The sequence below is a fragment of the Gossypium raimondii genome, chromosome 11 (genome assembly GCF_025698545.1).
Source record: "Gossypium raimondii isolate GPD5lz chromosome 11, ASM2569854v1, whole genome shotgun sequence".
In the NCBI taxonomy this organism is placed as follows: domain Eukaryota; kingdom Viridiplantae; phylum Streptophyta; class Magnoliopsida; order Malvales; family Malvaceae; genus Gossypium; species Gossypium raimondii.
The window spans coordinates 10,311,777-10,383,865 of NC_068575.1; the positions used below are offsets into that span (position 1 = coordinate 10,311,777).

Sequence of the window (72,089 nt, forward strand, 5' to 3'; positions counted from 1 at the left end):
TTTACAAGCTCTCGTATAAACAAGTGTTCATATTCATGATTAGATCAACAGCTTTACAGCTTTTTTTAACCTCTGGGTATCAGAAAAAATATTAGAGAACTTGTAACGTGATGGTATGATGATAATATATAGACTGCATATCTCTTTTTTAATTATAAAAAACAAAGCAATTTCTAATTTGCAGCTGCAGATATTTGATTAAATTTTGTAACTAAATTTCAAATAGATGAAAGTGCAGGGGGTTAAAACATATTTTGACGGTATAAATTTTTCTACTTTATGCCGGTCCTTTCCCACTGCTTTACATGCTTTTCAAATGGTAAATGGTAAATGGTAAATGGTAAATGGTAAAAGGTAAAAGAAAGTTTGACCATTAGGTGTCGGTTGAATGCTTTCGAAAATTTGGTATGGATAAATTTTCTCAATAGGACCTAATCTAGAATAATGTTATTATAAAAACTATAAGAAAATAATTTAAGCATCGTTGAATTAGATTTGGTATAAAATTCTGTTCATAATATTAACTCAATTATGCCTTTAAGCTCTCTTTCAATCTTACAGCTAGATTACCTATAAATCTCTAAGTAAGGGATAAGTGAGATAATGATATGATATCCTTCAGTTATCCCAGATATAATCTTTACTTAACCTTCAAATTATTTCAATATGCTTATCATGATGCATAAGAGGAGGCTTTACCCACAAAGCACATCTTCAACCAAGAATACAAATTGAAATATTCACTTCAAACTTCTTAGGGTAATTTTGTTTTGCCAAGAATAACTTAAAAGAAAAATGTCAATGAAGAATGGAGATTTACGGGGTTTTATGATTCACCTTATGTAAACAATAAGAATGTTTCGTGGAATCTGTTAAGGAAATTGGGTCAAGAGCAAAATCATCCTTGGTTGGTAACTGGTAATTTTAATGAAATCATGTATTCATTTGAAAAAAGTGGAGGTATAACGAGGGAGGAGAGAAGAATGGAGGCCTTCTGTGAGGCTTTAGAGGAATGCCAACTAGCGGTATTTGGGGGTTTGGTTTACATGGAAAAGGGGAAATCTACCAGAAACAAACATTAAGGAGAGACTTGATAGGGGATTTGCGAATGAAAAATGGATGCATCTTTTTTCAAAGGGCAGCATTCAACACTTAACTCATTTAATGTCGAACCATTTTCCACTCCTTTTTAATACAAATAGTAGAAATATTTGTATGGGGATCCCAAGGTTTAAATTAGAGGCATGGTGGACCATAGAGGAGTCTATCGAACAAGAAATCAATGAATCTTGGAAGTCATCAACAGGTACGCTAATTGAAAAAATTGAGTTGTAGTTCAGATTGAAGAGATAGGCAAGTGCAATTAAAAAAGGTCAAGAGGGATTAAAGAGAAAGCTCACAAAGAAACTTGAAAATCTAATGGCAAAAGAGAAGGACGAAGATACGATGGCAAAGCTTATTGATACCAAAATTCAACTTAATATGAAGATTGATAAAAATGAAATGTATTGGGAACAAAGGGTATGGGCCAATTGGATTCAATTAGGGATAAGAATTCTGTCTTTTTTCACAAGTATGCCCTAGTTCGTAGATGGATAAACACAATATCTAGGTTGGAATCAGATATAAGGAGGAAAAATTACCGATGAAACAGAGATCAACAAGGCTGCTACTTTATTTTTTCAGAAGTTATTTTCGTCTAATGGAATTGAGGATTTATCCCACCTACTAACGGGCATTGAAATCAATATCTCCTCTGATATCAATACATCTTTATTATCAGCTTATACGATAGAAGAGGTTCATTCGGTTTTGAAAGGAATAGGGCCTACTAAAGCACCAGGCTCTGACGGTTTTCCAACACTATTTTTTCAGAGATTTTGGCACATTGTAGGTAAAGATGTCAAAATATTCTGTTTGGTAATTGTGAATGATGGTAAGGGTTTTGACTCTCTTAATCTAATGAATATTGTGCTTATCCCAAAAATTCTAAACCCTACAAGTCTTGTTAATTTTAGACCTATTAGTTTGTGCACGGTTATTTACAAAATTGTGGCGAAAACAATAGCAAATCGCCTTCAAGAAGTCATTGGGAGATGTATTGACACTGCCCAAAGTGCTTTCCTCCCCAGAAGATTAATTTCTGAAAATGTAATTTTAGCCTATGAAATTTTACACACTTTTCTTCAGAAGCGTACCGAGAAAAAAATATGCAGTGAAGCTAGATATGAGCAAAGCTTACGATAGAGTTGAATGGGGTTTTTTAAAGGAAGTAATGCTACGGATGGGCTTTTCAGGGGAATAGGTGGCACTAATTATGAAATGCATCTCCACAGTTTCTTATGCAGTAAACATTAATGGGAGAAGGGGAAACATTTTTCAACCTACCAGAGAGCTTCGACAAGGCGATCCACTTAGTCCTTTCCTTTTTCTGATATGTAGTGAAGGACTTTCATCTTTGATGAGACTGGCAATGAGAGATGGCTTGTTAAAAGGAGCAAAAGCTAGCAGAAGGGGACCAGAGATATCACACTTACTTTTCGCAGATGATTGTATTCTATTCAGTGAAGCAGCAAATAGAGGAGTGTTGATATTGAAAGAAATTATGAAGGAATACGAATGATGTTTAGGCCAATGTGTAAATTTTAATAAATCAACGATCTTCTATAGCTTGAACACAACAGAGGGGAAAAAAGAAAAAATCTCGACATTATTAGGTGTAAGAAGCTCAACAAATCTGGAAAAATACTTAGGACTCCCTAATGTGGTCGGAAGACGGAAGGAAGAGTCCTTTCAAAATCTCAAAGATATGGCTTATTTGTGAATTGAAGGATGGAGTACAAGGCTACTATCACAATGGGGTAAGAAGGTCTTCATTAAATCAATGCTCCAGGCAATACCAACTTATGCTATGTCATGCTTTCTTCTACCAAAATCTTTATGTGGGGAATTAGAAAACATTTTTACTAAATTTTTGTGGCAAAAAGGCCATGGGAAAAAAGGAATACATTGGTGCTAGTAGAAGCATATGTGTCGTTCAAAAGAAGAGGGGGGAATGGGTTTTAAAAGTATGACTTAGTTTAACATCTCATTACTAGTGAAGCAAGGGTGGAGGATTATAAATAACCCAAACTCTCTGGTTGCGCGAATGCTAAAAGCAAAGTATTTTTCGAATGATGATTTTCTAAATTCGCGATTGGAAAATACAAGTTCTTATATATGGAGAAGTATCTAGGTGACGAAGGGTGTTTTGGTGAAAGGACTTTGTTGGAGGGTGGGTACAGGTATGAATGTTTCAATTAATAGTGATGCTTGGATTCCAGATGCAGAAAATCTTAGATTATCTTCGTTTGTTTATAATATGCGAGATTCTAAAGTTGTTGAGTTTATTGATCGTAATGAAAGAATATGAAAACGAGAGCTGATTGTCAATACCTTTTCGGAGGAAAATGCTGAAAATATCCTCCGTATCCTGTTGGCGAAAGAACCCCACGATGACTGTCTTTTATGGAGCAGTGAATCTTCGGGAGAGTACTCGGTCTGTAGCGCCTATAAACTATTACAAAATTCTGGTGAAAACCCTAGAGCTTATGTTTTACAAACCGACTACTGGAATTTCTACAAAAAAAACTTTGGCTCCAAAATCTCCCTACTAAAATCAAGATTACAATCTGGAGAATATCATGGAATTATTTTCCTATACGGGTTAACATGCAGCACAAAAAGCTAGTTAACATTACAACCTGCCCTTGATGTGGAGGAAGAGTAGAAATAATTGATCACCTCTTCCACAAATGCCCTGTTTCAGTGGAAGTCTAGGCAACATTATCAATCTCGAATATTGTAATGGATTCTAATATGGATTTTTTACAGTGGCTTACCTGGGTTTTTGTTCAATATCCCTTTTTCCAATGCCGACTTTTTTTGCTGTGTACTATTGGCCATTTGGGGAGAAAGGAATGCTAGAATGCATGATAAGAAAAGTAGCACTGGTCAGGAAATAGTGAGTTTCGTCAATAATTATATTACCTAATTAAATAGTGTTGAAAAAAGAATTCCCATTATTTTAAAAGGGTTTAAAAAATGGAGTTACTCACCTGGTGCGTCCGTAAAAATCAATTTTGACGGAGCATACGATGGGCGTCATTTCTAATCTGCTTCGGGAATTGTGGCCAGAAACAATGAAGGGACCGCCCTCTTATTTTGTTCAGAAATTCATCAAGAGGTGGCATCGGCAAACGTTTTAGCACATATACTAGCAACAAAATCGTTGAAAATGGAGGAGGTGTACCTAGTTAAAAGCGTCCCTGGATATGCCGAAAACCAAAAGGAAACCGATAGGGTGCAAGAACCGGAGAAGAGGAAATAAGGAAGGAAAGCCTCAATAAAGTAGATGAATAGGTTTTTGGTGATAAAGCTTTCCTTGAGAACTGAAACCATTCATAAAAAGAGAAATGATGGTTGATAGGTAGGACAGGAATCAGTGATTTCTGATTGGGTGACTTTTGGTTATATTTGTGTTATTCTAGATTATTCTGAAATATGTTTTAGGGTGTTTTCTCCTTGGGCCATGTTAAGTATTTTGGCCAATTTCTTTGATTTTGTTTTTCTTTCTTTTTGGACAGTTTGTTATTTTATTTTGTTTTATATAATAAAGCCCAGTCTGATTATTAGTTCTAAAAAAAGTTTTATATATGATATTACTTATTATAAAATATTATATCTTCATAATAATTTTTGAATGTCAAAAGAAAATGCTATTATAATAATTTTAGAAAATGATTTTAGGAAAATTTACTAAACCACAATATTTTACGTAATCTTTCAAACATAAAAAAATCTTTTTAATAAAAATCAATCCATTTTTTAAAAATTATTTTTCGAAAACTATTTTTAATACTAATTTAAACTAGCCTAATTATCTTGATATTAATGTAATATTGTTAATTAAATAAATGTGAATAAAGCACCAAGTCAAAACTACCCACCTTTATAACACTGCACATTTATTATCGTTAAGGTGTAAAAAGTAACCTTCATAAAAAACTTTTGAGTTCAAGACCAATAAATCATGAAGTCACCCAAAAGCCCTCTTCTCTTGGACAACTATCCGAATAAATAAAGTTGTTAGTCACCAAAGGTTACATGGGCTCAATTGCCTTGTACCATCAAACCAGACTGAATGATATAATTTATTTCACCATAGATATCCTTGTCCCATCGAAGACATTTGTAACGCCCCGAAATTTGGGCCTAGAAGTATTAGGCCTTGAGTAAGGGAACGGTTTGGAAACTATGTAAAAAAGTATGTCTGCTTTATTGGTTAAGGGTCCTGAGAGGAGTTGGAAAAGTCTTGGGCTCAAACCTGGGCTTTTGCAAAAATTTTGGTTTTAAGTGGATAAAACCCTGGATGCTTTGATGTAGGCCTTTTAAATTATTGTGTTAAAAAATATCATAAGGAAGCATGTGGTCTAGTAGTTGTGGCGCCATTAAGGTTGCAATGGAGCTTGGGTTCAAGTCTTGGTTCTTGCAATTTATTTTGGTTTTTCTTTTAAAGGAACCTGGACTTTGGCCTTTAGACCTTTTAGCTAATTGAAGACAAAATGTGAAACAAAAGAGCTTGTGATAAGGAGGCAAGTGGTGTGTTGAGCTATTGAGGGGGGCTTGGGTTCATTTCCCATTACAAGAAAAAATGATATTTATTTTGCTAGCATGAGGCCAAAATAGTTTGAGGTGGTTTCGAACTCTGTTGGGTGAGAGTTTGAATGGGTCTTGGAGGTTTTGTTATGGAGGATATTAAGGAGGGATATTTGGAGAGATTTGAGGAGAGACTATTGGGATTTGGGGAAGTTGTTGTGGAGAGCTATAAATCACATCTCATTTGTTCCTTGTTCTGAATGGGGGAGATCGGCGAGGCTTTCAAGGTATTTGTCGCTTTTTCCAACCTGCCTTGCTTCCATTCCTAACTAGTGATAGTCGAGGTTGATTGGCACATTGCCTGGGAACCAAGGGTGCGATGATTATTTATTTGCAGAATAAGAGTGTTCGGATCGAAGGAAATCTACAAATCATTTCAGGTGTGTAAACTCCCCAATGTAACTGTAGAACGGAAAAAGTCGAAAAGCTGAAATACGGCGTTTGAGACCACACGAACGTGCGATCGCTCGTGTGGAAAGTCGAACCTGCGAATCATAGGCGATAAACTGTGGAGTAGAGGTGCTTATGGGCCGGGTTCAGTCCGGGCCCAGAAAAAAATTTCGACCCTCCAAAATATGGGCCTGAAATTTTGTCCATGCCCAGCCCGAGAAAAAATTCCTAAGCCCGAGCCTAGCCTGGCCCATTTTTTTAATAAACACTAAAAATTTATTTTATAAATAAAAAAGTATTTTAAAATATTTTAAAATTAAAAAAATAAAAAATAAATATTTATTATATATTCGGGCCAGGCCCGGACTAAAAAAGTGGTGCCCGAAGCCCGACCCGTTTTCTAAACGGGCCTCATTTTTTTGCCCAAACTCATATTTCGGGCCTTTATTTTTACCCGAACCCTCCTATATTTTGATCGGGTCGTCGGGCTGGACCAGGCCACTCGGCCCATAAACACATCTACTGTAGAGGCCTCCATGAGTATTTTCATGGGCTTAGGCCGTAATGGGCCACGCTGGGCCGTGTGGGCTCAATTTGCTTGTGGGCTCCACACGGATGAAACCCACTATTTGTGGCAAATACTAGACTGGGCTATGTAGATCTCATAGCCGTGGTGAAATCTAGGTTGAACAGGCCACATGAGCGTGTGGGCCCATTTACACTATTGTGACCAATTAGGTTACCTGAGTCGCTCGAGGCGACTGCGGACCTTTCGAGAGGTCGATATCTGGACCGAAATACCCTCGATGGGTAAAATGATCGAAATACCCACGATGGGTAAAATGACTGAAATGCCCCCGTAGGGTAAAATGATCGAAATACCCCCGCAGGGTAGAATGCCGAAATACCCCCATAGGATAAAATGACTGTAATGCCCCTATAGGGTAAAATGACTGTAATGCCCCTATAGGGTAAAATGACCATAATGCCCTGGTGGGTAAATGACTATTTTTGCCTCTCGAGGTCAAATGATTGTTTTGTCTGTGGTTAAATGACTGATTTGTTTGTGTTTGGTATGACTGATTTGTTTGTGATTTGAATGACTGATTCTGAGCATGGCATTCTGCATACACGACATACTGCATGGGGTTGAGATACTGTTATAGAGGAAGTATTGTACTGGTGGCTCTGCCACAATCACTGTTACTGGTGGTTTGGCCACATATACTATTACTGGCAGCTTTGTTGTGATACTATTGTTGGTAGCTTTGCTGCGATGCTACTGATGGCTTTGTGCGGATCATAGAACCGTTACTGATGGCTTTGTGCCGATCATATTATCGTTGCCGATGGCTGTGTGTCGATCATTTCACTGTTACTGATGGTTGTATGCCAATCATATCACTACTACTGATGGCTTTGTGCCGGTCATATTACCATTACTGATGGCTGTGTGCCGATCATATCATTGCTACTGATGGCTTTGTGTCAATCACTTTACTGTACTTATGGCTTGTAACCATTCTGTTTATAGCTTATAGCTATCCTGTTTACGGCTCTTAGCCATTCTGACTACTGGCAGCTCTGCTGCATTATTACTACTGGCAGCTATGCTGCGATATTGGTGTGAGGGTTGGGTGGGTCGACTCTGTCCCCACATGGTGTGTTGGGTTGGTACGGGTGGTGTGTTGGCTGGATTGGGATGGGTTTGCATACTTGCACCATACTGATAGTGTATCAGGCTTAGGCCCACACTGTTTCTATATTGGGCTAAGGCCCACACTATACTGTTACTGTTAAAGGGCTCTGGCCTAAACTAATTCTATTCTGTATGCCGACTGTTTGATAAGGGATTACACACTGAGTTTTCGTAAACTCACCCTCTCTTCTTAACTATGCAGGCCATCCTCGGCTATAGTTGATTCGGTGCTGCGAGGGACTCGGAGGTGGTCACACAACTGCATCAGCTTTCGTTTTTAGCTTTTGATTTATAAGTAACTGAATTTGGGTATTTTTATGTAAAAAGACCTCTTTAAAGTTATAAAATTTAAATTGGAGTTTATTTTATTTAGTTTGATATAAACTGGTAGTTGTAGAATAAGACGAGTTTTCAAAAAGTAATCGTTTTCAAAGACACCACATTTTCGCAATAAATGAGATTTTGAAAATTTTATAACGTTTTAAAAATGATTAGTTTTTAATGATGCACGCTTGGAAATGAACAACTCGTTTTGGAATCACCGTTTAATAACAAAATGATTAATTAATTTTAAAGATTTCAACAACAACAAGTTTTACGCTAAACACCTCAATGTGACACCGCCAGATTCGGCCATAACTCCTAGGCCGGGTTTGGGGTGTTACAACATTTGTCCCACGCATTTTGTAATAATGCCTAGATGACAAGTCCAACACGTTAGCATTGTCTTACACGGACCCTCGTCTATAAATACCTCTAGGAACGATGAAGAAAAGACCGACTCTCCTAAGATACTAAGTCGATACTCTGCCAACTTACCTTTAACTCTCAACCTTAACATTCTCTTGACCTCCAATCTTTTCTTACTCCAATTCTTCGCCCCAATTGAGTGAACTAGTCTCTGTTATAACCACCGTACTCTCCTCATTATTATATCAACAAAAATAAATATGAATTTTTGTACTACATTAACACAAGTCCATACCTTCTTATTATATTAATATATTTATTTGTTAGGGTAACAACAACTCACATGTTTGGTAGATACTCTTAATATAAATATATATTCTATAAATTAAGCTAGTATGTTTTACATGTGACTTGTTGTTACTCTCTATGTTATCCATCAAACTACTGAGATGGGTTGTATTTATATATATAAATTACATAAAAATAATAATAAAGAAAGAGAATTATAAATATAGGGATTCAAATTCAGACATTTAAAATACAATATCTTTAAAATGATATAAATTAGATGCTTCCTCAATAAATCATACATGTGTATATGCACAGCTAGGAAAATTGCTTATCCTTTAATAATTAAAAAAAATGAAAATGGTTGAAAAACATGACTTCATCCAAGTTTAGATGTTTATGTATTTTATATATATATATTAAACAGAAGAAGTTGGTGTTTGTAAATAAATTAGTGAAGAGCAATGGTTATCCAAGAAGCATTCAAACCCAACATGGATGACTCAAAATGTGTATCAAAACCATACAAAAGTGGTTGAACCCTATTCTCCCCCCTTTTCCCCAGGCCCCATCCCTCCTTTGATTCGAATACCAACATAAATTTATGTATATATATATATATTATACCAACATAAAAATTTTATTTGGTAAATTAACAGTATTGAATATAATTTGGCAAAAGTATTTAGTTTTAAATATTATATATTTTTTAATTTTAATCCTATTAATCTAATATTTTCGATAAATATGATAATTTGAATATTTCAATTTTAAAAAATTAATTTATTTTAATTTTTAATAAATAAAATCAACTTAATATGTATTAAGTTAAATGATAAGTAACTACCTACCTATTTATTATTGAAAATTTTATATTAAGTAAAAGATTAAAATGATTATCAAACACATTTAAAATATTAAATGATGGAAATTTTTTATTTTATTTTAATGATTTATAAAACATACCCTTAGTCTAAATGCTTGAGGAAAAAGTCTGCTACCATTTCTTTCTAATTGCATTATAGTTTCAAACTTTAAAAGGTTATAACTAAGTCTTCAAACTATCATCCCGTATTAATCAAGTCTTTCTGGCAACCTAGCGCTTAGTTTGGGTACTAAATGCTTACTTAAATATGACATGAAGCTTATTAAAACAAGCGAATTAAATTGTAAACATGTGTAATATTTGTTGCACAAACATATTAGATATGACATGTTTATAAAAATAAATATCCCTTTAAATTTTATCAATAATATTTTTTTAAAATATGTCAAATTCAAACCGTTTATACGATAGGTATAATGTGCCTACAATTTGGCGTATGTGTTTTAAATTGATAACATTAGGCTGATGAAAGGACCAAATTGAAACAATTCTAGTAGCTTTGAAGACTAAATTAAAATAATTTGAAAATTGGATTCGGTGAAATTAACCAAAAAGAGAAAAAGGGAAAGGGTTCAAAGTTCAAAGTCACCTCTAAATTGTGACTGAGAGAGTAGTACAAAGTGCAAACCAGCTAATGAGAGAGGGGGCGGATTGAGAATAATAGATCATAAAGAAAGTTAGAAAGGGCCCTGTCTCAGGCGCAAATCAAGGAGAGAACTGGCCAATATGAAATCAAAGCTTTAAGTTATATATATAGCTAGCTCTAGCCTTCGCAACTGCTCCTCATGATTGCGCTAATGGGAACCCCAAAAAGAAAAACCCTTTACTTTCAATTTTCATTCAAACCCTTTAAACCTTAATATTCACTCCCATCTCTTCACTTCTCATAAGCTTCAATGGTTTGATAAACAACTGGAAAAACCCAAACACCATGATCCCAGCATGTTTTAGCCAACCTAGCAACTTGTCCAGTACCTCTCAAGTGCCTCAAAATCTCATCACCTGCATTTACCATACTCAGCTATGGGACTCACCTACGTATCTCACACTTACATGGTCCAAAACCCATTTCTCCCATTCTTTAACAGTCTATTCTGCTGATTCCTTTTCTATTACCATTTCCCTTTATCCTTCCACCTTCTCCTTCTTCAGAAACCGACCAGGCTCCAAATCTGTCTACTTGACTCATCACCATCGTCAAAGAATCAAGCTGTATTGGGATTTCACCAGGGCTGACTTTGCTGAAAACTCAGCTGAGCCTGAGTCTTCCTTCTACATTGGCATTTCATGCAATGGGAAGCTAGAATTCATCCTTGGTGATCTCATGGATGAACTCGCCAAGAGGTGTTCTGGGTTATCTATGGCTCGACAGGTACTCCTTGAACCAAAGCTCTTGTCTAGGAGAGAACATGTTTTTGGGCATAAGAGCTATGTTTCGAGGGCTAACTTCTTGGGGTCTAAACATGAGATAGGGATAGATTGTAATGGAGGGGTTCTGAAGGTGAAAGTTGATGGCCAAACAAGCCTTGTCATAAAGCGATTGGCTTGGAAATTTAGAGGGAATGAAAGGATTTATGTTAATGGAATCGAGGTGGAATTTTTTTGGGATGTTTTCAATTGGGTTAATGGTGAGAATAATAACAATAATAATACCAATGGCCATGGTGTGTTTATTTTTCAAGTTGGTGATGGTGGTGTGTGGCCTGAAATGGTTGGACCGGAGAAAAGGTTGATGAGGAAGAGTTTGTCATCGTTGGCCGCCGGGGGGTCGTCTTCGGCGCCGATGGCATCTGCAAGTCTGCCGCCGTCTCCGTCGTGCTCGAGTGTGCTGCAATGGGCGGAGGAGAGCAATGATGGTGGAAGAAGCTCATGTTCTTCTTCTACTAGGTCATGTGGGAGCAATGGAGGATTCTCTTTGTTGTTGTATGCTTGGAAGAAGGATTGAATTCATAGCTTTTTTGAATTTCAATGCCAAAATGCTTATTATGTTAAAATTTGTGAAATATTGTTTGATTTTTGTTTGAGGAAAGTATTTCAATTTGGAAATTATTTTTTTCTCCATTATTTGTGTTACAATATAAAATATATATATTATTAATAAATAACATATATATTCTTTATGTTGTAAATTCAATCCATTTCTTGCTGGTCATCTTGTATGATATATCAACTCTTCATTTTCTACATACTTTCTCCTTGGAATTTGAAGCTGGTTTCATTTACTTCAATTTACAAATTTAAAATAAACCATAATAATAAATATATCCTTAATGTTTATTCCTTTTCTCATTTTAACCCTATTTTTAAATGATAAAGTTAATTGAACTGTAAAAATTTTAATGACATTGATACACATAATAAAATTTTAAAAATTAATAAAAATATTGAAAATTAAAACCATTTTAAGAAAAAGTCCATAGAAATTTAGAAAAATAATCTCTATTAGTAGTGAAATATTCGTAGACTATAATACAGATTGTCATTAAAATGTTAATAGTTTAACCTAGGATTAAAATGATAAAATAAAGAAAAAATTAGGGCAAAATTTGTCTTTATGAAAAAAGAAATCAACCTTTGCATTAGCATTGGTGGACCCTCTCTAGTAGAGTTGTTAACCATAAGATTTTGATAATAACATTCTACCAAATGTAGGATTTCAATTCAAATGAAAATGATTGTGATTCTATTTTTGTAAAATTGAAAAAAAAAAAATTCTCCAACACCAACACCAACCCCAACCCCAACCCCATATATATAAATGAAACCCAAATAATTAGACCCTTACTTAAGGAAAAAAATTATACCAAATGTTTTGCTTTCAACATTGAGAATACTCAATTGACACCATTAAAATTTAGTAACATCACACTAACGATGAATATCATAATTACCAAATTCAAATATCTCCGTGTCTATTAACCTTACTTTTATGTCTTAAAAAACAACAATCTTGAAATGATTATACAAGAAGAGTTCAAAAGCCTATTATTTAGGCCCACAAAGGCACTTGAGCAGCTCAATTCATAGCAAATGTAAAAGCGATGGTTATAATGGTTTTGGTGCTTTTAGTATGCTGAAATTTTAAATTTAGTATCTTTATTTTAATTTTATATCATTTGATTTAAACATGTAGTCAGGTTCAAATGCAAAACTAATTAATTATGTTTAATCAATAAGATTTTTTTTATATCATTTGAATGTTTAAAATTAATTTTTAGTCTATTGAATTTTAGCTCGATTGATATAAGTATTATTGTCAATGCAGGAAAATATAAGTTCGAGGGTGCCAAAACACATTATTTTTCTATTTATGGATTGAGAAAGGACTATTGGTAGTTCTAGATATTATATAAAAAACAGATATGATCAGAACCTATAATGAAATTGTTGAAAAAAATTAACAAATAAAATTATAAAAATAACATCCCAAAATGAAAATTAAAAACTCAAATTTGAGATTAGAAGCATAACCCAAAAGCAAAGCAGTGGGATTGTGGATTAAAACTAGAATTTGGGAACCCTTCTTTTTTGCAGCATAAACCATAAAGTATGAACTTTCTGCGCCACAGCATGAGGAGCTCTGCTTCCCACTTTATAAATGTAAAGTTGTGAATTGATGTTGATGCAAATGTTGAGTGTTAACACTATATATCATCATTACTCATTCATATCTATCTGCAAATCATATACACTACTTTCTTATCTCTTTTTTTTCTTTCATGATTAATGTAAACCCCCTTTACTATTCTTGTTTTTTTTTTATTTAATGATTGAAGCATTATTTTATGAGAAAATTGAATTCATCGTGGTTTTATCAGGGTCTGTTAAAGATATATTGAGAAGGAAGCTTGACAATATTCATCAGTTCATCAAATTCGATAAATACCTTGTTCAGTTCTTTCAAGTTGATGTTAACAGTGCCCTAAATTAATATCTGTCATCCTATGATAGTATCAATAAACTTAACTACTCTTTACACTTCTTATAGTGTGAACCGCCATAACAAGCCATCCTCAACTTAATAGTTAATGTAAGTTTATGTTATCCCTGACATAAGTTGATAGATGATTGTTGGATATTTAAATTTTTTTAACAAAATTAAAAGATCATTATATTATTAGTATTATTATTATTTTAAGTTATGTCTTGATTACTTGAAGCGGACTTTATCAATAATTTGATGCATGTGCTAATGCATTGGTAAAGAAATCATGAGTTGTGGTGTGATGGTTGTTCATCTCATTTCTTAACCATGAAGTTGAGGGTTCGATCTTTGTTCATGGGAATAGAGCACATTTCATAGTCAATCATCGCTCGTATTATTAAATGTTATATATGCAGAAAAACAAAAAAGGAGAAAAAAAAAGAAATTGATTACAGACTATGATACCCCTAAAACATGAAGCATCTGACAAAATTAAAAGATAAAAATATTAAAATTATATATAAATTTTGGTTTCATCTGTAATTTGATATATGAATTTTGATTTCGTGCAATTTTATCCATAAAGTTTTTATTATGGTTTATATAAAATAAAACTTTGATTTTGATTCAATTATACGTATTTAAAGAAATATACACATCAATTTATTTCCATATTAGATTAATATAATTAATTGTCGTAAATGGTTATCGTTGATAATATTGTTAGTAATTTTAAAAATTAAATCAAATTAAAATTTATTGTATAAAATTGCAAAAAATCAAAATTCATATATGACATTGCACATTGGACCAATGTTCATGTATACTTTTGATATTTATCCCAAAATAAAAAGTCTTCCAAGTGACACCTAACTAAAAATTCATGAGAGTATTATATTAAAGGTCCAAATTTACTATCAACCCTATATTATATGTAAGTCGTAACTTTAGTCTTTGTACTCTAATTTGATCAATTTTTATTTTAAAATTTAGATATCAATCCCGAACTAGGCATAAGTGTGGATTTCGTATCATTGTCCAAATTAATTATTTTTGAAGTTCAATCCTAACTCAAATAGTAGCCGTTAAATCAATTAATTTAAACAATGTGATTTTTATGAGTATTATAAAATAACAAGTGTCATGACTATTATTTTAATTAGGTTAGAATTTTAACATTAAAAAGTACATAAACTAAAAATAACTAAATCAAAATAGAAAGACTAAGTTTAAAACTAGAATTCGAGTAACATGTGAAGGAAAATTATATTTAAAAAAATATAAGTAAAAATAGAAAATAAGTTATTCTATAGATTTTTTAATATATCTTTTTTTAATAACTTCGCATAGTGATATTTTTTTGAACAATTTTATTATAGGTTCTGATCATATATGTTTTTTTTACACAATAATATGATAATGCGCTTCAGCACACTCAAACTCATATTCTCTTGCAATGACAACAATGTTTATGCCAATCGAGTTAAAGACTCAATCCACATAGTGATTTTTTTAAAAAGAAAAAAAATGACAAAATGATTTTTATTTATTCAGAAAAAAGTTATATAACCGTGTGAATAAATTACGTTATTTTAAAATTTTATATTTTATTATCTTGTATTAATTTAATTGAAATAATGTTTGATTGGTTTGTAACACTAAATCAATTAAAAATTCAAAATTGGTATAGAATTGAAATAAGAGATGGCAAAGGTCTCTCCTATCTTAATCAGTGGTCGAGGGTTCGATTCTCGCCCTAGGTATAAAGCAGCTTTAAAACTCTTGATTAGTATCTACCCCTTAATGAACCTACAGAATAAGAAGGATTAGTTACTGGAAGCTATTTATATAGCTACACACCCTTTAGAAAAGCACCTTTTGCTTAAAAAGGAAGCCTATTTAAAATTTTAAAACATATTTCATGGTGGTTGTGTATATATATGATTCCATATTTATTTTATTATATGATTACTTATGCCTTTTGTCTTGTATCATGTTGGCGTTTATTAATAATTAGTTTGATTAGATTAAATTAGGGTAAATTGGAGGTAAAAGTGTTATGGAAGTCTATGTAAGAATTAGATTGTTTTTATTCTTTTTATTAAAAAATGAGTAAATTAGTCTCTGTATATTCAATCAAAGAATAATTTGGTCCTTTGTTAAAAATTTCATCCATTTTTACTATTAAAAATTAGTCATTGTACATCAGCATGAGGTACACGTGGCATGTCACATGTCATTGTCTGGTTATTCCGTCAACCACACCAATTTTTAATACTGCAAATGGATGATTTTAAAAGAAAAGATTAATTTGTTCTTTAATCTAATATACAAGGACCAGTTTGCCAATTTTTTGAGTAGAAAAAGTAAAATGTAGTCTGACTCCTTGTAAAGGGTATTTATGCTATTTTTACCTAAATTGGGTTAAATTAAATTAGTTTAGGTTAGGTTAATTGAGATTTGATCATTTCATTAGATTGCAATAGTTAAATTAACTATGATTCAGTTGGAATTAGTTTAGGGTTAACTTAATTTTAATTAAATAAATAAAATTTGGGTTTGGTTTAGTTTAGTTTGGATTTGACTTAAATTAATTAATTTGGAGATTAATCACGAGAATTTGTGTATTTTTGTGTGATTTTTTAGAGGTAAGATATTTTCAAATTATCGATGTTATATCAATCATGTCATTTCATTATTGAAATTATTAATTTAACCATTAAATAACATATAAAATTTTATTTGGCATAATTTAAAATGAAACTTTTAAAGAAAAATAAAATATTGTCGCATAACTTTTAAAAATTAAAACTAAAATTAAAGTAATATTGAGAAAAAAGATAGTGAACGATAGTTTCTATAAAACTTTAAAATCAAGATTTTTACGATATTTACTTTTACAATATTCATTTTCTTCCTTTAAATTTTTTTATTTTAAATCATGTCACATAAGATCGATGTATCATTTAATGGTTAAATTAACAAATTTTAGTAATGAAGGACTTTATTGATATAATATTAATAATTTGATAATGTGATTATAATGCTTTAAAGTTTGAAGATGTTTGGTGCAATTATTATTATTTTTGATATTTTATTTTATTTTTCTAGAAGCAAGAAGTTTATTCCATTAATTAAACTACCATGATACAAGGCACTGGCACTACACCAAAACAGGTCTTTAGCGCCGTTTTTTTAGGCCTTTAGCGGCGCTTTTTAACGCCACTAAAGGTATTTGCGGCGCTTCCACAAGTGCCGCAAAAAAGGCTGCTAACGAAAACGTCGCAAACGTTTGCAGCGTTTACAAACAAAAAAGCCGCTAAAGATCGTGTTCTTTAGCGGCGTTTTTTATTAAGCGCCGCTAAAGAACATGGTTTTTAGCGGTGTTTTTTTCTAAGCGCCTCTAAAGAACATGGTCTTTAGCGGCGTTTCTTTCTAAGCGCCGCTAAAGAACATGGTCTTTAGCAGCGTTTTTTTCTAAGCGCCGCTAAAGAACATGGTCTTTAACGGCGTTTTTTTCTAAGTGCCGCTAAAGAACATTATCTTTAGCGGCGTTTTTTTCTAAGTGCCGCTAAAGAACATGTTAAATTTTTAATTTTTTCATCCCTCCTGTAGCAACAAATCAAAAGCAACCAGATCTAAACCAGCCAAAAGCAATAAATTTATATAATATTTCAAATTAAACGAATAAAATAATATTAATATCAATAAATAAAAGTGAATTCATATTATTTTTGCAAAAATGTTAAATGTTAAAATGATAAAAATATTTATGCAATACACTATGACGGCGGAAGTTGCGACTGAAACATCTTCATCATAGTCTGAAGCTGCTGCTGGAGTTCGTCGTACTTTTTGCTCTGCTCTGCTTCTCTCGTTGCAGCCTCTGCTTCCCTCGCTGCCACCTCTGCTTTAAGTTGTAGCTGGAGTTCTTCATATTTCCTTTGAACCTCAACTGTAGTCGCTTGCATCTGAGCTATTTGGTCTTTTAACCTCTGAACTTCAGCTTGAGCCTGACTCCCCGAAGCCATGTATTACTGCGAGCTGGATCCAAAATATTGGGTTGGGCTAATAAAAGATCCTTGAAATCGAACCCGACCATACCTTTCAGGACCCAAAACTTCAGTAAAAATCCGGTTATCAATGTCTTCAAGATGAACAGAACTATCACTAGAAGCAATCGCTTCGTACTCCGCCTTTTTGTCCTTTAGTTTTTCCTAATAAATAAATAAATCACATAGTTAGGAACGTAATATATATTAAAAAACATATGCAACATAACAATAGTCGCATTACAAGCAATGAATTAAACCATTAGAAAATAAACACTATAAATAACTAAAACAAGTCAAATCGTATTAAGTAAACGTACCATTATTTCACCACTTTGAGTCATGGGAGATCCATCTTTCTTCCTATAGTAATTTCAAAAGTTGAAGGCATCCAACTTTTGACCGGACGACGATTCCTACAATATAGTAGTAAAATATTATTTAATGGAAAGTTATACATATTTGACAATATTAAAAAATTAAAAATACCTCCGCCTCAGCTACACATGCAAAACTTCTCAACCCGGCTGTGTGAGTGAATTTTTGTTTCTGCCTGCTGCTTTTTCCAACTTGTTCACGATCCTACGTTATGAAATTTTTAGTACGTAAATAGTAAATGCTATAAACCAAAATAATTACAATAGTTTGGAAGTACGTCATACCTCGCCTTTCTTCGAATGCCAAAATCTAACTGCATCTTCCCATTGGTACCTCAACATACCCGGCGGGACATTTTGCAATTTCTCATCGAGGGTTGTTTTTATCTTATAATAATTTTTCTTCAAAGTACTTTTATTGTCTCTCCATCTTTTTCCCAATGCCTTCTTTACATAAGTATCCGAGACATCTAAAGCAAACCTCGCCTACAAAAAACACAAGTTAATAAAGTAAATATAAATGAAACTATTTCCCAAGCATTACAGATGACATTAACATTTTGTTACCTTAATATTATCGAGGGCTTGGTTTTTGTTGCTATCGGGCATTTGACGCCATGACTCGTAGTTGATAGGCAACATATTCGCATTTCGTGCTAAAATGCCCATGTATCCTGCTAAAAGTCGAGCTTCTGATCCAACAGGCTGACCAAAACTGTTTTGTCCAACTTTGACATGCTCGACTGGATCTAACTCGTATAACTCTCTAAGTAGTGTACGTCTTCGACCTCTGCGCGTCCCACCATTTTCAGCTACAAATGGTATATTATAATATAAGAATTTGAAAAATAAATCAATTATAAGTCAACACGCATGTAAATTAAATGTAAAATTACTTTGAACTTCTGTAGGATCCTCAGGTGTAATCGGAACATTCGAATATCCAATTGCTGTCTGTTGTTCAGTACTATTTGTGTCTGTCGAGTTTGGATCATTTTGAACAATGCTTCCCCTTAGAATTTTTCTTCTAGGCATTTTATCTGCAATACACATAAAATGTAAGTAAACTTAATAACTAATTACAACAATAACATCACATATAAAATAGTTGAAATATATAATAAGACCAATATTTAAATTATGATATTACATATAATTAAACAATTGTAAAATCTTACTACATCATTATTCGCAAATATCTTCATCCGTATCCTGACGAACCCATTGAAATTGTGCACTAGTACTAGGGATATTATCGTTTAAGTTTTGTTCTGGAAAGGGCAAAGTTTCTGATCTGTCGTCGATGTTATCTCTACTTCCACTGCCCATGTCAAACAAGTCTCTAGGGATGTTACGGAGTACAACGAACCAACCCTCATCAGTTGGATCTTTTGAGTAAAAAACTTGTTTGACTTGAGATGAGAATACATACAACTCATCTATTAGTTGTTGTCCTGTGTGAATCAATCGGTCAAAGTTCACCATTGTAAAACCAAATTGATCTTGCTTAATTCCACGAGCTGTATTAACATCGGCCCAATCACCTCGAAATAAGACAATTTTCCATTTATCGTAGTAATCCAACTCAATTATGTCAGTAAGATGTCCAAAATATTCCACATTTCCCTCGACAGGATTATTGTCCCTAGCACTAGCATAACTTGTAATTGCAGAATTAACAACTATTAATATTAATAAGTTATGTAAGTTAATATGTAAGTAATGTATTATGTAAGTAATGTATTATGTAAGTTTATATAAAAAAATTATAAGTTATGTATTATGTAAGTTAACATGTAAGTTATGTATTATGTAAGTTTACATACAAGTTTATTTGATAGTTATGTAAGTTTATATAAATATTAATAAGTTATGTAAGTTCTTGTACATACAAATTTTGGTTATGTAAGATATGTATGATGTAAGTATATCACTTTTACGTATCTTATTTATAATTATTTTAAAATTATAATATATTTTAACAAGTTATGTAAGTAATTTAATATATACTTAAATTTTAGTAAGTAATGTATTTAGGAAACATATTTAAGTAATAAATTTAAACAAATTTTAGTAAGTAATGTATTTAAGTAACATATTTAAGTAATAAATTTAACCAAATTTTAGTAAGTAATGTATTTAAGTAATTTATTTAAGTAATATATTCAAGTAATATATTAAAGTAAATGTTAGTAAAAATATGTTTTAGTAAGAAATGTAAGTCATGTAAAATATACTTAAAATTGTTATTTAAGTAATGTAAGATATAAATTTTAAAAATTATATATTATCAATATATATATTAGTAATAAGTTAAATTAAATTGTAAAATATATTAAAAATATAATAAATATTGAAAATATATATTAACTTTAAAATATATATTAATAAGTTATTTATATTAAACATGCAATCAAGTAATAATTCATTGACAAGTCATTTTATAATCAATTTATTAAACATTCAATCAATTAACTTACAAAATTTGATAATTCATTGACATTCAATCAATTAATCGATCAATTTATTGAATAATCATAGATTATTAAACATTAACATTCAATCGCATAAATGAGAACTAACGTCGATAATTTATTAATTGACATAAAATTGAAAATCAATAATTTGTTCACTTTAAACCGAATCCACTATTCGCCTATAATTTATTCAATTACTCAAATATATAAAGTAATTTAAGAATTTTAATCATTTATGTAATTGTTTTTGCTTGGGTAAAAAATACGTACAAAATTACAATCATAATTTATACCTTGCGTTATGGAAAAATTTTGTAAAGTAACATGCAAATTGAGCTAGCAACATATAAATAAAAATGATAATTAAAATCGATACCCACGACTTAAAAAAATCTTAATTAAAACTCCTTTTAAAACTCAAAAATAATAATTAAAGTATAAAGCTAAAATATAAAAAAATCCAAAATTTAAACATTTGGAGGTGTTTTTTTAAGAAAACAAAGGTGGGAAACATAGGAATAAATACCTCAATTTCCTCAACTTCGAAGCAAACTACTGCAAAAAAAAAAAAAGGAAAACATAAGTAAATTAGTACCAAATAAATAGGAAAAAAATAACAGTAAGGCTATGACTCCATTACTGCTTGTGATAACAGTAAATTAGTACCAAATAAATTAGTACCAAATACTTCAACCCTTGTGATAATTGCTTCTCCATTACTGCTAGTCTTTCTTTTCTTTTTCCTATGGATATCAAAATCTAACACTTATTTTTGACTCCTTATTTTTAAATGCAAAATAACAGTAAGGCTATGACTTCTTATTTGTGATAATTATGATTTTTGGTTTTGCAACAGAAATGCTAACCAGAAAACATGATGTTAGGCACCTATGTGTCACTGCAAGTGCAGCAGCAAAGAAGAAAGCAATGAACATTGAACAATAAATTCTACTATAAAATCTTGACCAAAACATGATGTTAGGCACCTATAGCAATTGAATTCGAATTTCAGTTTGGTTATAACAAGTTACAATAAAATCAAACCAAATCAGAAATAATAAAAAAGAAGCCTATATATATTCATTATAAACAAACACAAGAATGAGTTTGGTATGTCAAGTTTTATTTATAATTTTGATTAAAAACTTAAGATAATGTTTGGTATGTCAAGTTTTATTTATTTTTCTTGTAAACTAATTTTCTTTTGGGGAGTTACTTTCCTTGATAGTTGATTTTCATGAACATATGAAAAAAAACAAAATAAAAATTATTGCATTTTTTCTCCAACTTGATTTTTTCTATTACTTCAACAGATTTTTCCCAATGAAAAGTTTTTAAAACAAATAAATTAGATATAACAAATGTCAATAACTTTTCCACGCCATATATATATAGCAGACTAAAGCAAACAACAGTCGAATAAAAATTCCAAATCCAAAGGAGCAAAGCAGTGTTTCACATAAAAGAAACACATGGTATGGTACCCACTATCAAACTAATCAAAAGCATCGACTAATTTACTCAAAAAGGACCAAATTTTGAGCATGAACGATGAAATAAAATGATGAAATTAATACCGAGAGCTTTATACCTTGGAAAGGGTATTGGCCAAAATTGAAGATGGAATCCCAAATTAGTAATTGTAGCGTCTTCTCATTGGTTTCAGCCTTGGAGCTTCGAGGAAAGTTGGAAGCTTGAAAGTGTGGGTAGCTGAAAGAAAGGAGTCAAAACAACAGTAATGGAGAAGCAACAGAGATACATTAACGCATGAAGAAAAAGAACAAAATACTCGAACTTACCGATGGTTGCGGCACCGAAGACGAACGGAGAATGTGATGCAGTACAGGAGACGGCAGAGTAGCAGGTGGTCGGGTTTGGGGAGTTGTTAGGGATTAGGGGAATGTTCTTTAGGGATTTAGGGGAGAATGAGATGGGGGATAAAAAATGCAGAATCGGGTGTAAACAATTAACCATTTGCGGCGTTTATAAATATGCGCCACTAACTATAAATCAAAACGAAGCCGTTTCATCAACAAATAGCTCACGCCTGTGGCGTTTTTGAATAAACGCCACTAATAATACAGCAAAACGGTCTCGTATCAATAAATGTTAAAACATTTTTGTGGCGTTTGAACCAAAGCGCCACTAAATATAAATCAAAACACAGTCGCTTCATCAACATTTACCTCAAACCCGTGGCGTTTCCAAAAAAACGCCACTAATAACATTTACAAAACGGTAGAGTTTCTATAAATGTTAGAACAATTTTGCGGCGTTTTGAGTAAAGCGCCACTAACTATAAGCTCAAACGAAGTCGTTTCACAACAGTTAACTCAAGCCTGAGGCGTTTTCATAAAAACGCCACAAATACCATAGACAAAACGACAACATTTCAATAAACATAATTACATTTTTGCGGCGTTTTATGTAAAGCGCCACTAATAGCAACGTAAAACGGCTCAGTTTTATTAACTCCTAATACAACCTTGCGGCGTTTTGTTAAAGCGCCAGTAATAGAGAAGAACAAAACGGCTCCGTTCCCCTTCCCAGTTACAGGATTTTGCGGCGCTTATCTAATGCTGCTGCAAGTCCCACAGGAAACGACGCCGTTTTACTTAACATTAAAATACTTTTTCCGGCGTTTTTATGTAAACGCCGCTAAAGCCTTTCAAAACAAAAAAATATTTAAAATTTCAACAAAATTTAAAAATATTTATAATTTATTTTAAATTATATCTATGCTAATAATAGAATACAAATATACTACCACGTGAGTTGTCAAATTAGTGTCATCCAAGATTGAAGTTAAATTGATCCAAATCCCAAACCCCAAACCCCAAATCTAAAACCCTAAAAGTCAAAACCAAAAATCCCAAACCGTAATATTCCTAAACCATATTTTTGGGAAATTGTGTGGCCAATGTTACTGTATACAAAACATATATTTTATATTCATTTATTAAATTGCATGAATCTTTAGTAAAATCTAAATGTTCTTTAATTTTTAAATAGTATCCTTAAACCCAAAACCCAAACTCTAACACATAAACTATTAACCCAAAATAATAAACATTAAACTGTAATCCCTAAAACTCTAAACCGTAGACATAAAATCATATATTCTATAACGTAAACCCTAAAATAAAATAAAAATTTTACAGCGCCACTAAAGTTCCCAACAGGCCTAACCTGATCCTGAATCTTTAAACCCTAAATCACTAACTCTTAACTTCTAACCCTTAACCTCAAACCACTAACCCCTAACTACTAACCCCTAAATTACCTTATTTAATATATAAATTAAAAATATTAATTAATCAAAACCCTAAATCCTAACCCAAATCCCTAACCCCTAACCCTTAAACCTTATTTCATAAAAATTAAAACACACTAATTAATCTAAACCCTAAATCCTAACCTAACACCGAACCTATAAACCTTAAATCCCTAACTCTTAATCTCTAACCCCTAAATTACAACCCTTAAACCAAAATCCCTAATCCATAATCCCTAATTCCATAATCTATAAACGTTAAAATTGTAACTCTTAAACCGGCCTTAAATCCTAAATTAACCATATACCCTAAACCATATATATTAAACCCTAAACTATAATGATAATTAATTAAATATTTTATGTTTAATACTATCATATCTTTTACAATTATATATGAAATTATTTAATATATAAATTAAAAATCAATCAGTCATGTACCTAAAAATTTTTAAAATTATTTTAAATAATATTATTTTAATTTTTCCATTATTAACAAATATTCAATTAAAAATAAATTGAATTTTAATTAATATAAATAAACAAATTAAATAGTAAATAAAAGATAAAAGGTTTTTGTGGCGCTTTTCAAAAACGACGCTAAAGCCCTAAAAGTTCAGAAAACGACACCGTTGGGCTTAGGTTTTTTTGCGGCACATCAACAAAAACGCCGCTAAAAGGCCACGAATTGTCAGAAAACGGTGTCGTTGGGCTTAGTTTTTGTTGCGGCGCATCTTCAAAAACGCCACCAAACCACTTTACATTAGCGGTGCTTACTTAAAAACACCACTAAACACCCAAAAAGCTCAGAAAACGGCGTCGTTGGGCTTTGGTTTTTTGTGGCGCTTTCCAGAAAACGCCGCTAAAAACCTGGACATTAGCGGCCCTTTACTAAAAGCGCCGCTAAATCCCCGAAAGCTCAGAAAACGGTGCCGTTGGGCTTTCGTTTTTTTGTGGCGCTTCCTCGAAAACGCCGCTAAAGACCTGAACATTAGCGGCACTTTACTAAAAGCGCCACTAAATCCCCGAAAGCTCAGAAAACGGCGTCGTTGGGCTTTGGTTTTTTTGTAGCGCTTCCTCAAAAACGCCGCTAAAGACCTGAGCATTAGCGTCGCTTTACCAAAAACGCCGCTGAATCCTCGAAAGCTCAAAAAACGGCGTCGTTGGGCTTTGGTTTTTTTTGTGGCGCTTCCTCAAAAACGCCGCTAAAGACCTGAGCATTAGCGGTGCTTTATCAAAAACGCCGCTAAATCCCCTAAAGCTCAGAAAACGGCGTCGTTTGGCTTTGGTTTTTTTGTGGCACTTCCTCGAAAACGCCGCTAAAGACCTGAGCATTAGCGGCGCTTTATTAAAAAAGCCGCTAAATCCCCGAAAGCTCAGAAAACGACGTCATTGGGCTTAGGTATTTGCGGCGCTTTCTGGATAACGCCGCTAATGCTTTTTTTTTAGCGGTGTTTGCTGTGATGCACCGCTAATAATCGATCGTTAGCGGCATTTGGTATCCAACCGCCACTAAAAACGCCGCTAAAAGCCTGTTTTGGTGTAGTGTGGTTATGTCTCCAGTCACTAAACATTTTCTCAGAGTCGGTCTCCATTATAAGTTTTTGTGTACCTTTGTTGCATTGCCATTCTTGTTCCTAAGCTCAGCCACAACAAACCTCCCCTCATCATGGTGGGACCATTAATTGCAGCATGGATTCCTCAGTCTTCTCATTGTTTGGTTTTGATCGAAACACATTGCCCATTGCACCATCATCCCATGTTTTTCCTACACATGCAGTAGCCAATCATCAAAAGTTGATACTTGTTCAGGGACTCTCCGAACTCCCAACTTACCATTCCTTTTCTGGTTATCGTGACACTAGTCCAACTCTTCAATGTACCCTTACCCCACCACCACAAGTTGGCCACGAACTCAACTACTCTCTCTACACATTTGTCTTGCAAGTTTAGTATGAGTATTGTTATCAATGCAGAAAAACGTGGGTTTAAGCACGCTGAAATGCATTATCCTCCTATTTATGAATTGGAGAGGAGTTATGGGTAGTCAAAAAAGAACATATATAATCAAAACATATAATAAGATTGCTTAAAAAAAACCAAAACTAACGGGAAACTTGCCACTACTCTCCTTTATGGCCAGCTAATCAATTACGTATTGGTACATGGGTCACTTTTAACCCACATTTTGAACTTTAATTAGTTTTGATTGAAAAAATAAAATTATTTATCTAAATAAATAATTTACACAAATCCTATTTTAATTTATTAAAATCATGACAACTTTAACATATTAAAATGCATGTTTAATTTTCATTCTAGATAATTAAGAAACATAAACTCCTAATTTAATTTAATTTAATTCAATTTAATTTCATATTCATTATTTAATCCAATTAAATAAATATTTGAAGTGATTAGATTAATGCTAGATCAAACTAATCATTAAATCAAGAAAGCATCTATTACTCCCATAAATAAATCTAGTGAATTGTTCTTCCTTGTTCAATCTTTTATGATTTCCAACAATTGTTAAAATTAAACGTAAATTTGTTAAGAATTATATTGAATTAGTGGAAAATTTGGATGGAGGTATATAAGTTGGGCTACAATAACATGTAATTAAGTTATGATTTTTTTTATTAATGACATAATTATTAGTCATGGAGTCGTTTTATTAGAAGTACTATGACAAAATTCTCAATTATATACCATTATGAAAATTAACAAGTAAAGTGTATTATCCTCATAAACCACTTGTAATCCCTTTATGTTTTATCCGTTCACAAAGTTTAATATTTTTTTCTTAAAGTTCTATTATATATACCATAGTGTAAATAATATATTTACTAAGTCGCTTTGATATGACCTTAGTCAGGTTCCATTTACCTCAATCATATAATTAGGGGTGAGCAAAACTCGATTCGACTCGAAAAAATCGAAAAAAATTCGAATTTCGAGTTAAACGAATCGAGTTATTCGAGTTAATCGAATTATTCGAATCAACTCGAATTTTTTTTCGAATTTCGAGTTCGAATCGAGTTGAGTTTTCGAATTCGAATAACTCGAATAATTCGAATAATTCGAATATCAAACTATAATAATTTACATTTTTACCCTAAACCCCCAAACCTTTTTACTTTTCCCTCAAAACTTTTACTCCTTCCCACTTTTCCCCCAAAACTTTTACTACCCTCCCCTCCCAACCCCCCAATCTACCCAAAATCTATTTCCCACCAAAAAATTACTCTCCCATTTACTTTTTCTCAAAATTTTACTCCCAAAAACCCTCAAAACATTTTATTTTCTCCCAAAATTTTTACTCCCTCTCACTTTTTCCCTAAAACTTTTATTCCCTTCCCATCTCACCTCTCATTTACCCCAAACCCTCCACCCTTCAATTTTTTTTTAATATTTTTCCTCTAAATTTTTATTCCCCTAGTTACTTTCCCTCAAACTTTTATTCCCAAAACTTTTTATTTTTCCCCTAAACTTTTACTTCTCACTAGAGGTGCTCATGGGCCGGGCGGCCCGGCCCGGCCCGACGGCCCGCCCAAAATATGGGAGGGTTTGGGTAAAAATATAGGCCCGAAATATGGGCTTGGGCAAAAAAACGAGGCCCGTTTAGAAAACGGGCCGAGCCTCGGGCACAACTTTTTCGGCCCGGGCCCGGCCCGATTTAATAAATATATTTATTTTTTTTAATTTTAAAATATTTTTACATACTTTTTTAATTTTTTTTAAATTTTAAAATATTTTTAAAATACTTTTTTTAATTTTTTTAATTTTTTTTAATTTTAAAATATTTTTAAAATATTTTTTTAATTTTTTTAATTTTAAAATATTTTTAAAATATTTTTAAAATACTTTTTTTAATTTTTTAAATATTTTAAAATAAAATTGGGCCGGGCCGGGTCGGGCCCGGGCTTATGATTTTTTTCCCAGGCCGGGCCTGGGCAAAATCTTAGGCCCATATTTCGGGCCGGGCCGGGCCCGGGCCTAGGACCTGGGCCGAAATTTTTTTATGGGCCCGGCCCGACCCATGAGCACCTTTACTTCTCACCCTTTACTCTCAAATAAAAAATCAAAATTATCCAAAAAAAATCACTAAACATAAATAATAATAATTTTATTTATATCTACTATTTATATTATTAAATTAAATTTCACATTTTATATTATTTATATTATTGAATTGTTTAGTCATATTGAATATTTATATTAAAATTGATTTATTAATTATGCCATAAAATATTCGTGTTAAAATTTTATATTGGTATCAATTTCACATTTTATTTTTAAAATAATTTTATTAAAAATCATATGTTTACATTTAATATATTTTTAATTCCAAAATACATAGTGACAAGAATCTGAAGATAATTGAAACAACTAAGCAAGCAAAGAAGCTAACCAGTATATAAAAAAATTAATAAATAAATTATGATGTGATGAAAGTTAATAAAAAAAATTGATTAAGGTGGACAAATTTTATTACGATGGGTGACAATGGTTACAAGAACCCAAAATTATTTTTTAAAATTTAACTCGAACAAATATATTCGATTCGATTCGATTCGAATTCCATCTCACTCGACTCGATTCGAGAAAACTTCAAATAAAGTTAGGATGATAAAATGAGATTCGAAAACTCGATTAACTCGAAAATTTTTTATTCGATTCGATTCGATCGAATGCTCACCCCTATATAATACATTTATGATGATACTTTTGACTCCTTAGTAGAGCTATAACTTCATAATCTATAAGTGAAAGTATATAATGTACAAGTCATAACTCCAATGCACTAATCTTTGTCACGCATTGGTTATCAATATATTTTAGCTTGAATGCCTTTCTGTCCACTTGCTAGTTGGAGTCCTTTTGTAACTTGATTTGCACAAATTTTCATAAGTCAGCCATAATTGAGATTATAGAACTTCAATTCACATAATTCAAGATGCGCTTGAAAGCTAACAAAAAGATTTACCAATATTAAATTAATTGACCTGAATCTTATTGAAATATCTCCAAAACTCAAGAAATTGATCCTTATGGAATATTAAGGGATTTTTCTCTCTCAAAAAGCTTGCAATCTTTGCTTTCAACAATTTTATCTTCTTCACTATCTTCAAACACCAGCACAAGTGCTCATTCAAAAATCCGTAAAAAAAATTCAAATTTCAATTGCCAAAAATAATAATTATGTTGATTCTCAATCAACAATAATAATAGGCTAAAAGAAATATGGTAAAAAAGATGGAAAAAGAGAAAGAAGTAAAGGATGAAGGTAGAACTTGAAAGGTAAATGATAAAATGCAATTGATAATATTATAAGGTAATAGAAATTACATAATCTGGTGTTATGTTTTAATTATATTGTCGGGGTTTGATCTTTGCTCACGGGAATGGAGCATATTTCATGAGCAGTCATTTACTTTTTCAGAGAGTCTCGAGACAAGAGAATTAGTCATTGCTGTCGGCGGTGAATGCCCTAGTTACGGACAAAAAAAAGGAACAGCTGTGGCTTCCTTTCTCCAGGCTTTATGAGCCGATTCTTTTATAACTTCCCCTCGGCTTCTTCGTGCTTTGTTGTCGACCAGTCACCGATTGAGGCTCGCCGAATTTTGCTGAGGGTCTACCTCATCTGTTTGGACAGGGTTTTTGTCGCCGCCTTAGTGTCTACCATTATGGTGATTTTATTTACTATTTCTATGTGTTTTTGGTAGTTTGTTTGTTGTTTGTTGTTTTTTGCCGATCAGGGAAAGTCCGTCCAGTCAGGAGAGCATGTGATCTGCTGCTGGAATCATTGCGTGGTCGTGGAGTTGTTTAGCTTGAGTGGTCGATACCTTTGCCTTTGGGCCTGGTTTCCTGATGATACGAGGAAGGTCTTTGCTTCTAATATGTATCTGTTTTGCTTCGAAATAGTGCTTATGGCGTTACTCAATTGCCCCTCATTCGTCTAATCCACTTGATGTGCAGATGGTGTTGCTCGCTTCAGAATTATTTCCTAAGGTTAAAGTTTTGGTTTGTTCTGCCTTTGAGCTTTTTCTCTGGGGTTGAGCCTATTGGCTCATCGAGTTAAGGTGGTGCCTACACTGTTGATTTGTTGTAACCTCTTTGTATAAAGCTCTTCATATATAGATTCTTAACCAATTAATATGGACATTGTTGTTAATGTAAGAGTATGTGAGTTTGAGTGTGATGAAGTGTATTATCTTCCTATTTATGTGTTAGGACCTCTTCATAGAAAATATTTTATATTATCCAACTCCCTTCATTTTTCTTGGTTTAAAAAAAAACTCATTTTTCTTTTAATTTTAGTATATTTAAAATAGGGTATGTACAAGCCCATTTTTGCCTGGCCCAAAACCCAAATTTCTACAGCCCTAATTTACTAGCCTAACCCAAACAACACAATCCAAGCCCAACCAGGCCCAATACCCAAATCAGACCCAAATTTTAAACTAGGGTTTCAGAAAATTGAAACCCTAGCCTAGCCTAGTGCCGCATGACTTCTTTGGTCTCGCCGTTAAATCACGCCTTGCACTTCCTCACCACGCCACCAACTCCTTCACCGCCTCCGACTCTCGCAAGATGAAAGAACACATAAAGTAGAGACAAAAAGCAAAGGCAAGCAAGAGAGAAAAAATTTTTGTAACATTGGCTATAAAAAAAAAAAAAAAGAAGTTTGAATCAAAGGGGAACTTTTGTTTTTTTTAAATCGGTATACAAACCGATTGAAACCTTTATAATGGGGGTTGTTTTTTCTCTTCCGATTTTTGTAAGGAAAAACACATTAGCAAGGAAATAAAACAAAAAAAACAGATTCAAGAAACCTTTTTGGTACAAGTTCTATTTTCCTTTTTTATTTTTACTTTTCTCTTTATTTTTTTCTTTTTTCGTAACTGTTCGTATTTCTTTATTTTTATTTTTCTTTTATATTTAAAAACTATATATATAACGTAAAAAAAAGCAAAAAAAATACCTTCTTTTGATTTTTTTGCCACTGTCTGATGGGCCGCCTGGCAACAACGACGCATGGCTGACCTGCTCACGGTTTACAGGCTCTGGTCGGAGGAAGGGAGAGAGACTTGAGAGAAATTTTTTGGTTTTTTTCTGGAGAAGAAGGGAAGAATGAAAATTTTGAAAAAAAATTACTTTAAATAGGCTTCCAAACGACGTCGTTTTGGGCGCCTTCTCGAGCACCAAAAGCGCGCTGTTTTGACTGACCGATTAGTGACCCGACCCGCTCCGGGGGATCCACGTGTTTTGACGGAAGGGCTAATTGCACGTTTAGCCCTTCCTCTTTTAATGTTTTAAAATTAGGTTCTTTTAATCTTTTGAATTTTACCCGAAATTTTTGCGTTTTCAATTTAATCCTTACCGAACTACGTCATTTTAATGGAAGGAAATTTCCTTCTGGTCCCTCCATGTTTTATGAATGTTCGAGTAGTCCCCGCTTTTGTTTATTTGCGTTTTGAGCCACGAATCTTGTTTTAATGTTTAATTTAGTCTTTTGCTATTTTGTTTATTTTCCTAACAAATTTCATATTATTATTATTATTATCATTATTATTATTATTATTATTATTATTATTATTATACTCTTTTAATTTTAAAATTCTTGTTATATATTTACATATACAAACGCATACTTTTTATAATATATATGTGTACATATTTTATTTATTTATTTTTGTGTGTGAATATATACACTTTCCTAATTCATATACACATACATTTTAAAATTATTATAAATATATTTTATATTTCATTTTCATACTTACACATACCTATATCTATTTCTACGTATTTTATTACACATAGATATACGTATACATATTTTTAAATATTTTCTATGTTTTCATAATTCTAAAATATATATATATATACATGTATTTATATATTTTTTCTTTTATGGTTTCGTTATTTCGTGGTGTTTACTTTTTTTTTTATGCCCACTTTCATTCGAATAGTTTATTTGCTTATTCTTTTGCATGTTTAATTCGTTTTTTATTTATTTATCTTTTATTTGTTGTTACTCGTACTTACATTATCGAATTCATTATTGTTTTGTTACGAGCATTAACATCGTGTTTTATTTCTACTATTACGCGTTAAATTATTTTTCATTCAATGTATAAATTATGATTTTTGAATAAACAAAATTTCATGTTTAGACTCGAGAAGGTCGTACCCTAACTTACTGGGTTTCGATTTTCACGATAAATCTAAATACGCGAGTTTTTTTAACCAAAGTTTTAAATGATCTCGAAAATTAAGAAAAGATCGAGTCCTAACTTACTGGACTTGATCCCCTTTTTTAAATTCGAGATAGTTAAACATCTTTTAAATAAGTATTTTTTTACATTCATTCGCGTATCGAGAATTAGAGACATTGTGTCCTAACTTACTGGATATGATGCTTTCTTTCTCGATTAACGTGGAATGTACCATCTTTTCCCAAAATTTTCAACATTTTAATACAAGGATCGTATTTTTAAATTTCTTTAAAGTTTTCAGTTTTTTGACACTAAGACATTAAGTAATCAACTAGGTACCAATTTTGGACGTATCGAGGGTGCTAATCCTTCCTCGTGCGTAACCGACTCCCGAACCCATCTTTTTGAATTTCGTGGACCAAAATCGTTGTTTTAATAAAATTAAATCGTTTATTAAAAACAACCACTTTTCAAGGTGATCCGATCACACCTTATCAAAAAAGGATTGGTGGCGACTCCCGTTTTTGTTTTCATTTTTCAAACCCAAGTCGACCCCGTTTTCCATCAAAAAAATGGTGTCAACAGGGTAAACTATTAAAATAGTCACTTTTATTTACCTCAAGTTACATTTTAGTTATTTATGTTTGAAATGTTACGTTTTAGTCACTTACGTTATCGTGTTGTAACATTTTAGTCATTGAGCCGTTAATTACCGTTAACGGTGTAACGGTAAGCTAACGTGGCGCGTTAAATCATCATTTCAAACAAAAATTTTAGGTTAATTTATACAATTGGTCTCTATATTTTTCGTTTTGAGCAATTTAAATTTTTTTATATTTTTTTAAATTTTTTTCATTCTCTTCTGCTTCTTCATTTGTTTTTCTCCCTTCTCTATTTTTTTAACGTAGTTTTTCTATATTTTCCATTTGTTAAAATTAGTCCTTATACTTTTATTTTTTTGAACAATTTAATTTTTTTCGAGTGAGGCAATCTTGTGGACTAGTTTTAAACAAATAGAAAATATAGAAAAACTACGTTAAAAAAAACGGAGAAGGGAGGAAAATAGAGGGAGAAGAAGAGAATGGAAAATAAAGAAAAAAAAAGAAAGTTAAAAGAACATAAAATTAAATTACTCAAAATGAAAAAATATAGGTACCGATTGTAGAATTTAACTTAAAATTTTCGTTTGAAATGATGATTTAACGTCAGCTTCTACTCAATAACTAAAATATTACAACATAATAATGTAAGTGAATAAAATGTAACATTCAAACATAAATGACTAAAATGCAACATGAGATAAATAAAAGTAATTATTTTAATAGTTTATCAAGAATTATTATTTAGTAGAATAGATATTTTATAGATTTGTTTCTTGTACACGTGGATATTTAATATTTGTAGTTGAATACGAATCAGATAAATTATTTTTTAAGAAAATGCCATAAATTCATTAAAGGGTCTATCTATTTGAAGTGAGGTCTATTGGTAATAGCCCTAATTTCCTCAACTTTCTTCTTAATCTCACTTTAGTTACTCTCTACCTTCCACAGCCGCATCATGGCCGATTCAGCCACCGCGTCTTCCCCCCTCAAAGTCATCGCCGGAGCTGATTCTTTCGGCGCCGAGCTAAAAGACGCCATGGTATCCCACCTCCGCTCCCTCAACATAGAAGTCGAAGATCTCGGAATCACCTCCTACTACAACATCGGTGCTGAAGTCGGCCGTCGAGTCTCTTCCGCCACCACCTCCCCCTCCGTGGAGACCCGTGGCCTCCTTGCTTGCGGAACGGGCGTCGGAGTCGGGATCTTCGCCAACAAATTCCCCGGCGTATTCGCCAGCACATGTCTCACTCCAGACGAAGCTCGCAACAATCGCTCCATCAATAACTGCAACGTCCTGGCACTCTCCGGCATGTCAACGTCCGCCGATACCGCTAAGGAAATCGTCGACACTTGGCTCAACACTCCTTTTAAAGCGCCGTGTCCGGCCTCTAAGTCCCAGCCTTGGCCCGAGGAAATCTCAAATTTTTTCGATGAATCGATGAATGAAATGCCTAAAATCGGTGCTTCTGAGAACACCCAAGCTGAAACTTGTGCTGTTTGTTGCTTGGTTAAGAACAGAGAACTGAATCCAATCGATATAATCCCTGGTGGGTCAATGAAGATATTGAGAGAAAGTCCCACATCGGCTATTATTAAATTTAAGGCTGGGAGTGTAGAACCAGCCCATCACCATACTTTCGGGCATTGCTTGCTGGTGATGAAAGGGAAAAAAAGTGTTTGGAATTTGAGTAAAAAGGAAAGATATGATTTGGGTGATGGGGACTACTTGTTTACTCCAGCTGGGGATGTTCATAGGGTGAAATACTACGAAGATACTGAGTTTTTCCTCAAATGGGATGGGAAGTGGGATATCTTCTTTGATGAAGATCTTGAAACTGCTAAAATTGCCATTGAGAAGGAATTGGCTAATGGCTCTGCTTGAAAGAATATTTTGACGTATGCAATCTCTGTCATGTATCTCATAGTGTGTATGTGTCTTGTGTAAAAGATGTGATTTCTGTTGTTGTGTGTGATAACTGAGCTTGTGTTTCAGTAATAAAGTTGATGGTATTAAATTACAATTACATAAATGTTTTGGTATTAGATTGTTGCATGTTGATTCTCTGTTTTATGCTTGTCCGAGGCCAGATTAAGGACAAGGTCTGCTAGAGGCAAATGACTTTTGTGGCTGCTATAAAGTTTATACCATAGTTTTGATCTTATTCCTGAATTTCTTTTGCTTCCCAATGATTTGAAAATTAAACTAATTTCAACTCTAAAATCATTGCAGTCAGTGTCACAGATAACCAATATATGAGATAGGAGTCATTTTTTTCTATATTTTTCTAGTAGCTTTGGTTACATAAATGTTACAATAAATGTATACGAGTGTGTATATAAATGAACTATTTATACAAGGCTTAATTCATCAGAAGAACTTGAAGTTTCCAACTGTTGATGACATTCAATTGCAGCAAGCTTCTTTTGCAGGGCGAGTAACTCTTCCCCAGCATGACATATGTAGGCTGATGCTTGCCTGCCAGACAAAGTTGCTCCTTCCATACTATCTATATAATCCTGCACACCAGTAATACCATGGAAAATTTATACTATTCCCCTTTTTCTTTCAGTCAAAAGGTTTAAATCATTGTCAACTACTGTGTTGTAATTTGAAACAAAACTAACAAAGGGTCTTAATTTCAGACATTTGGATATTTCCAGATCGGCTGAAGGGAAAAGATGTAATTGGTGTTTGGTAACCGAACATTTCTAAGATGGAAAAAGAAAAGAAGTTACCTGCTTTGTATAAGATCCAGCAAGAAAGAAGTTCTTTATTGGTGTCTTCTGATCAGGTCTGAATGGATCTTTTCCAGGTCCTTCGCGATATAGAGATTGCCCGATTTTGACAACAGATGACCAAGTAATTTCTAAACCTCGGGATGATGGGAATAAAGCCAAAACCTGTCAAGAAAACAGGGTTATTAAAAATGTGATGATCATGAGAGTGACATTTCAATAAACTTAATAGAAAATAACAGTAATCACAAGCCATTAAACCCGCACAAGATTCATCACCTAGTCCCTCACCATATTTGTTAATACATGAATACTTCACTAAACTTCCTGATATTGATGGTAAAAAAAAATGTGACTACATGAGCAATGCTAAATTCTTTTCTCAATTCCCCATGTCTGCAATTACTTTAATATTATAGTGACTTGGTCACGACTAATCAAACAATAGACCCTAGTGCACATATGAGCAAGTCACAGCTTTTGACACCAACATCAATTTGTGTGCCTATGAAGATGAGTTTAAGCATTCAACCAAAAGCATGTTATAGAAACTAGTGGACCCAAAGACATATGAGCTGTTCAGAAAGTGGAAATGGACTCAGACAAGCATTTGCTCCACTGAAAATTGCAATGAAGTTAAGAAGAAGGGTTCCTTAGAAGTCTAACCTGCTTCGCTACTCTCTTTATGATTTCATCATTTGGCAATGGCATGTAAGGGTCACCTGGTGTCAAGACACATCTGAAAGACACCATCCAAACAAGCAATAACTCAGTCAAAACAGAAGCAGGTGAAGTCTCAACAGAATTATAGAAATACACAAGCTCCTATGTACAGGTCATCAAATTTCTGTCCAAATCCAAATCCAACAATCAACATAATATAAATTATCAAAATAGTATATAGATATTGAAGACTGAAATCAGATTTTCTTTCCCCTTCTTTTAAGTCCAAAACAGCGAAACATAGCAATATGCAGCGAAAAGAGAAAAATCCTTGCACAATGTAAAATATTCACAGCGATAACACTAAGAAAAAGCATGTCCTCACTGGAGCAATGAACCTTGTCCCTCAATGTAGTAATCTTCTGGAGAAGTGAGAGCTAAGTCTGCAAAGCAGGAGAAATCTGCATCCGGAGTGTACAGGAGATTATCAAGGCCGACAGCTTGCCTCAGTTGCCTTTTAATGAGTTTAAGGACAACCGTTGAAGTGAAGCAAAATAAGCAACTTGTTAGTTTTAAAGAAGCAAAGCAGGATGCTTTTATTAGGTTGTTAAACTCGCTTTATTCACAACCACAGTAAAGAATAAGATGAAAGAAATACCTTGACTGCTCCAGATCCCGCAACTCTGTCACCCAGCCATTGTATCTAAGTTGCACAGTAACGACCGGCACTCCTACTAACTCGTAAATGTTATTAAAAAATTGCAATTCCCTCCAGTCTGATGGAAGCAACCTTTTTATTCCGGGGACATCACATGCTGCCATCAATAGAGAAACAATGATAAAGGATCATTTTCGGTAAAACACAAAGTTAAAGTGGAAACCTTTTGAAGATCCGACTACAGACCAGCAACGTAAGCATCAGCTTTTACAATTTTCTGGTTTGTAGCCTGCAATAAAATGAAAATGAAAAGGAAAATGAGAAATCAAAATCTTAACATTTTTAAGAAATTCAGTTTGCATTTAAACTTTTTTGCATATCATACAACCGATATTAACATGCCAATCCTTACACAAGCTCATTCTATGTAACTGTTCTAATCAAACGCGTGAATTGCAACTAAATTTCCAATATTTAGATGAAGCAACATTAGAGGTGATTTACTTTAGACATGGCAAGTCCCGTGACATATATCTCTCCATCAGCGGATTTATCGTAAAGTATCTCTCTGCATCCCCACCTCATATGGAACCTGTTTTAGCAAATAAAGTTATTAAACAAGAGAACTAAGTCAATTCTTCATAGAAGAAACCTTTAAGTGAACCATTATCTACCACTGAATAGTTTGTATGCCTATATTAATAACATACCTGCCTCCTCTTTCTGTGATATAATTTCTGATGGGACCACTCAAGTAAACATCCGGAGAACCCTTCAGCATTCGCAGAAGGGAAGCCTCTGTCTTGGTGGCAAACAATGAGAAAATAGTGAGCATGCAACGAGCACTTATGTTATCACAGTCGATAAAACCCAAGGCATAAGCAACAGGATCCCACATTCTCTGGATACTCATGCGTGTACCACCTTTAGACAAAAACCAATCAGAGAAGCTTATCTGCAAGAAGTAAATGGTTTTTAATTATATGAGAAATGCGTAGCTAAAAAATAAAAGAAAATGCCAAGAAAAGTTGTTTACTGGAAAAGAAGAATACAGAGAAGAGCAATCATGATTGAAGGAAAAGAAAAGCATGAGAATTATGATGATGGATCAAAGTAAAGACACTTCATTCGAGTTCAATTACCTTCAAAACAAGAATGAAAGAACGAAAGAAAAAGGATCACATATGGTGTAGGACAACTTCATGCTAATTATATGTTAATTGTTAAGAAAGCATCTATTAAAGTAATCTTACATACACTATCCAAATCTCTTATATCCCTCATCGCTCCATCTGGATCGACAAGAGCCTTCACAACTGGACTTAGGGCAAGTGCCACGGCATTTCTTGCTTTATCATACGTCTGAAATTGAAAAAATAATAATAATTGAGTAGCTTAAGCACCATCTACTTTAGCTTAGGAAACGAAAATAGAACTTGTATTAACAGAGAAGGTATATTGTAGACACTATAACTTAAGAATTCAACAATACATGTCTTAGAAATGCCATTGATGATATGACTGAGTCAGTACCGATAATTATTGCTAAGAAAAGGATAGTAGAAAACCTTCAGTTGATTTGTAGATAAAAAGGCACTAATTCCATGGATGGGAGCTCCAACTGGAAATCTAAAATCAAGTTCTGCATCCGAACTCAAAGTCATAAAATTGAACAAAGGAAAGCATGAGTAAAAGAATAACATTTTTAGTTCAATTTTTCGAAGTAAGATCCTAGCATAAAAAATATCATAAGATCCTAGCATAAAAAATATCATCTTAGAATTTGTTTAAACACAATTCAATGCAAATCATACCACCAATTTCACCCCCTTTGTTTACAAATGTGTGAGTATGATCCTTCACAAGTAGATTTTGATCTGCACCCACCTAGGATCAAGTAGGGGTCAGGAGAAAAATATCAGAGGCCAGATAAACAGTTGAGAGTTGAGACTACATTAAAAGGATGATACTATGTTAATTGAACTTGAGTATGAGTGTCAGATACGATATAATGGCATGAACAATAGTGTCCAATGACCATGAAAAACTATTATAAGGCCTTCTGCTTCACCTTTTTCATCAACCGGAATAGATTGTTGTAGCAACCAAAAAAAACATGCAGCCCCATCTCAATGTGGTTTCCTTTTCTATCAACAAAAGAACCTACTTTGCCTCCAATGAAAGGCCTAGACTCGAATATATCAACCTGAAGAAATCAAAGTAATCATCAAATTACAGCTACTATATCGAGAAATCACTAAACTATGTATATTTAAGGAAAAAAATGTTGCAGAAATAGGTTTTCAGAAACTGAAAGTTGCAAAAATATGATTCTGCTTTGAAATTCTTATTCCTACTGAAATGCCAATCCAATTAAGATATTGTAGAAACAGGCAACTAGAGATAAGAAAAACCTCATGGCCTTGATCCAATAGCTCAACAGCTGTTGACATGCCAGCAAGACCAGCTCCAATAATAGCCACCTTCAGCTTTGGTCCTCTATAATGTTCAGGTTCAGGTGGAAACAATCCCTTTGGAGCTGCCAAGTAAACAATCCAAGTATCTACCATGATGATATGGAACTTTAAATCAAACTAAAACTATAATTTATCTAACATGATTAGCTGCATTCAATGCCATTGATCTTTAAAGGATAGGAAACAAGAACTCTTAAGTCATCTCCCTACAGAATAACTTCAATTCATTATACAGCATTTCCTTTTATTCCAAGATGGTAGGCAAAATTAAGCTACTAAATAATTTACGACACAGTACTTTCCAAGTATGATAAAGCAAACCCCATTTTCAGCTTCCAAAATCCCATCTCCAAGCTATGGCGTCCTTGTAAATTTAGCTAAACTATATACAATTCACTATGTTATCTACCAAATAAAAACACAAAAATATCAGAAAAAACAAGAATACCCAGAATCCAAAAGAGCCCCCCCCCCCCAAAAAAAAAAAAGGAGAAAAGATTACCATTAACACTCATATCGGAAACATTGGTATCCAAAGAAGACTTCACAAAGAGCCTTGTAGACTTGACCCGAACCATTGAACCCAAACCAGTGGCTGCAAACAGAACAGAAGCAGAAGCCATAGGTGACCCAAAAAAATATGGAACCTTAACTTTCCTCCTAAAAACAGCAACAAGTGACAATTATCTTTCTTTGATTAACCAAGAAATAAAACAGTGGAAGTTTTGGGAATTAAGATGCAGTAAAAGAATCCATTGAAGAATTCAACTACAAAGCTTCTCTTTTTTTCTTAATACTGCAACATTAAAAAGCAAGCCTTTTTGAGCTTGGAAGGTAAGACGAATGTGGAAGAAATGAAAGAAATAATGGGCTACAAGTGACTTTGTCACTAACTTATAATGGACCAACCAAAACCAAATACTTTTGTTATCAGTTCACAGTACAAAAAGATTTTATCTTTTGTGGAGTTTGATGATGATGAAGTTGAGATTAACATTTTTAATGGAGGGTGCCATTTTTTTCCCTTATCTTTTGTTGTTTTTTGTTTATAAGTGAAATTACCTATAAGGAAGAGGAAGGACCACGATAGTCCTCTTATTGTTGCCTAATTTCTGGCATACTGACATCATGACTCCATATTAGACAAATATAGTGGAGGGGTTTATAATTTCACCTTTTTATCATCTCTTTTCTTTTTGGATAAACTACACTCAAAAGTTATAAGTAAATTTATATTTTATTCACTCAATTTTAAAAAACTGTAAAATAGTCATTGAATTATTCAAAAGTTTTTATTTAAGTCATAGAATTATTCTAAAGTTTTTTTTATGTCACAAGGGGCATATTTTAAAAAAAAAGTTTGGTTAGCGAGTTCTAAGCGACGATTCGACGACCGGTACGATGAATCAGTATCCATCAACGAGTAAAAAAACACACCCTAGATCCAAGTCGGCAGTGTCGAAAATCGGAGAAGAAAGATGTTTGGATTTTGGTTCGCAAATTTGTGACATTCAAAGTTATTCATTAAAAAAAACTAAATTGTAAAAAAAAAGAAATGAGAACTTTTGATTGGTGTAAACGATGCAAATAAATAATGTCATTTTACAGCAGTTTTAACAATCCGGTAACTTAAATGAAAATTTTCAAATTATTCAATAATCACTTTGTAATTTTTGAAGTTGGACGATCAAAATATAAATTTACTAATAATTTAATCACCTTAGATATAATTTATCTTTTTTCTTTTTCATATTGAAGAGAGAACAATAGAAATTGAAACTCTATCCTTGAAGTACAAATAAAAGGTTTATTTAATGTTCACTCAGCACATAAGTTGTAAAAATTATTTCGATCAAATTTAAACTATAAAAATGTAAATTAAATTGAACTCAGATAAATTTTTAGGTTTGGACTTAAATTTATATTATAATATGTATTTTCAACCATATAATATATTAATTATGTCACATAATTATTTAAAGATATTATGTAAAAGTATTAAAAGATGAAAATATTATTAGAATAATATTTAGGGTAAACTTTTAAAATAGTCATTTTTGTTTACCTCGAGTTACATTTTAGTCACTTATATTTGAAATATTACGTTTTAGTCACTTATGTTATTGCGTTGTAATATTTTAGTCACTGAGCCGTTAATTGCCATTAATGGTGTAACAGTAAGCTGACATGACACGTTAAATAATCATTTCAAATAAAAATTTTAGGTTAATTTATACAATCGGTCCCCACAATTTTTCATTTTGAGCAATTTAATTTTTTTCTTTTATGTTCTTTTAACTTTATTTTTCTTTTCTTTATTTTTCATTCTCTTCTGCTTTTCCCTTTGTTTTCCTCCCTTCTCCATTTCTTTTAACGTAGTTTTTCTATGTTTTTATTTGTTAAAACTAATCCCTATACTTTTATTTTTTGACCAATTTAATTTTTTTCGAGTGAAGCAAGCTTGTGGACTAATTTTAAACAAATGAAAAATATAGAAAAACCACGTTAAAAGAAACGAAGAAGGGAGGAAAACAAAGGGAGAAGAATAAGAGAATGGAAAATAAAGAAAAAAAAAGAGTTAAAAGAACATAAAAAATTTAAATTGCTCAAAATGAAAAAAAAATATAGGGACCAATTGTAGAATTTAACCTAAAATTTTCGTTTGAAATGATGATTTAACGTACCACATCAGCTTACCGTTACACCGTTAACGGCAATTAACGACTCAGTGACTAAAATGTTACAAAGCGATAACGTGACTAAAACGTAAAATTTCAACCATAAATAACTAAAATGTAACCTGAAGTAACTAAAAATGATTATTTTAATAGTTTACCCTAATATTTATTGTCTTTAGAAAAAAATACTTCCAAGTCATTTTCTAACTAAATTGATGCTCTAATAATAATTTGTAACTATAACTGTCGAAACCAGTTTTATATTTATTTTTTAAAAACGGGGTCGACTTTTTCAAAAACAAAAATTGGATTCGTCACCAATCTTTTATTAAGGTGTGATCGGTTCATCTTGAAAACGATTTTAGGTCTACGAATTTTGAGAAAATAGGTTCGGGAGTCAGTTACGTACTAGGAAGGGTTAGCACTCTCGTAACGCCCAAAATCGGTACCGAATTGATTGTTTAATGTCTTGGTGTCGTAAATTTGAAAAGATTTTAAAAGAAAACTTTTTAACTTGAATGAATTAAAATAATAAAACATTCTTATTTTAAAGAAATAAAACATCACACCCAGTGAGTTAGGGCGCAACATTTTTAATCTGCAAAATTAAGTTTGTCTTTTGATTTAAAACTCATGCATTTAAATTTCAAAAGGATATTCGACTATTTGGGTTAAAAGAGAAAAATCAAAACCCAGTAAGTTAGGGCACGGCCACCCGAATTTCCCAAATACAGAATATTGCATTTATTATTTTTAGAAAAATCCTCATCTTGAGAAAACAATGTGTCATATCCAATGCGTTAGGACACAACGTATTGATTTCCCGATAATGAGCTTTTATGTTTTTTTATTAAAGAGCATTCCTGATTATTTAGATTCAACGAAGAAAATTAGAACCCAACACGTTAGGGCTCAATCCTCTCGAAGATCTCAAATATCGAATATTGCCTTATTTTGAAAGCCTTGGAACAAAAATAGTTTTAATGCTTTGACGAAACCAAATATATTTTCTTTTTAAAAAAATGATAAAATGTTAATATACAACATAAAACAAATACTTTAATATGAATTATATATGTATATGTATCTACAAAATATGTATATACATATAAGTACAATATATAAATAAAATTGAAAATATGTGTATGCATATATTAAAACACATATATGTAAGTATACATATAAAAAGAAAAAGAAAAGGAATGAAATATATAAAACAAAAAAACTTATAATAATCTCTAAAAAATATGTATATATATATATTAAAAACATGTATATGTGCATGGATTATAAAATAAGGAAAATGTATATGTATTATAAAATATAAATGTATATGTATATACATGTATATAAAAATTATGAAGATAAAATAATAATAATAATATAAATAAAATATGTACATGTATATCTTCTACAAAAGTTTAAAACATATATGCACATATATTTTGTAAAAAATATGTATGAACGTACGTGGAAATAATAATTATAATATTAATAATAAATAATAATAATAATAATGATAAAAAAGAAGAAGGGAAAAAATATTTTTTTTAAAAAGCAAATTGCAAAAAGGACTAAAGAGTCAGTAAAACTAAAACAACAGGAAATAAATGAAATTTAAGCAAAATGGTGGGTCAAATCGCGACACGCAAATTACATGGGGGGCCAAATCAGAAATAATCCGCTTCCCCAAAACGGTGTGCAGCGATGTGGACTAAAATGCCACACAGGTAAAATATTCAGGCCAAATTAAAAAAGGAAATGGGTTTAATTAAAGCGCGTCGCAAAAGGTGGGCCTAATTGCGCAAATTCCCCATTTAGGGCCAGAACGCGCGGACACTGTTTGCGGGTCGGGTCAACGCGCAGATCTGGCCCCTTTAAACGGCGCCGTTTTGTTTATGTGTTAAATTAAACACAAAAATAACAAAAAAGGATTAAAAAAATCATTTTTTTCACGTTTTTGAAACGTTTGCTCTACTAGGGCTTTTCTTAACCCTTTTTTGCGCCGTCGTTCATTCGTCCCTTCACCAAAACTCCAATTGCGACGGAGATGGTGGTGGCACGGCGGCTTCGACGAAAGGTAAGCTTTGCCTCATTCTCTTCTTTTTTATTTAAGTAAAATAAAATATATAAAAATAATAAAAGAAGAAATATAAATACAAACAAAAATAAAAGATCGATGAACACTACAAAAGATAGGCCTTTTATAGTTTTTCTTTGTATTCTTGTCTCCTTTTTTTACAATACAAAACATAGGCCTTTTATAGCCCGAATAGAACAACCTTTTCCATTTTTTTTTGTTGTTTTACACTATTTGGACTCTTTGAATCTGTTTTGTAGGAGAACATGGGAGTACGGCGCGCATGGAGGAGGTCGGTTCAGACGCGTGCGATGGTGGGGTTTTTCGAAGTGTTATGCGGACCACTTTGGGTCGGGTCAGGTCAGCGGATCTGGCCCCTTTAAACGGCGCCGTTTTGTTTATGTGTTAAATTAAACACAAAATAACAAAAAGGATTAAAAAATCATTTTGTTTCACGTTTTTGAAACGTTTGCTCTACTAGGGCTTTTCTTAACCCTTTTTTGCGCGTCGTTCATCCGTCCCTTCACCAAAACTCCGATTATGACGGAGATGGTGGTGGCACTGCGGCTTGACGAAAGGTAAGCTTTGCCTCATTCTCTTCTTTTTATTTAAGTAAAATAAAATATATAAAAATAATAAAAGAAGAAATATAAATACAAACAAAAATAAAAGATCGATGAACACTACAAAAGATAGGCCTTTTATAGTTTTTCTTTGTATTCTTGTCTCCTTTTTTTACAATACAAAACATAGGCCTTTTATAGCCCGAATAGAACAACCTTTTCCATTTTTTTTTTGTTGTTTTACACTATTTGGACTCTTTGAATCTGTTTTGTAGGAGAACATGGGAGTACGGCGCGCATGGAGGAGGTCGGTTCCGAGACATGCGATGACTGGGGTTTTTCTGGAAGCTGTTTGCGGACCCTGTTTGCGGGTCGGGTCAACGCACGGATCTGGCCCCTTTAAACGGCGTCGTTTTGTTTATGTGTTAAATTAAACACAAAAATAACAAAAAAGGATTAAAAAAATCATTTTGTTTCACGTTTTTGAAACGTTTGCTCTGCTAGGGCTTTTCTTAACCCTTTTTTGGGCCGTCGTTCATCCGTCCCTTCACCAAAACTCCGATTGCGACGGAGATGGTGGTGGCACGACGGCTTCGACGAAAGGTAAGCTTTGCCTCCTTCTCTTCTTTTTTATTTAAGTAAAATAAAATACATAAAAATAATAAAAGAAGAAATATAAATACAAACAAAAATAAAAGATTAATGAACACTACAAAAGTTAGGCCTTTTATAGTTTTTCTTTGTATTCTTGTCTCCTTTTTTTTACAATACAAAACATAGGCCTTTTATAGCCCGAATAGAACAACCTTTTCCCTTTTTTTTTTTTTTGTTTTACACTATTTGGACTCTTTGAATCCGTTTTGTAGGAGAACATGGGAGTACGGCGCGCATGGAGGAGGCCGGTTCCGAGACGTGCGATGACTGGGGTCTTTCTGGAAGCTGTTTGCGGACCCTATTTGCGGGTCGGGTCAACGCGCGGATCTGGCCCCTTTAAACGGCGCCGTTTTGTTTATGTGTTAAATTAAACACAAAAATAACAAAAAAGGATTAAAAAAATCATTTTTTCACGTTTTTGAAACGTTTGCTCTACTAGGGCTTTTCTTAACCCTTTTTTGCGCCGTCGTTCATCCGTCCCTTCACCAAAACTCCGATTGCGACGGAGATGGTGGTGGCACGGCGGCTTCGACGAAAGGTAAGCTTTGCTTCCTTCTCTTCTTTTTTATTTAAGTAAAATAAAATAAATAAAAATAATAAAAGAAGAAATATAAATACAAACAAAAATAAAAGATCGATGAACACTACAAAAGATAGGCCTTTTATAGTTTTTCTTTGTATTCTTGTCTCCTTTTTTTTACAATACAAAACATAGGCCTTTTATAGCCCGAATAGAACAACATTTTCCCCTTTTTTTTTGTTTTACACTATTTGGACTCTTTGAATCCGTTTTGTAGGAGAACATGGGAGTACGGCGCGCATGGAGGAGGCCGGTTCCGAGACGTGCGATGACTGGGGTCTTTCTGGAAGCTGTTTTAGTTTTAGGGTTTCGATGATTTTGGTGGTTGGGCTATTGGGCTTTAGGTTTAGTTTTATTGGGCCGTACAGGGCCTTTGTAATTTGGAATGTATTTTATTATTTTTGGGTTTTAACCGGGCCCGGGCAAAATGGGCCATTACAATAACTTATTCAATAATTTTACAATAACTAATTTTAACTGGTGTGCGTTGCATGTGAAGGATATAACATTATATATTCTAAAAATTAAGACAATAATAGAAATATTAAAAATATTTTAGAAATAAAATAGTACAAAATTATAAAATTATAAATCTCTTCATATTAAAATATTTAATTATAAAATAATAATTTCTAAAATTTGCATAATTGTAAAATATATTTGCAATAATAAATAAATTATAAATATAATTATGATTAGTTATAACTATTTTATTAAAATATACATAATTTTTTTTATTCCTTAAGAATAGTTATATGAAGACAAATTAATCTTATTGTAAGAGATTAAGAGCTGATTGAAAGTGGAGTAAAAACAAAAAAACAAGGTTTGACACACACATAAGTATGATTATAGGTTTGGGTCAGCCTAAAATTTTAGGTTTGTTTTCTAGGCTCGTGTTGGACTCAAAAAATTGGCTTAAAACTTTGTCCAAGTTCAGCCCAGATTAAAAATGTTAAACTTGAGCCCGATCCTACCCACGCGTATTAATTTTTTTTAGATCATTATTTTTATATAAAAGCAAATTTAAAAAATATAATACATCAAATACACTAAAAATATTAAAATAAATATTTCTCAACAGATTGAAAATACACTAAAATATGTATAGTTAAATAACTAAGATAGTTGTAACTTAGGAAACAAATGCTTCTAAAATAGTAGCAAAATTAACAATAAAACAATAGTTATACAATATCTAACCAATAACAACAAAATAGTAGTAATATAATAGCTAAATGACAACAAAACAACAGCAAAAAAGAAGGGTAAACTACAAAAATATTTACTCACTTATGTTTGAAATGTAACGTTTTAGTCACTTATGTTATCGTTTTGTTACGAAGTGGTCACTCTACTGTTAAGCTCCGTTACCTTCCTAATGGCGGTCCTATGTGGTAATCTAAATGGGTTTTAAATGCCAACTTGGATGTCTTACGTGGCAGTCCAAATTAAATTTATTTAATTAAAATCCTATTTTCATCCCAACAACTAGACATCCAAGCTGGCATTTAAAATCCATTTGAACTGCCACGTAGGACCGCCGTTAGGGAGGTAACGAAGTTTAACTGTAGAGTGACCACTTCATAACAAAATGATAACGTAAGTGACTACAACGTAACATTTCAAACATAAGTGACTAAAATGTAATTTGAGGCAAATAAAAATGACTATTTTTATAATTGACCCAAAAAAAAGTTTAGACTAATTTAAGACGGATCAAACTAGGCTTGGGCTAAAAAATCCTACCCAGAGCCCGACACACTTAGAAAACAAATCTATCTTTCATAATTATATTTTTATTCAAATTCTCTCACTTTTCAATTAAATCTTCAGGTGTCAAGATAATAAAAAACATGAGAAGAGGATAATGGTAAGATGAAAAACCTCGCCAATTTGAGCAAATCAACATAGGAGACAAAACAGTGCATATTAATTCTAATAAAATAGAGGTCATTTAAACTCCACCACACCAACGTAAGCACACCTACTTCTATATAGAGCTAGTCGATGTTAACAAAATGTTTATCCCCCATGAGTATAAATCCCTTGGCTATGTTAATAGCTGCCAAAACATCAACTTGAAATATCATCAACTCAGATCTTCTATATCTTTTCAACTGTAATACTCCAAACAAAGTCATTTCTTTAACAGCACTTCACTATCAGAGCCGAAATCAAAAATTAATTTTAGGGATCGAAATTAAATTTTTATATTTTTAGGAGGGTTAAAGTGTAATTTTATTTTTACTAATTTAAAATTCTAAAAATTTTAAAAGTGCCATATGAAAATTTTTTCATTTTAGGGGGTCGATCCCTACCAGCCCCCTAATTTCGCCACTGTTCGCTATTCAAACCTCAATTTTAGTCAATTTTTCCATTATTTCGTCAATATTGTTGTCAACTCACAATCCCAACATTTTATTCAATACCCATACTTTCTCGACTTTTACTAATATTGCTTTATATTTATTTTTGAACTTAAACATTTTGATATTTTAGATATTGATTTATAATTTCGTTTTGATGCACTTTTCCTGCCTTAATTTAATGTTTTTTTTTCTCAAAATTTTGGATAGCATGACCTCCTTGATGTCTTCATGGACTTTCATCTTTCTTTTTTCAGTCCCATCATTTAGTACTTGTTGTATCCCATTGAAATTGTGATCCTCGCTCTGACTATGAGCACATCCACTTATCTTTCTTATAAACATGGCGGCACTAAACTATCTTCTCCATTATATCACATGAATAACCCTAAGACATCTCATCTCCAATACATCATTTTACGACGTTTATCTAACACATCTCTAAAGTCAACTAACCTACATCCCTTTTCACTAAATGTTTCGAGTTTAGGATTTGAGTGAAAGATGAAACACCTTCATGAAAAAATTAACTTAATTTCACTATTTACGCCTTTAATGTTTAATGAGGGAATCACGTGATTTTGTAATTAAACATTAAAACATTAACTTTAAAAGATATATGTTTACAGCCAAAAATACAACTACTACTTATACCCCAATTCTATTTTTGATTTCAAGATTAATTAGTTCATTGATGATTACTTAATCCTCACAACTTATTGATAATTTTATGAACTAGACGACTCTTTATGTTGCCCAAGTGTTTTTGCACAAATTTCTCATACAATCTTAATTATCGAAATCAATAAGAGAATCATTTGTGTACCCACTTCTGTTAATCGATAATTGCACCTCTTTCCTCCATCTACTCTATCCATTTTTTCCTCAAGTTTTTGGCAGTCACTTTTTATCAAAACGCCCCTCCTCAATCTTTTCAAGAGGTCACTTTTCTCTTAATTATCGACCCTTACTCTCTTTAATTTTACTTTTGCTTTATGTTCTCATTAATTGCATTGGTTTCGAAAGAATTTGGACCGCGTTAATTAAAAAACACCATTCATTTTCATGATCCAATGTTAGTGTACAAAGCTCTCCTTCATCACAATTGGCTATTTTACTAATCATTGTTTCTTGACAACACACACAATACAATTCCAACTCAGACAATTCTTAAGAAAGATGAACATATGACCAATGAATTGCAACTTAGAATCCAATACATCGCCCTTTTGTCTTGATTCAATTAGATTATTAAAAATGTTTTCATTCATTTTGCAACTCTTTATACTTTAAGTAAACTTTCTTTGTTATGATTATGAAAGTATTTTTCAATTTGAATTCTAAATATTTATTTAAAATAACAAACATATCTAAATAAAAATTCAATTCAATTCAATAATTACCTATCTAAGTTTAAACTTGAGCTTAATAATACTTAGCTCGAATAGCTCGCAAGTCTTATTGAGCTTTTTGTTTCTAATATTTTATATTATTAAATTATATTATTGACTCTAAGCTTAATATCAAGCCGAGTTTGAGCTTGAATATGTATAACTCGAGCTTGAGTATGAAAATTGAAAATGAATTTAAAAATAGATGTTTGATCAAGCAAGAATCGAATATTGAACTCTAAATTTCGCATCAAACTCGAGCTTACTAGTATTCGGGCTCAGCTCAACTTGAATCAATTACACCCTAAGCTGCACTTGTAATCTAATACTTAGCAATATGTCATGAATATTTCAGTGATATATATTACTTGAAGGTCAAGCAATTGTTGAGCAACATGAAAAGTAATGTTTGTCCAGAAGAAGTTTCCAAAGTGCGGCTATGGCATAAATGAAAAAAAAAGAGCATGCCCAATGCCTGGAGAAGCTTCGTCAGGTGGCCTGTAACCTCTATCAATTCAAAACACTCTCCCTAAATGCCAACACAACAAGATATTGTCATAGTCAAATACCAACCCAGTTTTTGACTGTAGTATTCGCTACCCATGACCAAATCTTAGGATCATTACATGCAACCTATTTTGTATTATTTATTTCTGATAAACTTGTCTTAAAATGCAGATTGAAAGAAAGTGGCTTTAGAATTTGACTGCATTTATGAGTCACTGGTTCAACTGTCCCTCAGAGACATGACCCTGAAATAGCACTAATTGGGTTTGGCTTGGTCTAAACTCTGACTTGAGGTATAAGGTAGGGAATCTGAGACAAGATTGAATATATCACACACTGAGTCTTGTTCCTCATGCTACAAGATGGAAAGGTTTGTGAAAAGACACAACACCAAACATTAAATTAGTTTGCCATTTTTGTACCTTTTGCCTGCAACAGAAAAGATGAAATATGGTGCTAGATATTGTAATCAATAATTCACCATTGTCTAAGCAAAGCAACATTCTCTCTCTGGATTTCCCCCCCTCTAAATGCTCCATTTGTTTCACCTACCATGAATCACTCCATTTTTCCAAAATGGGGTGGCTCAGATCCCTCCTCTTCCCCTTGAAGAAGCTCTGGTTTCGCATGCACTCTGCTCCAACAAAGAGTACTTGCTATTTTTCAATGCCTGTTCTACTCAGTTTTTACTATATGCATTCTTCATTCATTCACCATTAAGGATCTTCATAACTTCTTAGTTACATTGATCCGAATCTTCACCTTCTTAAAGTATTCTTATCTGATATCTATGTTCGACATATATCTAGACATGAATACAGAATATGTACACGTAATTGATACTTACACTCAAGCCATAGTAACATGGCTCTCTACGGTGGTTATAAATTATAATTCTTCATGGCTGTCTCTTCTTTTTTATATGATTGAGCATATTTTTTTCTTTTTTTTTTTGCGGGTGAATTTCAGGTAGAGGGATATATATTTTATATGAAGATGTGAAGTCATGCACAGATGAGGATGTTCATGTCCTCTGGTCCATACTGGTAGAATCTCATTCACCCCAAATTAAACCAAAACAATGAAGTATTTCAAGTATATATGAAGCCCCTGTAGTATCAACATATCAGAAAAGAAATAAAAGCTAGTGGAAGTAAAAAAAAAAATTCCATCTATTTCTCTTTGTTAGGAGCTCTAGTTAGCTTGAAAAAAGAAAGTGGAACCAAAAACTGTAAATTAACAGGTTTTTTCTAAGATTCTAAGTTTGGACCTTTAATGCTTTTCCCACTGTAACCAAAAAGAGAAAACAACAGTTCTTTTTCTTTTCTTCTGCGTGTGTTCTGTTTGGTCATGACATTGAAGCCAATTGCTTAGTCTTCAAACTTATTTAATGGCATTCTTAAATTAAGAATGTGATCATTTACTAACTACTACTTTTTATATATTTCATGCACTTACAATGTATTAAATGATATCAACTCATTATAATTTTGTTAAAAATAAGTAGTTTTGATTTTAATGGGATTATATATAAATCCTTTTATAAAACCATATTTTCAGCTTAGTTCAGTATCCTTCACAAAATCAAAATGAATACCCCTTAATCAACATGTTGAACTCACTGATTACTGCTAATAAACATAAAAAGTGAACATACATTTAACTAATCTATCTACATCAAAATGGGATTGTTAGCCATTTCCCACAAACCTAAAGGCAACAAGGGTCCCACAACATAATTAAGCTAGATGAGATATCATCCAACTGTTAGGTTCCTAGCTTCATCACCATCATCATCTTGATCAAATACATTGAAATTAAGTTATAAAATGTTGGTAGTACTCACCATTGTGGTCATTTTATACCTTTAAGCAGCCTTGAAGCTCTCCTCCATCTCCATTTTAAGCCACCAAGCTCTGATATCACTTGACAACGACATAAATACCGTCCGCTTATCCTTGTCAATGAACAGCTTCGTGGCAAAAAAATACAATTTGCTCATCTTCGGAACTTCTTCCTCCATGTTATCAAGCATTCGAATTGCCTCCGGAATGTTGTATGGCTCAAAAGTTACCTTCGCTGAAGTTGCCGTACTCATACTTTCGGCTGCACTACACAATCTATCTATCTGCCTAGATAGTTTTGAAACTCTCCCAATTAGTTTTGGTACTTTCTCTTTACCCTTGTTGAGATGAGAAGAGTCTGACTCCGGAGATCTCTTTTTCTGGTGCGGTGGCTCTGACTGGTGCTCGGATTCGGAGTGAGCCTGAGGATTCTGTTCCATGCAATGGTTATCCATCTCATTGAAATGTTCACCCATTGCCTTTTTCGACATTTGAATATCTTCTACAGCGACAACCTCCTCAACCTCTACTTTAGGCGGTTCATCATCATCAGTTCCATCAATTGACGGTAGGCCAAATGTGGGTGTGAAAGTTACGTCATCATTGATACCCTGAAACATCCAATCTAATTTGTTTTCTAATTCTGGATCAATACCACCATTTTTGAACTTTGTAGCCTCAGGCATTAGCTGCACATTTATACATGAGTGTTATTGATCTTATATACGAGAAAATAGAAAAAAAAGATTAATAAAATCTTCGTTATGAAAATCAATCATGTACCTTTAACTTCTTTTCCCACCATGCCTCTGAAGTATCGATATTGTTCTTATTAGGATCCCAACCCAAACAGGTATCATTCCCTTTGAGCTGTTTCCATAGCTTCCATTCTTTTTTCAGTAGATCCCATCGATTCTTCAGCTGCGACTTTTCATATTCTTTACCAGTTTCTTTGTTAAAATTCGCAACCAACCTCGACCACCCTTCCTTTTTAAAGTAAGTTCCTCGCCTACAATTATGATCTTTTTCCTTTATGCAAAGATCACAGAATATCATCGTTAAGTTCCTGTCCCATACTGCCTTGATTTTTTCATTACTCCTACCTCGAGGAACCTCTACTGTAAGAATTCGAGCATTCTTCATCTATAACAAAGTTTTTCAAAATTGAAAGAGAAAAAGAATCATACAAACAAGCCAGTCATAGAAATACAAAAGAAATAGCAAAAAAAAAAGATCATCTATTAAGAACTTAAGATCATCAAAGTATAAGCCATTTCCGTTTCCGAACAAAAATATACTTTAATCAGAGAATCACACGTCAACCAACTGAACATATCCGATAGTGACCAAGCCAATAACATTCCAGATTCGTTTATATACAGCCACATACTCACAGTAGCATCAATCGTTCACATTCGCATGCAAAAGTTGTAGGTTTGCGGATACACATATGGTTCCCAATACTAGGTGCATCCATGTCCTCGGATCAAAGAGTTGAACTTGGTTCAATACTCTTACAAAATAGTAACATTCCTCTATACATACATACATACATACATAAATACATACATGCATACATACATACATACATACATTAATATATGTATGTATGTATGTATAACGGACCCAGAGGCATTCACATACATACAAAAGACACGTTTATGCATAAATAAATACACTAATTCGTACATGAAGACATAAAAAAGGCACATTCATACATAAATATATTCTCATTCTTACACACATGCTGAAACACAGACAGACACGCAACAAGGGAAAAAAAACAAGTGAATATAATAGTCACTCTTGAAACCCTAACATAATACATTAATAATTAGATAAATAAAATAATTAGCTCTTCATTGTTCAAGCCATGAAAAAATAACACGGAAAAAAACAAACCCATTGAAGGAAAATTGCAGAGCAACACAACATAAGCAAAACCCATTAACCAAAAAGCATTAAAATAGAAAACCCAGAAATGAAAAACACAAAAGAATCTATTTTTATCATCACGGATGAAATTTAAACCCCAAATTGGTGGGTTGATAAAGAAGAAACAAAAGAAGAGAAAAATGGTACCTTTGGGTCAAAATGAGGATGAAAAATCTATGGTTTAGTGCATGAAATAAAGGGAAGAGAATTGAGCTTTTTGTTGGAGAGAAGGTGATGAATCTGGGAAAGAGAACTTTTTTGCGGTTGCCCAAACGCGTGTGTTGATGAACGTTTTGGTCCCAAACGCGGTCACGAGATGGAATTGCGAATTTCGTTTGGGATTGCGTTTGAACGCAATGGCCGATTATGCCACGTGGAGCTGTTAACGTCTTGTTTGGCAGAAAATTGAGAAAGAAAAGAAAGGAAATTGACTTTTTAGGTATAATATCATATTTACATCTTTTATCCGCTTTTATTTTTTTAAAAACTAAATTTGACCCTTAACCTCTTAAAAAAATCGATTTACCTTTGAAAAGTGTTGAATTTCTGTTTCTTAATAGAAAATTTGACTAAAATGTTAAATTTTTTTAAATGACAGCTCACATGGCAATCCACATATACTTCAAGTTAATTTTACGAACTTTTGTATTTTTAAATATTTTATAATTTTTAAATTATTTGTTAACATGGTATATATAAAATATGTGTCATATCAGCATTAAAATTTTAATATTTTAGTTATCATTTCCATTTTAAAAACGATTTAACTTTTTTGAAGGCTTAATTGTCAAATTTAGCTAAAAGAAAGAATGAAGGTCAAATTAACAAAATATGTAAACTTTAAGGTCTAAATTTAATATTATATCTTTTTTTTACTTAAACACCATAATTTTTTTTCTAAAATAGAGATGTTTTAAGATTATTTAAGGTAGTGTTTGGAAAGCCACCTGATAATTGGATTTGAGTGTAATTGCTTGCAATTACCCGGTGATGACATGTTTGGTCACTATTATAATTGGTGGGTCTCATCGAATTGGATGTAATTGGAGCACTCTAATTACACTTTTCAATTCTTAAGGGGAGTGTAGGAATTGGAGTAATTACTACACTCAAAGTGTTGTAAATCCATTGATAAATGGATGTCCATAACCCCTTCAAATTTATCTTATTGTAACCCCTAAAGAATGTATCACATCCCAAAAACCATGTTAGAAGAAATTGGGTTAGTAAGACCAAGAGTGGTCACATCATGTTTTTGAGTAAAGGTTGTGTGAATTATGACAAGTGAAGTGATCTGGTGCTGTGCTTGTGTGAGTGAAGTTTTGAGTGTGAACCATTTGTCTTACATTTTTTTTCTAATTTTTGCCTAAACCCCTATCTTTAAACATCTGGTTTATAAATTATTTTCGCTTAATTGTTGACAGGAATGAGCCTGCTGGTTCAGCGATAAGACTTCAGCTTACCCTTTGATTTTGTGTTTGAGTCCTCATGTGTGCAAAGTGAAAATTGTTTTTATTTTGAACTCTGAGGGAATCTGATGAGTGGTTAGTTAATGTGATTTAATGGGATGTTGGTAGTTTTGAATTAACCTAAAAATCTCTCCCACATTCCTCTCTCTCCCATTCCCCCACTCTTCTCGTCCAAAGTTTTCTACTTTCTCCACATATTTTCTTCTTTCTTTTGTTTACTGTGAACTTTGGCTAATAAGGAAAAATTGTTTTTGTTCTTTTCACTTTCTATTACCGCCATCTCTTCTATTTTTCTTTTATCATTTTTGGTGTGTCATACTTTTGCTGTAATACCCCCTACCCGTATTCGTCGCCGAAATAGAGTATGAGGCATTACTAGATTTTACCGAATTTTTTTTTTCAAGATAGATTTATCATATTCATAAGATAATTTCATCACATACCAAAACCAAAATTTGTTTGACATACCAATGGCTAACCATACATTCATTTCACATTAACATCTAATTTACTAGCTTATACATGCCATTGATTTCCAAAATAAAGTTCCTTTATGTACCGAGATCTCGAGATTGATAGTGTGATGTGTCTCCGACCAAATCCGACCTCCGAGCTCTTAACTCTACAAACAGGGGAAAAAGAAACAGGGTAGGCACTTTGTGCTTAGTAAGTTCATGCAACAGGAATTATACTTACCATACTTATACATCCATCATTTAATAACACAAGCACACATCCAATTCACATAAACATATACCTATCACATACAAACTCAACCTCATACAAATTCATTACAAAGATAAATGATTGATGAGCTCATCAATTCCATGATTTCTATTTCCTTGTTATTTTTCCATATTTATCCCGTTGAACTACTTGGAATTTCGATGGATATTCGGGGTACACCTAAGTGTACAAATCCGGTCCGTCAATTCATATTCATGTGCGCACATTTCCATTTCGAGAGCACACTCCTCGAACCTCATCCTTACAATGGATTACCGGTCAAAGCTAAATCCTCAGTAATATAAACTCACAGAGTATTGTCGGGATTACCACCCAAAGCTAAATCGCAACGACAATTACTCTAATGAGCTTGGATCCGAATTACCGTCTAGGCTAAATTGCACCCTAATTGGATTACCCGTCCGGCTAAATCCATTTTCGACATATTCTTCGAGAGGGCTATATCAGATAGGATCACCCGTCCGGCTAGATCCTTTTACCGTCAATTCCTTTTCGAGATCCATCAATTTTCCTTTCATTCAACCGGATTTATTTCCTCTTTTCATCAAGTATATCAATACTTCATCAATTATCATACAATAAACATACAACTCATATTCACAACAATAACAAACATTTCAAGCATTTAAGAATATAATTCAAGTTACACGAACTTACCTCGACACTTGTTCGTAACCAAAAATCTACTAATCCCGAACTTTTTCTTTTCCTCGATCTTGTTTCGTATTTGAATTTTCCGGATCTAAATAAATAAATTTAATCATTAATCTAATACATTTCATGTTCATATGTAACTTTCTCTACAATTCCATTATTATTTATAGTGCATTCAAAGCTGCCTCACTGAGTCACAGTCACTAAATTATTTATATCTTGAGCTACAGAACTCCAAATTAAGATCCGTTAATTTTCCCTGCAACTAGACTCACATATCTTCTTACCATAAAAATTTCAGAATTTTTGGTTTATCCAATAAGTACAGTTTATTCTTTAAAGTTTCCCCTATTTCACTATATGACAGTTCTGACCCCTCTTCACTAAAAATTAATTATGTCACTGTACAGAATTAGGATGATGCTTCCCTTTATTTCTTCAGAAAATAGACTCATTAAGGATTCTAAGCATATAAATTATAACTCATAATCATTTTTTTACAATTTTTAATGATTTTCCAAAGTCAGAACAGGGGAACCCGAATTCATTCTGACCTTGTCTCACAAAATCTATTATATCTCATGATTTACAATTCCATTTCTTACACCGTTTCTTTTATAAGAAACTAGACTCAATAATATTTAATTTCATATTTTATTCATCCTCTAATTCGATCTCTACAATTTTTTGTGATTTTTCAAAGTCAGAGTACTGCTGCTGTCCAAAACTGTTTTAGTGCATGGTGTTAATTACCATTTTTCCCTTAAACTTTCAACAATGATAATTTCGTCCCTGCTTAATTAACCTCTCAATTGAGCTGATTTTTCTCAATCAACACTTTATTATATCACTTTAAACTACCTTATAACCTTTGGAAATCAGAATTTCAGCACTAAACTTTAATTCTAAACTTTTTCACAATTAGGTCCTACAAATCAATTTCTATTGGAATTACCTAATAAAATCATCTCATAAACAAATTAAAGCATCAATTTCATCCTATTTCCTCATAAACTTCCAGCACATATTCATATCAACTTTCAATATCATTCATAAAATCAAAACTAATGAATTTAGTAATAGGACCTAGTTGTAAAAGTCTTAGAAACACAAAATTACAAGAAAAGGCAAGAATTAACTCACTTGGTGCAAAAATTATGAAAACCAGCTTGAAGAAACCCTTAGGACGTTTTTTGGCTGATGAGAGTGCAGAAAATAAAGAGAAATCTAGATAATTCCACTTTAGTCCTAACTTTTAAAGCAAATTTTGTAATATTCCAATTTTACCCTTATTTCTTCAATTCTCCTGATTTTTCTCAGCGTATGCCGCCCAAAATATCTCCTTTTGGGGTTATCTGCAATTTATGTCCCTCCTCATTTCACAATTGAGCTATTTAATCCCTCTAGTAACTTTTACACCTTTTTCAATTTAGTCCTTTTACTTAATTGATTACCCAAACATTAAAATTTTCTAACGAAATTTTAATACCATATTACTAACACTTCATAAATATTTATAAAATATTTTTGACTTGGTTTTACAAGATCAAGTCTCGATATCTTATTTTTACCTAATTTCTTCAATAATTTCTTTTTCTAACTAACCGCTTAATCAGTAAAATTTTTCTATCGATATTTTCATACGATTTTTCCTGTCATATCAATATTCATGCAAAAATATTAAAATAAATTTCTCTTTAAATTGGATTTGTGGTCACGAAACCACTATTCCGATAATTTTGAATTTGGGCCATTACATTTGCATTGTTAATCTTTTGATCATCTTTTGGGTAAGTGTTGGTTGTTATTCTACTGTAGTAATGTAGTATTTTTCTTTGGTTCGCATGGAGTTAGGAAGATTCCTTTTCTTTATCTTAATAGTTCTTATATTGAGTTTTCCCATTCTGGTACTGATAAGAGTGTGTTGTGAGACGAACAACGATCCTTCGGCGAGTTAAGTACTGATAAAGATTGTTGTTAAGTCACTATTTTCTTCGGGGTAAGTATTCGAATATCGATTTTGGGGGCTGTTTTTAGTAAAGAGAAAGTACCGAAGTTAATTATTAGTCTAATTCATGGTTGTTAATTAGTATGATTTAATGTCGTATGTAGGATTCATGAGTGCTCTGTTTTGTGGCTAATCAAAAATAACATAAGGTGTGTGAATCTAACCTGAAACTTCAATTAGAATTCAGAAAAACTCGAAAACAAATGTTGTTTTTGAAACTGCTCTGTGTCAAATGGCCGTGTGGTTGGCCGTGTGCACCACACGGTCGTGTGGTTGGCAGTGTGCACCACACGGGCGTGTGGTCAGCCATGTGCCAAGGTGTGTGGTCGACCGTGTGCCAAGCCGTGTACGATTGCATGAGCAATTGTGGTAGGTCGTGTAGGACATATGAGTAGGTCAGGTAGGCCATGTGAGCCCATTTTTTTGAAATTTTCATTTAGGCCCGTTTTGTAACACCCCTAACCATATCCGTCACCGGAATAGGGTTACGGAGCATTACCAGAGTTTACGTTTCAAAACTATCAAAAATTTTAGTCATTTAATAACTCAACATCAATCATAGCAAATTCAATCAATATCATACATATTTTCCCTTATACGAGCCATCGAGACCCTAAAAACACATTAAAAACAAGTAGGGACTAAATCGGAAGCATATAGAATTTTTTAGAAAAAGAACAAAATTTTCAAACTGCAGGGATCACACGGCCATGTGGCTCATGCGGCTGAGACACACGTCCGTGTCTCAGGCCATGTGGCATTCGAAGTAGGGACACACAGCCGTGTCTCAGCCCGTGTAACTTTCTAACTTGGGTCACACAGCCAAGTCACACGCTCGTATGCTAGGCCGTGTACCCTCGAAATGCAACCTTTAAAAACCTATAGGGGACACACAACTGTTTTCCGTGGCCGTGTGTCATACACAGCTGAGACACAAACATGTGTCTTAGGCCACGTGGACGAGAAAGAGACCATTTTCAAACCATTTCTTTCACCCTAAACATGCTCACACATACAAAACATTTGCACATACAATCAAGCTTTCAAACATGCCTAAAATATGTATAATAAGATCAATTCAATAGGTCATTTATCCATACAACTAATATGCCAAAAGGCACCCCAAACATAATTATCAAATCAATCTAAATATGTGCACATTTACCATTTATCATCTATTTTGTCTCTATGCCAAAACATAACATTATTGACATATTCCAAAACACAACCAAACATATTAAATTGGTCATTCAAAGTATACTTTCATTTGACCATTCCAACACCAACCGTTTAAGCATCAAAACCATCTAAATGACACTAATCTAGCCAATTCCAAATGATATATATACATGCCAAACTCATCAAACTAACATATACCACATTCCACCTATACATGCCATTATAACCTTGATCAAGGCATCAAAATCTACTGATAAAATCAATGGATAGTGTGATGGATCTTCGACTAGCTTCCAACCCGGTCAAGCTTCCAATAAGCTGAAAAGTAAAGGAAAAATAACAATGTAAGCAATGAATGTTTAGTAAGCTCATATAAATTTCAAACATAACATTCCATTTCAATAATGAACTTTATAAGGTAAACATAAACCTATATCAATGCCTCAAGATTTATCAAACCATAATCAACTCACAAATTAGTGTATTTATCCACAACCTAGATAAATTCATCCATAACTTAAGTAAATTTCTCACACATAAGTAAACCCTTTAACTCGTCAATGCATTTACATTATCACATTACATCTCAATTATGAACTTACCATTTTATTACATCTCCTTACTCATATCATTTGTATAACACAAGACATAAGCATAAATATATCATCATCAATACACAAGTTAGTGCATTTACTCATATTTCACTCAAAATATCATAAGGTAAGTCATATACATGAATAACATCACTTTTAATCATCAATTTCATGATCATAAACATACTTTCATTGAACATTACCTTTTTATTCCTTTTATAGATTCATGACATAAGTCCTTTGAATACTTACCTATCTCTTCCTTTTCATACCCGTTGAATCAAATGAAATAACATCGAATAATGAAAATAATATTTTCAATACAACTTACTTGTTACAATACATTGACACGAAGACTACTAGGCTTAAAGGCTAATATAACACGTCGGAACAAAGCCTGCTAGGCACGGAGCTTGATATAATACACCGGCATAAAGCTTGCTAGGCACGAAGCCTGAATATCACCGGCACAAAGCCTGAATATTATCGTGTTTCTGTTTCTTAAAACATAGCTAAATGACATTTAAGTTTTAACCAATAATGACATAGTATGGAATATTAAATACAATTAATAATAATCGAATAACGAACTTACCTGACTAAATTGTAGAAATATCAAAGTACAATGGCTTTTTGGTAATTTTTTATTCTCCTCGATTTTCCACTCGATCTTGATCTAAATTAATAATTTTATTCAATTTATTAATTTAGAGAATAAAATAATTCATTTTATGAAATTTAGTCTTTTGATATTTTTATAAAATTACCCTAACATTTTACTTTTATTCAATTTAGTCCTTGAGCTTAAAACATGCAAATTAACCATTTTAATGCAAATCCATGCTATTAGAATATTCATGGCATTCAATACAGCTCATTTTTGCAATAATTTTACAACAAACCCTTGTATTTTTACTATTTCAATAATTTAGTCCCTAATCAAAAATTCATCAAAATCCCTTAACAAAATAATTTTAAATACCAACCAACATTTCAATTTCATAATTTAACATAAAAAATAACTAGATTCATCAATGGAAACATTCAAAATCTTTAACAGTTTCAAAAACGAAGGTACGGGCTAACTGGACTTAGTTGCAACAATCTCAAAAACATAAAATTTACAAGAAAACGAGTCGATATTACCTACCATGCAAAGAAAACACCCAAAACTGAAGTTTCACCTTCTTGGCTATGGCTTTCGGCCATTGAAGAATAAAAATGAAAGAAATTTTTGTTTTTCATTCTTTAATTTTGTTTAGACTTTTTTTAATTTACAAAATTGCCATGGCCTGCCCGAAATATGAGAGGATTTGGGTAAAAATATAGGCCCGAAATATGGGATTGGGCTAAAAAATGAGGCCCGTTTAGAAAACAGGTCGGGCCCCGCCCGAATATAATAAATATATATTTTTTATTTTTAAAAATATTTTAAAATACTTTTTTTAATTTTCTAAAATTTTTTTGGTGTTTATTTAAAAAATGGGCCGGGCGCGGGCTTAGGAATTTTCCCCCGGGTCGGGCTTGGACAAAATTCCAGGCCCATATTTTGGGCCAGGCCGGGCCTGGGCCTAGGACTAGGGCCGAATTTTTTTATGGGCCCGGCCCATGAACACCTCTATCCAAAACACATTATTTTATCATTTCCTATTAAATTGTCGTCCCACTATTCTAAGGGAATAATTTTTACTTAAATACTTCCTCCTTTATTAATTAAGCTATTTCATCACTTAAATGCTATATTTAGCATATTTTGTACTTTTTACAATTTAGTCTTTTTAATTAATTAACTATTGAAACGTTAAAATTTTTCAATGAAACTTTAATACCACCTTAATGACACTCCATAAATATTTATAAAAATATTTACGGCTCAGTTTATAGAAATGAGGTCCCGATACCTTATTTTTTAAAACCACTTGACCTTAGGGTCAAACCACTTGAACTTAATAAATTGCTTATATAACATAAATTATCAAATCAAAAAACTTTTTAAAACCATAATTAACTTGTAAATATTAAATAATAATATTTACAAGCTTACTTGTCAGATTTGGTGGCCCCGAAACCACTGTTTCCGACATCACTAAAAAACGAGCTGTTACACGTTTAACTCAGAAATTCGTAATTAGACCTCCCATGGGGTCTGTTTGGCTTAAATAAGATTTTAAATGTGACATCTGTCAATATGTGATATGGTTAAGGTAGGTGAAAAACTTATGTGCAATTTGTGTTTTGATAACTCTGAAAGCATAATTATGTGTAAAAACATGCATAACACCTATATGTGAAATAACTATTAGTATAAGCTATATGATATGTTATGATCTGTAAGATATGATTAGGTATGCATGTCGTACCATTCGTGTGATATGTATGTATGTTATTGTGATTATGCATGTGCATTAGGGTGGGTGTTGATATGATGGAAGAAGTGTATTCTGGCAGTATTACTACAATTCTGACGGTTAAATCGCAATATTTGTCTTGCAGCTCAGCTGCACCATTATGAGTGGCATACCACCATGACCCAGTGTGATTGAATGGATGGACTCTTGTAGTCCTATTTGGTGTGATTGGTTGGACGGAGATGGTGTGTAGCTGATGAGGATAGGATTTGTTTTGATATGGTATGACATTCTGATATGATATATGTTTATGAAACTATGACATTCTGATTTGGTATATGTTTCTGGAAATATGACATTCTGATATGATATATGTTTCTGGTAATGTGACATTCTGATCTGAGATTCGTATATGTGAACGTTATAAGTAGAATTTTGTGTTGGTATTTACATTTGTGTATGTTATAAGAAAATTATGTTTGTGGGTCGAGTCACACAATGGGCTTAAAACTCAGTCATTTGTTTAATACATTTCAGGTGGTCTTCATACTTAGGACCGGACGGTGTGCGGGAACTTGGATTATTTTCTCGACTAATTAAATATGGTGATTTACATTAGTAATTTGTTTGGACTTTTGGGACTGTAATCTGTTTTTGGAATTTGATTTGGTTTTTGTTTTATTCGTCAGTATTTGATATTTTTAAAGGTAAAAACTAAAAAAAAATCACACAGGTTAACAAACTAAGATTCAGATTTCAAAACTGAAACTTTGAATGTTTTTCACTGTATTATTAAGTAATCACTTAAGTGTTTTTCTGTAAATAAATAGTTTTTTTTACCAAAAGTTAGCTTTAATTGGAAATGATTTGCCCAAAATTGATACTTTCAAATTCTGGGTTTGAAATAAGTGTTTTCGGACTTGAGTTTTTCCTAAACATTTGTGAGAGTTCTACCAAATTTTATGTCGAAGCGCATGGCTAAGTTGATTAAGTCAAAAGTTTTTTAACAAGTTAATGTAATTCCTCAAGATCCGGTCATAACGTCTAGGCTGGGTTTGGGGTGTTACAGAATGGATGTCCATAACCCCTAAATTCATTATCTTGTAAACCTTTAATGCTCTGTAACTTATGGTACTTGAAGCCCTAGAAATTGAGGGCATGTACAAGCTTATGGTATTCCAAGTGTGAAAGTCGAATCATCCTTTCATTTCTTTATCTTTCTTTCTCTCTTAATCTTTGTATTCTTTTTTTAAGTTTTATAATACGTTATCAGCACGATCTTGCTCAAAGTGATAGATTCTTTTATCAATGATCAAATTTATTCTCTATAATTTTCAAGATCTTAGACAGATGGTGAAAGATTTGATATCGGCTTACAATTGGAGTTTGATTTGCTTACTTCTTGATAAAATCATCAAGACTCAATGTCGAATAAGAAAGTTGTTATTAAAACCTTCGTAGAAGAAAAGAAATTGAGGTAAATTTACTTATCATATCACATGTCTATTTGTTACCTAGATTTTTGTTCATAAAAAAATGTTTTTTCTTAATATCGTTATTTGATAATTGCTTAATGATTAAGTATGAATGATGATAAATTAATAATGTTATAAATTGATATATTTGTAAATCACAATCCATAATATTATCAATCACCTTTGTTAATTAAGGCCTAAGGTTCATCATAATATGTGATCTTGCATCGGTTCTTAGTCATCATTACACTAGTTTTTTTATGATTTCAATTTGAATATATATATATATATATATATATATATTTTTCTTATTTCTAAACATCATATATACTTGGACTTTAATATTTTTAAAATTCATTTAATCAACAATGATTAAAGTTATTACATATATCAATAAAATCAAGATTCTTTCACACCAAACAATGAAAGAATATTTCACTTCAAACATATTTGTTTTAAGTCCTTTTAAGGACAAATCTTTAGGTATGTCTTAATTGATTTTTGGGTCAATTTTATTGTATAATTTTGAGTTTCATTAAAGTTTTTTTTTTAAATTTTCAATGATTTTTGTTGACTACATTCGGGCAAATAACTAATAAAAGCTCTTTTATTTTTTAAATTACCGAAATGGGCCAGGTTCTGAATTAATTACTGAAATGGACCATTTTCCCCTAAAACGCGTCCACGTCAGCGCATTGTCAGGGGGATAAAGCAGGAAAACGCTTCCCCAAGGAAGCGCTTTGTCCACGTGGACAAAAAACGCTTCTTCAAGGAAGCGCTTCCCCGTTTTTTAGGATTTCGGGCTTTTTGCAATTAGAGTTAGGGTTTTGGGTTTTTGAGTTTTTAGATTTTAGGGTTTTAAGGAAAAAATTAAATAAATAAGGGTTTAAGGTTTAGGGTTTCTTAATTAAATTAATTATAAATTTTAAAAAATTATAAATTATTTATAAATTATTTATTAAGTCTAACTTTATTTAAATATAGTTAAATATTAATTACAATTATTATATTTTTCTCGAATTTTGAATTTAAACTTCTACAATTTAAAAATATATTAAATACTAAAATATTAAAATTTATGTTAAATTCCATTAAATAAAGTTATTAATATTTATTTATAAATCATTCACTAACAATCAATAAAATATTTACCCATAATCTTAAGACCTTAATTAAGGAATTATTATCCTAAAATATTCTATTATTAATATGATTGTATCATATTAAATTTCATGTATTTTTTGCATATTATATTATATTAATATTTTTAATTTATTATCAATTTAAAATTACAGCAAAAGATAAATTTAATATATGCATATATATATAAACTTTTAACTCTTTTCTTTTTTCATAAAAAAATCTCTTTTCTATTTTAAAATTTGAATATACAAAATTCATTATATATTTTATTTTTAATTTATTATTAAAATTATTTTAATAAATTTAATTTTTACTAAAACATTTAATTTTATTAGTTTATTTTTGGGCAAATAACCAATAAAAGCCCTTTATTTTTAAAATTATCGAAATGGGCTAGGTTCAAATGGGCTAGAGTTTAAAATATATAATGAATAACAACTAGTTTTATTTGATTTTTCCTTAAAACTCTAAATACTAAACCCCAATCTAATTTTTTCAAAATTTATAATTAATTTACTCAAGTAACCTTAAACCCTAATTTATTTGATTTTTCCTTAAAACCTTAAACACTAAACCCTAATCTAATTTTTTTAAAATTTATAATTAATTTACTCAAGTAATCCTAAACCCGAATTTATTTAATTTTTCCTTAAAACCATAAACTCTAAACTCTAATCTAATTTTTTTAAATTTATAATTAATTTAATTAAGAAACCCTAAACCCTAAACCCTTATTTATTTAATTTTTTCCTTAAAACCTTAAAATCTAAAAACTCAAAAATCCCAAAACCCTAACTCTAATTGCAAAAAACTCTAAATCCTAAAAAACGGGAAAAGTGCTTCATCAAGGAAGCACTTTGTCCACGTGGACAGAAGGCGCTTACGTGGACACAAAGCGCTTCCTCAAGGAAGCATTTTCTGTCCACGTGGACAAAGCGCTTCCTTGGGGAAGCGTTTTTTTTTGTCCACGTGGACAAAATGCTTCCTTAAGGAAGCGTTTTCCTGCTTTATCCCCTGGCAACGCGCTGACGTGGACGCGTTTTAGGGCGAAATGGTCCATTTCGGTAATTAATTCAGAACTTGGCCCATTTCGGTAATTTAAAAATAAAGGGGCTTTTATTGGTTATTTGCCCACTACATTCACTATTGCAGAGATGTTGAGTGTATTTTATGCATTTTATATTATTCATTTAGCAATTGATTAGTGAGATGGCTTGAGCAATTGTAAGCGAAAAAGTTTTAGTGAATATGAGATGTATGATTTTGAAGTAAATTTCATGCATGTTTACGATGATTTATGAATTTTTTTTGCTAACACTAGCATTATATCGGGTTTGACATTTAGATGTCAGTTTTATCCATACATTTTATTTACAATAAACTTCATGTATGTCTTGGCTATTTCTTTCTAGTCAATTAATGATGCAAAACTCTTGTGAAAAGGGTATTCAAAGTATTTTGAATTTATCTCATACTTTCTTATTGTTAAATAATGAATTATTCATCCCACTAGTTTTGCTCCATTCCCTAAAGTGTATATCAATACATAACTATTAAGACAATAAAATCTAGTGTATTGGAAAATAGATAAAAGAAGATAGATGATTTGAAATGTTGCTAAATGTTCATTCTTATAATGAATGATCAATGATTTATACTAATTAATTATTCCTTGAAGTGGATGATAACTATATAATCTTATTGTAAAGAATATGATATATGGTTACACTATTGTCTAAATTATTTTTTGCCAATTCCTTAAAGTGAATTTCTGTAATTAATATAATAAATTTTTTAATCACTTTTGATCATTAAAGTCAATTTGGACATTTGAAGATTTTGGCATATTCTCTAAAGCGAATATTGCATATAATTGTTTGGAAATTATATAAGAGGTATAAGGGCGTACCTTGATATCCTATGATCTCCTGGGTTGTATAAGCTCGTTAGTTTAACAATTTATCAAACATTCAATAGGTAATATAATCCAATCAATCATACACTCAAACAAGCAATTATAAAGTCCAAAGTCCAAAATTAAACAGTCTGTAATGTCTGTTTACAACCCATCAAAATTTATTTAAAAATTCTAAATCTATCTCTAATCCCTAGGAACATTCCCACATTGCCTTCCACTTTGGGGTTTGAAAACACATCACATACTTAAAGGAATTTGCCTTGTGATTGATCACTGGACTGCCACACTTCACCATTATTCTGTGAGCTAGCTATCTGCAAGGTACATGCAAGGAGTGTGAGCTTATTGAAGCTCAGTGAGTGCTCAAGCATACAATACATTTAAACACACCAATCGTGCTAGAAGTTAGACATACTATAATAGTTCACATAAAATACAGTATTCATACACAACATGACGATATATTGGCAACATGTGAATGTGAAACATAACCATATTTTATATGAATTGGATAAATGGATCTTAAACACACCAAATCACTCATAAATTCGTACGCTATCTCCGTGTAAGTGTAGCACGAGTGCTCACACTCTTCAAACACATCACGTTATCAACGGTGAATAGAGCTATGCTCGACATTCCCTTATCTCTCCAATGCTATCTCTAGGACACAATGCCTTAACACGTAGTAAAAAGGGTGAGTACTCAAAATCCTATGGCATGTCAATGATATCCAACGGTTTCAAGTATTCACAATGCCAACATATCATCTTTATCACATTCATAGTACATAGTATAATAGGGCCCGCAATATTGCAGAGCTTGCAGATTACAATTAATAGAGCTCACATTTTTGCATGGCTCCCAATACACATAGGGTTCACACAACATAGGGTTCACATGTCACATGGGGTTCGCATAGCATAGGGTTCGCATGTCTTATGGGCTCGCACACAACATAAGGCTTGCACACATTTAGGGCTCGCTTATTACATGTAGGCTCGTATAATACAAATAAGCTCGCATACATATTAGCTCGCACAATTATAAGGGTTCACATAATATGTGACAGAGACCTTATATGCATGGGGTTCGCATGAATCATAAGGGTTCGCACACAATGTGTGGTGTTCGCACATGTTATAGGCTCGTATAACACATAATAGGGTTTACATGTTACTAAAGCAAGGTTCACATGAAAATCTAACAAGGTTCGCATGTCTTACCTAGTCTCCTTTTAGCATGCAAACTAATGTTTAAGTGCAATATGCAAAACACTCACCTACGGTTCGCTACTGATTGCCAAAGCTATACCACCTTCTACTTGCCCTTATCCCTACTCGATGAGGCTCCACCACGATCTTTAGTTTCACACATCAACAACAACACACACCAATTATTGGACATTCTAAATAAAATTACTATTCTAGCATCAAAGTAGTTCACCACTCCCTCACACACAGTAGCTCGCCATTCACACGAATCTGGCAAGCTCACCTCGCATGATTTAATCTGCTTAATTACCTCATTGTAACTTGATCTAATTCCTAATTTCTACTTCCTAACCTTATGCTTAATTACATATCTAGGCCATTAATTTTACACAATTTCACTAATTAACATTTTCCAGAAAATCATGTTCATTTTCAATCTCAAAGAAAAAAAATCATTTAATTCTTGCAAATTCATTAATGATTTGTTAAATCAAGTTTATAAACCTCTTATTTATATCAAATTAAGTTCAAAATCATTTTAAAACCATCATTTTTCTCTCTATTGTGAGATCCACCATTTTTAAGCTCAAATAAGCTTTAAAAACCATGGATCTTGTGATTTCTTAACTAGATCCTTAAGAACTCAAGTTGAAATCACATACTAAGTATTTAAACCATAAGAAATCAGAATGTTTACATCTAATTCGAAGGTCTCCACGAAATTGGATCAATTTGATAAAAAATGAGCTAAGTGTTAATGGAAAAATTGGAGGAGAAAGAGTGAATTTCTTTTAAAATTGAAGAAGAGAAAGGTGTTTGGTTGCTACGAAAATCAAATGGATGGAAAGAATTTTGAGGGAAAACTATTGATTTTAGATCTAACAAAATTTTGAAATGGGTGAAAATATAGAGGGAAGGAATGGTGCGTGGTCTTGTATAGCCAACCAAATTTTAAAATTTGGGCTATTTACCCTCAAGCCCCCTTATATTTTCTCCCTTGTTATTATTTCTCCAATTCCAATTAAAACCCTTTTATTTACACATTAGACCTCTAATTTTAAAACCATTTTAATTTAATCCTCACTAACATATTTTTATTAACCCAATTATTATTAACTAATTAATTAATTATTTTATTTTATTCTAATTCCTATGACACTAATCTTGTTATCTCTCTCGAGCCTGCGTTTTAACTACCCACTTCTACTAACCCGATTTTTAGGGTGTGATAGGCTCGTCCTTCTAAAATTCCTAGAATTGAATATGAGGCACTTGATTTGTCTAACTTAAAACGTGATCATGAGTGCATAAGCAAATATATAAGTATCCAGTTAATATACATGATGAAATTCGAAGAGCTTATATTAAGCTTGGATCATATAAACTTATTCTTTAGAGTATCCTACTTCTAATTTAGAAAGGCATCCTCATTATTTTCAACCATCATGGTTTAAATAATTTTCTTGGTTAAAATACTCACCTTCTAAAGATGCAATATTATGTTTGCCTTGTTTTCTTTTTAATAGCAATCCAAGTAATCATTTTGGATCAATTGCATTTATTCAGTTGTTTTAGTAAGTGAAAAAAGTGCATGACGGATCCAATTGTGTTTTTTTAACACATATGGGAAAAGATTCGAGTTTATTACATAACAATGCACAAAGAACTTATGTAGATTTAATGAATCAAGCTCAACATATTGAAGCATCACTTGATAGGCAAATAACACAACAATTTGCAGCTAATTTATCTATATCTAGAAACTTGTATATATGTTGTTTGATGGTTGACATTTCAGGGTTGTTGATACGGAATTGGAGCGGAGGAAGCGGAAAAAGGATCGAATTCAAGTCGTTTGACTCAAGAAGGAAAGATTTGGATATGATCTGAAAAGAAGAAATAAACAAATTTAGTAATAAAGAAATCGAACATAGTAAAAGAAGAAATTTGAGAATAAAAAAATAAAAATTATAAATAAATAAGAAATAGAAATTAAAAAAGAACAAAGTGGAAGATGGACGAGTAAACCGATTGATATGATGGGTAGAAGGATAAATGTCCAATTGAACCCTTTGAGATATAAATCCCAACAAACTCAATTAATGGCTCTAATCAACCCTCCATGAAATAATCCTTTGCAAATTGAAGGGTGAAGAATGAATTCCCATGTCTCATTGAAGAAAATCGAGAAGAAAACTACTTCTAAAAATCACAAGAAAGAAATCTTACACAAAGAAACAAACTCTCAAAGTTGAAAACTTTATTAATAAAAACAATTGTCTAATTTGTGTACAATGCAAAGGCATATATATAGGTTAGCTAAATAAATCTAAATAAAACTCTTAAGTATACTAGAACTCTAATTAATCTAAACAATAAATAGTTTTAAACTAAACTTTTTTATTAACATAAAACTCCTAAATAACTTAAACTACTTAATAATTATTAAAAATTTGGAATAATAAAATAATAAGAGTTGATAAATACAATATTATTGGGTTCATATACAATAAAAATTAAGCCTAAAACTCGAATCCAATATGATTTAAACTTGAGTTAAAAGCCCGAAACTCGTAATTCTCATCATAATCCCGTCCAAAAATTCTGCTCGTGCAATCTTCACTAAAACGATCATAACTTGAGCTCCCAAACTCAAAATCGAGTGATTTAAAGTGTGTTTCGAAACTAAGAGATAGATATTCAAACTCCATAAAGACATCTCAATCCAGAAATGCCTAGATCTCATCCAAAAAGTTATCACAAGTCTGTTGATTTCTCAAACTTGAAAATTGGCAGCTTTAGTAAATGAAATTTATTAAATTTGGCCCCATCCATGCATGTATCAATTGTCCTTTTAGATGCTATGATGAAAGCTCGAGATAAAAAAAAGTCGTGAAAATTTTCTTGAATTGTTATTGCTATTAGCATCTTATGATAAGAAAGATGAAGATATTTTGAAAAGTGTTCTACAAAATGCTGCATATACTTTTTCAACAATGCGGAAAAATATGTTGCAAATTTATGTTGATAGAGTTCATAATGCAATTAGTGAATAGATTGGTGATAAAATTCCGCATTTTTGTGGATAAAGTGAGAGACAAATTAAAAAAAAAAAGAGCAAATGGAAATTGTTTTGAGTTTTTTTATAAACAATTATAGGTAAAAGAATGGTTTTTATATAATCTATGTTAAAGGTATAACAACATTGACTTTAAAAATAAGATTTTTAATGTTCTCTTACAACTAGTTTTGACATACAAAATATCTGATATCAAGGTTACGATGGAAAAAACAATATGTGTGGGGGGATTTAATGGCTTACAAGCTTAGTTTTTGAATGAATGTTGATACACTTATTATGTTCACTGTTTTACTTATCGTTTTTTGTTAGCATTGGTTGCAGGAGCTAAAAAAGTGATTGAAGGGCATCAATTTTTTAAAATACTTGTATGATATTGTTAATATTACTTCTTCTTCTTCTAAATGTCACAATGAATTTAAAAAAAAAAAAAAACCCAATCAACCTATTAAGCAAATGCATTTAACCCAAATAAAAAATAAAATAAAATAAAAATTAAAAAGCAAAAACTAAAACACACACACGTGACCCAGACCTACTTC

At 32.3% G+C, this 72,089-nt stretch overlaps 4 protein-coding genes and 2 long non-coding RNA genes across 6 annotated transcripts; 4 read left to right on the top strand and 2 right to left on the bottom strand.

Annotated features, from left to right (window-relative positions):
* Positions 1-10,581: 10,581 nt before the first annotated feature.
* LOC105804714 (uncharacterized) lies at positions 10,582-11,595 on the top strand. Its single transcript, XM_012637419.2, has one exon. The coding sequence runs from the start codon at positions 10,582-10,584 to the stop codon at positions 11,593-11,595; it is 1,014 nt and encodes a 337-aa protein (XP_012492873.1).
* A 21,858-nt stretch (positions 11,596-33,453) lies between these two features.
* LOC105804713 (DNA damage-repair/toleration protein DRT102) lies at positions 33,454-34,615 on the top strand. The gene has a single exon (XM_012637418.2). The coding sequence runs from the start codon at positions 33,541-33,543 to the stop codon at positions 34,465-34,467; it is 927 nt and encodes a 308-aa protein (XP_012492872.1). The 5' UTR covers positions 33,454-33,540; the 3' UTR covers positions 34,468-34,615.
* Positions 34,616-34,837: 222 nt separating this feature from the next.
* Positions 34,838-40,132, bottom strand: LOC105804712 (zeta-carotene desaturase, chloroplastic/chromoplastic). The gene is made up of 14 exons (XM_012637417.2): positions 39,622-40,132; positions 39,057-39,181; positions 38,714-38,848; positions 38,457-38,529; positions 38,211-38,284; positions 37,900-38,004; positions 37,353-37,597; positions 37,147-37,234; positions 36,889-36,931; positions 36,643-36,799; positions 36,370-36,498; positions 35,988-36,060; positions 35,322-35,486; positions 34,838-35,102 (listed from the first exon to the last, which is right to left on the bottom strand). The coding sequence occupies exons 1-14, from the start codon at positions 39,740-39,742 to the stop codon at positions 34,935-34,937; spliced, it is 1,701 nt and encodes a 566-aa protein (XP_012492871.1). The 5' UTR covers positions 39,743-40,132; the 3' UTR covers positions 34,838-34,934.
* A 5,367-nt stretch (positions 40,133-45,499) lies between these two features.
* Positions 45,500-46,145, top strand: LOC128034620 (uncharacterized). Its single transcript, XR_008190727.1, has 2 exons — positions 45,500-45,632; positions 45,892-46,145. It is a non-coding gene; the product is annotated as an uncharacterized LOC128034620 (long non-coding RNA).
* A 4,280-nt stretch (positions 46,146-50,425) lies between these two features.
* LOC105804711 (uncharacterized) lies at positions 50,426-51,368 on the top strand. The gene is made up of 2 exons (XR_001137093.2): positions 50,426-50,590; positions 50,911-51,368. It is a non-coding gene; the product is annotated as an uncharacterized LOC105804711 (long non-coding RNA).
* Positions 51,369-51,535: 167 nt separating this feature from the next.
* Positions 51,536-54,084, bottom strand: LOC105804710 (L10-interacting MYB domain-containing protein). The gene is made up of 3 exons (XM_012637415.2): positions 53,868-54,084; positions 52,569-52,928; positions 51,536-52,474 (listed from the first exon to the last, which is right to left on the bottom strand). The coding sequence occupies exons 2-3, from the start codon at positions 52,926-52,928 to the stop codon at positions 51,809-51,811; spliced, it is 1,026 nt and encodes a 341-aa protein (XP_012492869.1). The 5' UTR covers positions 53,868-54,084; the 3' UTR covers positions 51,536-51,808.
* Positions 54,085-72,089: the final 18,005 nt, after the last annotated feature.

Excerpts from the sequence above, each read along its gene's own strand:
- LOC105804712 (XM_012637417.2), bottom strand. The coding sequence starts at position 39,742 with ATGGCTTCTGCTTCTGTTCTGTTTGCAGCCACTGGTTTGGGTTCAATG. Across the intron at positions 39,182-39,621 it reads TTCCGATATGAGTGTTAATG|CTCCAAAGGGATTGTTTCCA; the intron begins GTAATCTTTTCT and ends TTTACTTGGCAG. Across the intron at positions 36,499-36,642 it reads CGGGATCTGGAGCAGTCAAG|GCAACTGAGGCAAGCTGTCG; the intron begins GTATTTCTTTCA and ends ACTCATTAAAAG.
- LOC105804713 (XM_012637418.2), top strand. The coding sequence starts at position 33,541 with ATGGCCGATTCAGCCACCGCGTCTTCCCCCCTCAAAGTCATCGCCGGA.
- LOC105804714 (XM_012637419.2), top strand. The coding sequence starts at position 10,582 with ATGATCCCAGCATGTTTTAGCCAACCTAGCAACTTGTCCAGTACCTCT.
- LOC105804710 (XM_012637415.2), bottom strand. The coding sequence starts at position 52,928 with ATGAAGAATGCTCGAATTCTTACAGTAGAGGTTCCTCGAGGTAGGAGT. Across the intron at positions 52,475-52,568 it reads GGTGGGAAAAGAAGTTAAAG|CTAATGCCTGAGGCTACAAA; the intron begins GTACATGATTGA and ends ATAAATGTGCAG.